The sequence below is a fragment of the Miscanthus floridulus genome, chromosome 13 (assembly GCF_019320115.1).
Source record: "Miscanthus floridulus cultivar M001 chromosome 13, ASM1932011v1, whole genome shotgun sequence".
NCBI lineage: Eukaryota > Viridiplantae > Streptophyta > Magnoliopsida > Poales > Poaceae > Miscanthus > Miscanthus floridulus.
Window position 1 is genome coordinate 13,289,149 of NC_089592.1, and position 72,089 is coordinate 13,361,237.

Here is a 72,089-nt window from a genome sequence, read left to right on the forward strand (position 1 = left end):
TCGGGCATGTTTGGTTCATGCCTTCACCTTGCCACAGCTCGCCACGCCGAACCTGCACCGAACTTGTTTGGTTCATGACTTCCGATCCACTCGTGTTTGGTTCATGCCGAACCTGCGTTTCTGGCCGATTTCATCGTCGCGTTTCTGCCGCGACTGCATCATCGGCGGCGTTCGTAGGCACGAACCAAACGGGCGCCCTTCATCTCCAATGTACCATTAGAGTTTATTTTATTTCATCGGCGGGGTTCATAGGCACGAACCTGAGTTTTTAGCATTGAAAGAACAAATAAAGGGAAACAAACAGCCCTGATTTGGATAGGAATTCATAACTTTCAAATATATGACTCCAACATAATAAAGAGAATATATGGCGCTTCTTCATCATCAAGGGATAGATTGAGAGATGATGATATTTAGTGCTATTTAGTTTGGCGAGGGATGTTTAGCTACATCAGCGCACATGCTATCAATTAAGTCGAGACGCAATCACACACATCCACGAACGACATCAACCGTACATAGCAAAGATACATGTATGCGTTTCACCTTGTATGTACCTATCTAGTTTGTTTTGGTTATTGGCCGGAACATATATGTGGCTATCAACCTCATTGTGGGTGACTCGACAGCTCCTTTTTCCTACACCTTATTTCTCATACACCTATCTAGCTAGAACCCTGGCTAGAACCTTATTTTAAAATATGAAAATACAGAAAATTGTAGAAAATCCATACTAGTTGAACTTGCGGACCGTGTTCATCTCGGCTAGCATGTTCTCTGCCGAGCGGTAACGGACGTCAAGGAGGAGCTTTGATTCTATGAGGGAGAGTGGCAACGGTCGTGGAAGACCGTGTTTCCTTCCTCGTAGAAACAGAGCTCTTCCATGGCCAAGTACGGTGCCGTCTGGTGGAGAAATGCTCGCCGAGATGATCACGTAAGCAAGGTCAACTAGTACGGATGGTTACTTATTTAAACATGTTTTTGAGCTAGAATTTGATGGATATTTGATAACTTCAGACCTACAAATGTCATTTACAAATGTTACTATCCTCGAGGTGGCACGTCCTGTAGGAGTCCATTTTATAGATATAGTTTTAATTTTTTGTAGATATATCTAGTGGAGTAAAAGTTAGATGGCTGCCCCGAGAGACAACTTGGATGAATAAATAATGGATATTATCAACACCGGCACTCAATTTGCCGGTGGTGACCGGCAGAATGTAGATGACGGAAGTCAGTACCTGGCTCTTGAAGATAACCAAGAAAATATTGTGCAAGAAAATACTGGCGAGGTATATATATATTTATATATATATTTGAATATTATATATATATATTTGAACATCTATCATCTATTATGTGTACACATGATATTTATTTATTCTTTTTTTATACATAGCCATCTGGATCAACGACCACAACGGCGAAAAGCAAAAATATTCGAGGCCCGAAAAAACCATTGGAGGGGCGCTACATAATATCGGAATTCAATATTGAGACAGGCAAACCACTTGGTCCACATGCAAGGAAATTCGTGCAACACTATGGGTACCTTGTAAGGGACAGTCTTCCGATCAGTGCTCGTGAATGAAAGCAAAAGATCAACGAGCCTCATGTTAGTTTTGTCTCTGATCTTGATAAGAATTTAATTTGGAATGATATCCTTCAACATTTCACATTGCAAGCGGATGATTATGATGCTATCAACGATGATGAATTGAAGGAACTAGTTCGAAAGTGGGCTATGAAGAAGATGGCCACACAATTCCAGACTTAGAAGAAATCCCTATACACGAAATACGTTAAGAAGAACCTAACGCGCCCAATTTCAATACTAGCGGCCCGCTCGCGAAGTTGAGGCCCTACTGAAATGATTTTGTACAGTACAAGACATCTGAAGAGGGTGAGGAACAGGTGAGAAGGAACCAAGAGAATGCCCGACAGAAGGTATACCACCATGGCATGGGATCAGGTGGCTACACGACTGCCATTCCCAAGTGGGAGAAAATGGAAGCGGACATTCTTGCCAAGGGTATCACACCCGAATCACTCAATTGGCCCAAACGCGTGAAGAATTGGTTTTTTGCTTATGGGGGAAGACTGGACCTAGAGACCGGGAAGCTGGTTCATGGCACAAAACTCGAAAGTGCAACACAAAGATTGTCTTATGCTCTACAAGCTAAAGCTATTGGTGCGTTCAGGCCCAATAGAGAGAAGGATGAACTGACGTATGCCATCGGGACCGCTGAACACAGTGGCCGAACAAGAGGTTTAAGACAGAACATTTCTTGGGAGCATGGTTTCCCTGATGACAGAGATACCTACAGAAGCCGGCAGAGAAGGAAGGATGAGGATACAATGTGGATCAGCAGGTTGGAGGAATTGGTTCGTGAGTCACGGGAGGCGTTGCTTCAAGCATAGGAGCGCGAAAAAGACATGCAAGCTAGAATGCATGACGAAATCAAAAAGCAAGTGCAAATAGCAATGAGTGCCCAAAGGCAGGCATTAGATCCAGGAATCAACATTAATATTAGCCCCCCTGGTCAGTTGAAAAGCAGCTGCGCTTACACGGAGTTGCCAAATCAAGATGACGCAATGCTACGTTTCCCCGTGGATGACATCACTGCACCGTTTACATCATGTGAGCTACATATTCCAAAAGAGAATTCCACAATCATGGTGGCTCTCGGTGTTTTTTCTCCTCTAGATCCTACCAAGACACCAAGAATACATGGGGCAATAATACCACCTGGATATGTTAGCATCTCAGTGGATAGAGTTAACAAAGGATTTAGTGATCTGCCTCTTGATATTCTAGGAGGTGATGGAGAGAAGACTTTAGGAGTATGGCGCAAGCGCTACATCATTATTCCCGGGGTCTCTAGTCCACCGCCGCCTCCTCAACTGCCAGACAATAGGTGCGGACAAAAGTGAACGAAATATTTTTTCACAAATTTTCTATTGACATGCATGATTAATAATAATAATTTCTTATACCTAATTATTCTTTTTTGTAATCACACAACAGGGCCTCCGCCAACCTAAGTCCAATTATTCAATCTCCAGATCATCATAGTGCTCCGGGCAATGATTATGCAACGCCGCCACCACCACCACCTCCAAGGAGGTCTCCAACGCCTCCAAGGAGGTCTCTAGCTCCTAAGAGGTCTGCCCCGCAAACAAAGTCGTTGGCCCACCAGCCGGCAAAGAAGAAAGCCTCCTCTAATCTAGTTATTCCTCAAAAATTGTCTTACGAGAAAAGTGAAAAGGAATTAAAGGATGCAGTACAAAAAGATGTGAAAAGTTTCTTTGAAAAAGTAAGAAAGCAACGAGAAGAGAGGGAGAACCCGGAGAAACCGTACTTGTACAAACCTCTAGATCTTCTAAGAAAGAAGGTGGACCAGAAAAAGCGGGAATCTCAAAAGACCCTGCCAAAATCGGACTACGACCGCTCTCTCACCAAGTCATTTGAGGCGGCGCAGAAAAAGGCTAGAGCAGGGAAAGGTGTTGCACAACTCGAACAACAATCGCAACAATCAGTCCCCCCTCTTGTCATTCATAATGAATATGGTTCAAACTTATTCTTACTGGACGTTGATTATGAGGAACTCGTTTGGTTTTACGAGGAAACTAGTTTGGACCTTGCCCAAGTGCTCGCTGAAGGACCATCTGCTCCGAAAGTGGATCCTTGGAAGAAATTTGAACATGGAAAGAGTCTATACTACCCTGAGGCATTAGGTGAACTGGGTACGCAAATGTACCTGCTAAACAAGTGGTACATGGCGGCGTGTGAACGAGGAGACCTTTGTTTCTGTCAGAGTTAGAAACCAACATTACTTCCGTGGCGATGACATTATATATGTCGAGTTTTTAGAATTACACCAACTATGCCAACTGGACTCTCTCGACAAAAGTCTCATTAGCTGCTATTGTCTGTAAGTGTGATTATTTTCTACTATTAAAGTATATATATATAAAGCTACATGTATATATATAAATTATATATCCTCACACTATATTTATATATATGCAGATATGAGATGACAGAACTTAGAAAGAGACAGGATAATGATGTTGGTTTCGTTGATCCAAATGTCGTATTCAAACACCCTGATCCCCCGCCTGGATGGAAAGCTGAACTCGAGAAAAATCTCATGAGGTTCTCAGTGAACCAATAAAACAAGGACATACTATTCCCCTACAACTTCAAATGAGTGTTAAATAATTAATGTCGATCATATGAACATTTGTTCAATTATTTGCTTACTAGCTAAGCTATCTCCCATATATATATATATATATATATATATATATATATATATATATATATATATATATATATATATATATATATATATATATATATATATATATATATATATATATGTTGACTCTAGTTAATGTCGATCATATTTGTGTATAAAAACATATGCAGCAATCACTGGATATTGATGGTCATCGATATGGCCAATAGTCGGTTGAGCATCTTAGACTCGTTAAGAAAAGAGCAAACAGAGTACCAAGACATGATAGATATTATCCAAGGGTAATTTGGTCTCTCTAGCAACTATATATACCCTGATCTCTCAACTGCAACAATTATTAAAGGCCAAATTAATTTTTTATTTTATTGGGCGCAGTGTTTGGAAAAGTTTCATTGAGGAACACCACATGAAACATTGCAAAGCGCCACTGGATGTAATCGCACACAAAGTAAGTACTAGCTATATTTTTATATATAATTCAATTAACACCATGCATGCTTCAATTCACCGGATCTTTTTTCTCGTAAAAGTGGGTTCTGAGGCAAGAACAGGGGAACAACTATTGCGGATACTATGTTTGCGAGTTCATCATGGCGTACTCAAAAAGAAATCCTGAAGAGAACCTCAAAGTACGTTATATAAATATATTCATATATTCACAATTTCTTTTATTGCCTCATATATATAAGTAATCACGTGACCAACACACACACACACACACACACACACACATATATATATATATATATATATATATATATATATATATATATATATATATATATATATATATATATATATATATATATATACTCTTCCTTTAAGTTTTATTGAAGACTCTATGGTTGAAGGAAAAAGTCATACGACGTGACCAACTGAAAGCAATTCAAGAGACCATAGCAGGATTTCTTAATGACCAGGTCCTCAACCCCACCGGCGAGTTCTACAATGACGTCAACGAAACATGGAAGCCAAACCAGATGGAGTGAATTTATTATCCCAAGGATATGATAGAATATACAATACAAGCTTTATTTGTAATATATATCTATATATATACATATTATATGACATAAAATAACGTACAATATATGTATATGCATGTAATATATACGTTAGTTTCATACTTTAGTTTGTACAAAATGTTCGAACATTATAAACATGTAGAATACGTATATTATTAGCAGCGTAGAATGCGTATTCAAAAACCAAAACGAATCATCAATTGAAAAAAGAAACAAAAAAAAGAAAAAAAAGAAAACCTTTAGTCCCGGTTGGTAATACCAACCAGGACTAAAGGGCCGCCCCACGTGGCCAGGCCGGGAGGCCTCTTTAGTCCCGGTTGGTCTTACCAACCGGGAGAAACCGGGACTAAAGGAGGGGCCCTTTATTCCCGGATTGGTGCTCCCGGTTGGGAAACCGGGACTGAAGGGGTTTCCCAACCGGGAGTAAAGCCCGTTTCTATACTAGTGTTGTGGCCGGATCCACGGGCCCGCAGCCACCGATGGCCGGATCCGCTTGTTGGTGTCAGATCCACACCCCTGCCACTACTGGTGACCAGATCCATGGCCCCACCACCTCCAGTGAGCGGTTGGTGGCTGCATCCGCCGTCGGTGGCCGGTTGGAGGCTGGATCCACGCTGGGAGCTGCTCGGGCTCGGGCTCGGAAGCCGCGCCGCTCGCACTCGGACGTCTTCGCCGCTCGGGTTTTGGGGGAGAGGGAGAGGGAGAGGCACCGCGCACCACACAGGGGAGAGGGAGGGGCGCCATGCCCTGCCTGCCGGCTGTGGGGGAGAGGGAGAGGGAGGGGGTGCCGTGCTCAGGGGGGAGAGAGAGAGAGAGCGAGCGAGAGAGAGAGAGCCTGAGAGGAAAACCCTAGCTGCTGCTTTTATACAAGCCCGATAGAAGCCTAACTGGGGCTTTGGCTGGGCCTCGACCACGATTAACAGAGGAGGGCCTCATAAGAGGTCTACCTCCAAAAATGACCTCCGTTTTCCGAGGTGGATCTCATGAAATGTCCGCCTACTTAAATTGATTTAAGGAGGCCTCCGTAAAAGGATTTTTGGTGACGGGCTGCGTAAATAAAACATCTGCCTCCGTAAATCCATTTTGCGAGACCGGAAATTGTGACCGCCTCATCATTTTTGTAGTAGTGTCAGTTGACTGGGTGGATATCTCTAAATAAATGCATACTTATTTGTGTTTGTGATCTGTAGAGATCGTCACTAGGGATACATCCAATGTTGTGCTATTTAATACTTGCCAAGTAAAAAGATCTGCCAGTTTTGCCCACTGTTTTTAGGAAGGAGCCAACTGTTTTTGGCATGGAGAATTTCCATGTGATCTGTTTAGTGTTTCCCTTAAAAATATTTTTTTAGCTAAGTTTCTAAAATAGAACAATTTTAGTGTACCGAATGTGCCCAATCCATCTTTGTTGGAATTTCTTATGAACATTTTACATTGTATGTGCTAGAGATCGACCGAGCATCATGCTTCATTCTGCCTTAGGCAGAACACTTCTAAAAATTGTGGTAATGTCTTAGGATAACAATTTTTTTGAGGTAGTATATACTACAATTAGGGGGCCTATATATATTCCGTATCCGTTAGCCGTGAAGCATACACATGTCTAGTCTAACTTCATCTCGAGTTATAAGCACATGAGTTTATTTTTCACAAAATGCTTGACTTCTTAAATTGGTAGAGTTGATCTGAAGTAAATTTGCAAACTCTAAGGAAACAATAAGGGTCCATTTGAACATGTCATGATAAAATCGATGTTTTGGAGAAATGCAACTAGCTCTTGCCTAATAGAATTAGTGCCAATACAATTCTCGCACTGTCCGAAATATGCAACTTCGTATTCCCACGGGCTAGTTGGTCCTACAAACAGGCATACTTTCATGTTCCGAAAAAAGTGCATCGTGAGCTGGATGTGCATTTGCTAGCTCATGAATTGCAAATTTATATATTAGCCTAACATTTTATTTTTATCACTATTTAATAGGATAGAATTTTATGTCAATTTAGTGCTGAAGTGGCGCACCACCCTTGTTTGAGCTCTAGCTCTACCCCTGGGGGTACTCGCAGGCGGTGACGACGGTGATGGGCTCCCCACAGCAGTGCTTCCCACGGAGTGGTCACTGTGGCATGCCACACCGCCGAGGACCTGCTTCCCGGTGGCCACTCCAAATCGGCATCACTGGAGTACCTCATCGACGAGGAGCAAGCCCGCGCGCCGCTGCTGGGTTCAGTGACCCAACAAGCCAATGGTCGCATCACTAACAGCAACAATAGCTCGGCGTCCAGCAGAGGAGTGTGGGCAACCGTCATCATCGTCCATCGACCATCCGGAGAAGGCGGCGGCCGTCATCAAGGCACAGGCACGCGATGCCAAGGAGGCCCTCGAGGAGCATGTTGTAGTGTGCAGCGTTCGGGCATGGGCAGAGGCATGTGAAGTGCCTCCTTGCCTTCTCAACCATCCCAAACCTGCAATATAGTTGTCAGTCATTGTGCAACCGAGAAAAGCATCCACTACCGGAATCCTCAAATTTGCCGAGTGTTTTTATGTTTGCCGAGTGTATTCCCTTGGGCACTCGACGAACAAGTTCTTTGCTGAGTGCTACGCTAAAAACACTCGGCAAAAAAAAAAACACTCGGCAAAGATGGGGTTTGCCGAGTGTCAAAAAAAAACACTCGGCAAAGAGGGTGTTTGCCGAGTGTTAAAAAAACACTTGGCAAAGAAATAAAATCTTTTTTCTAAAAACGAAGGAGAACAAAAAAAATGAAAAAAAAACTTTGTCGAGTGCTCAGATCCAGAACACTCGGCAAACAAATTTTACTATAACTCCGCCTCCCTCCTTTCCAAATCCGCCTCGCGCAGGCACCAAAAAAAAATACACGCGCGCCCCGCCCCTCATCTCTCCAAATCTGCCGCGCGCCCCTCTCCCTTTCTCCGGCGGGGACCCCTCCCCTCCTCTCACCTTTCTTCCCCGGATCCGGCCGCCGCACTGCCCCTCCTCTCCCTTTATCCGGTCGCCGCCCCGCCCCTCCTCTCACCTTTCTTCCCCGGATTCGGCCGCCGCACCACCCCTCCTCTCCCTTTCTCCGGCAGCGCCTCTCTCCTCTTCATCTCCCCCACAGGTGGCGGCGGCCCTCCCTCTTCCTCTCCCTGCAGGCGGCGGCACTCTCCCTCTCCCCGAGCGCAGATCTGGCCATCCCCCACCACCGGCGAGCTGGAGCACCTCCACACCTTGCGGATCTGGCGCCCCTCCCCTTTCTTCCCCGCCACTGAGCATGGACCGGGTCACAACGGCTCCTCGGCGGCGGATCCGGTCGCGGCGAGGACAGATCGGGCTGCCGCGGTGGCAGATCTAGTCGCGCCGGGGGCGGATTGGGTCATGGTGGTGGCGGATCGAGACGTGGCTGGGGCGGATTGAGGCGCGGCGGATCTGCCCCGTCCACCTTTGGCGATGGCGGAGGGAGGATCGGTGGATCCGGTGGTGGATCGAGCAACCCCAGCTGCGGCGGCGCACGGGGCGGGGCCTTCTTCCCCGGCGGCACCGGCATGGTGGTGGTCCTAGCGGCGGTGGGAGGCAAGGGTGGCGGCGGCCGGCTTGTTTTTTTTTATTTTTTTTGAAAAAAGTTTGCCGAGTGTTTTTTGGGCACTCGACAACGTCTTTGCCGAGTGCGCGACAAAAAACACTCGGCAAACTAGCGTTTGCCGTCAAAACGTTTACCGAATGTCGTTTGCCGAGTGTTTTTTGGGCTTCGCCGAGTGCCCCTGGCACTCGGCAAAGCTCCTGTATCTGGTAGTGATCCGTTTTCGACAGTTCTAAAATGATCACAGACTACCCCTACACTACATAGCAGTGCTACCGGCATAAAAAACTGAAATCCCACTCCAGCAACTGACCACAGAGAACTGCATCCCTATAACCTAGTCTGTAGAAAGGAAAAATTGGTCAGATAATAATTCCAAGCCTAAACTCTTAACATATACAGCCTGAGCATGTACCATGATGTGTGGGTAGCAACATTTTGAGCCTATATTGATTAGCTCTGATGAAAAATTTAAATGACAAATAGATATATAAAGTTCCTCCTATGGATATGAATGCCAACGTTTGCTAGTTTGCACTTATACCAGTAATCACTATTTAGCCTCCACCTTGTGATTGCCACCTGCCAAGATGTGATTTACTATTAATGGGTATTTCAATTACTGGTTGCCTCATGGCCAAAATTCAAAGAGAAAAAAACTGATTATTTTGTGAAGCCCAATGCATGTAGCACCTCTTCCACATAAACTGTAAAATGTATTGTCTCATGAAATGGTCTATATATGCTTTTCACTGTAAAGTTTTGTTTGTTTGTGAAGAACTCAACTAAAAAAGAAGCCATACAAAGTTTAGTGCCCCTTGTCTTTCTTTATAATTTCTGGAAGGGTGTCCCAACTTTACCTTCCTTCTTGGAAAGCTCATATGCTACAATATCAAAAACAGTTCCTCAGTGAGCAAAATGCCCAAAGTACTAGGTTTCATCCCACGAGGCCACAAGATAACAATTTAAAGTTAGAGATAATGTAATGGACTATACACGATTAAATGTACATGAGATCAGATCTATATAACTTTACCCTCTTGGTTTAACTACATCATACAGTACTTCAAAACTCAAACTCATATTCATCGCTGTCACACAAATAGAAGTACCTGTTGTTAAACACTGAACTCCGCTGATGAATGGAGGTCACTGCCATGGCGTACTGGAATATGACGTTGACGCCGGCACGCCACCCAAATGCAGGATGCCCAAGTTCTTCAGTGCAGAATCAAGGGAGAACAGCCACTGAGCGGCAGGGGCAGCAACGCTTAATAAGGCCTGGTGGTGGCGGGGCCGCATGCGGCGGCACACGCCCTTTTGACTACAGGAAGGCAGGTCGCATAGGGACAACGTCAGAGGGTTCTGCCAAGTTTGAGAGGGCACAACCTCAATTACCAAGATACCCTCTATGATAAGAATTATATTTTGTAAACAATCTTCCTCAATTATTTATCTAGAAAATAGAAAAAATAAAAGTACCTTGAGGTACCAATGGTACTTTCCCAACCATCGTAAAAGGGCTATGTTTTTTTTTTGTGAGGCAGAGGCGATGTCGATAGAAATATCTGTTATCCTTGATACCAGGTTCTGATACAGGTAATTTGGATAGCTTGAAACCGATGATCTAGTTTATATATGAATACAAGTTGCATATAAAGGGTTGCTTCAAACTGACCGTCTAGCTTATATAACTAATAGGACCGATGACGATTATTTAAATCCAATAAAATACATTTTTCTCAACCATAGTAACATAAGTTCCACAATATAGTACTAAAAAGTGTTGGAAATCCAACAAAACAGATATTTCGCAACCATAAGTTCCACCATATAGTACCTAAAAGTGTTTACAATGAAACACATTTTTACAACCAGTTTAGGGATCACAAACATACAAAGATTGTTCCTCCATAGCAAGCATCAAGTGTTTGGTGCTATTGTTGAGCTTATTCTCACAGAAAGCATGGCAATGCATGGTGACCAAATACCGTTATTTATTCTCCAGAAAGTTGATATTAAGAATCTAAGGAAAACCAGGAGCCATCTCTTCATCTTCCATTGGACCACTCAGGCCAAGCGAACATTTTGGTCTAGCATGGTTGGCAGATGCTCTTCTTCCAGCAGATTTACTTGTTCCTGTATACCCAATATGTTATGTAAACCCTAACTCGAATAAAAACTTTCTACACGTAATTTGAAAACATATTTGATCTGTTTAGATGAAGGGCATACCGGCATCTTGAGCATCCATACCAGCTATCTTCTGCATACACCAAATGAAAAAAATAATATATTTCTTTATGAACAAAATGTAGGATGTCAAATTAAAAAGGTACTCTAATAAAAAAGTTGCATAGAAAACCTACACTAGTAGAGAACAGACCTTTGATCCTCGGCCAAAATGGGCTCTAGTCCCGGAATTTTTTGCCCCCGGGACTAGAAATACCTTTAGTCCCGGTTGGTGGCTCCAACCGGGACTAAAGGTTCCTGCCCAACGGCTACTGCGCCAGACAGAGGTGGCAGGGACCTTTAGTCCCGGTTGGAGCCACCAACCGGGACTAAAGGTATACTTTTACTCCCGGTTGGTGGCTCCAACCGGGAGTAAAGGTCTACTCCCGGGCCGTGGCTGCGCTCGGGGTTGGAAAGTTACCTTTAGTCCCGATTGGATCTATCAACCGGGACTAAATGTTCTCCCTTTATAAATCGGCCGTCTCCTCCTTCCTCCCCGAGCCCGAGCTCAGCACATTTTGAAGCTCACTGCAGTAGTGTTCTTGCTTCCTCCCTCCCTCCATTGTTCCTCCATCCATTCTTCGATTCCTCCGTCGATTCTTCAGTTGTAAAGGTTACCAATCTCATACTCTCATTTTTTACCATTTTCTTATACCATTTTATTCACTATATATATTTATGGTTCTTTATTGTGGTTTTTTTTCATTTGTAAGCAATTTGAGCTCAAAATCACTTTAAGCTTGCATATTTACATGAAAGAAGGTTAAAGTATATATAAATATAAAGTTAGAAAATAGTTAGAAAATTATAGCAAATCCTTACTAGTTGAACTTGCGGACCGTGTTCAGGTCGGCGAGGATGTTCTCTGCCGAGCGGTAACGGACGTCAAGGAGGAGCTTTGATTCTACGAGGGAGAGCGATAACGGTCGTGGAAGACCGTGTTCCCTTCCTCGTAGAATCGGAGCTCTTCCTTGACCAAGTACGGTGCCGTCCGGTGGAGAAATCCTCGCCGAGCTGATCACGTAAGCAAGGTCAACTAGTACGGATGGTTATTTATTCACATGTCCCGATATCGTCGTAGTAGTCTGTCAATCACCGTACCTAAACGTAGTATATATAAATAAAAACTTAGAAAATAGTTAGAAAATTATAGAAAATCCGTACTAGTTGAACTTGCGGACCGTGTTCAGCTCGGCAAGCATGTTCTCTGTCGAGCGGTAACGGACATCAAGGAGGAGCTTTGATTCTACGAGGGAGAGCGACAACGGTCGTGGGAGACCGTGTTCCCTTCCTCATAGAATCGGAGCTCTTCCTTGACCAAGTACGGTGCTGTCCGGTGGAGAAATGCTCGCCGAGATGATCACGTAAGCAAGGTCAACTAGTACGGATGGTTATTTATTCACACGTCCCGATATCGTCGTAGTAGTCTGTTATGTGTGTACATTCCCATTCTTCTGTTAATTTGCGGAAATATCATATGAATTACTTACCTGCCGCAGTAAAAGACGAGAACACAATGACCATTAAAAATATCATTGTTTAGAGATCTAGATAATTTTATAGTTTGTTAATTTTATTTGTTTATAAAAGAAGAAATTTATAGTGTATTAAAAAATGAGTATAGAGAGTAGATGGCAACTGCTTCCGGGTCCTCGGCCTCTCATGGGTTTCCAAAGCGACTTAGGCCGGGCCTTCCTCTCATTCCATGCGGCAAGTGTCGTGATGAGATGAAGATTGTGATGGAGTACCGAGTGAAGAAGGAGGGTCCCAACAAGGATCGTATCTTCTACAAGTGTCCGGATCGCAATGTGAGTTATTTTATCGTATTTAATGATTATGGTTAGTTTATACCTATTTTCATGATGGTTGTGATTAAAGTTCTAGTTTTTTGTTTTAATTTCAGTGGGATGGCAGTGGACGATGTTCAGGCTTCTACTGGGAGGAAGAGTATGTTGAACTCGTGCAAAAATATCTTGCACAACAGGCAGATACGGCGGCTAATGAGGCAGTGATCCAGTCGAAGAAGCCCAAAGATGTTGCACAATCGGGGGATCTGTCTGTTTTAGTTGAGATTGGTCGTGAAATCCTTGTGCTCCTGAAATGTATTTTAGCTTTAGTTCTTTTAGTGGTAGTTGGGATTGTCTACATTGTAGCGATGCTTTCATAAATTTGTATCTTTTGTGGTGGCACGCATGTTGTATAAATAATTAATTATGATCTAGGTTTTAATATGATATTTATGTCATGTAATGCAGATGAGCCGTCATTGGATGTATAATGCTGATCGCCGCTCACAAGAGTTCATTGACGGCGTGCATTCTTTATTACGTGCGGCCGAGACAAACAAACGCGACGGTTTCATGTGCTGCCCATGTGCCATATGTAAGAATACGGTGGAATATCCTTGCTCAAGGACTCTTCATTCACACTTGTTCAAGTCGGGTTTCATGCCAAACTATATTTGTTGGACAAAGCACGGAGAAACCGATGTTGTAATGGAAGAAGATGAAGAAGAACAATGGGACGACAATGATATTATTCCTGATGGTGTGTGCTTCAATGATACTGCAATGGGAGAAGTTGAAGAAGAGGTAGCCGCAGAAGATGAGCCGGCTGATGATCTTTGTCAGGTCATTCGTGATGCACAAAGAGAATGTGAAAGTGAAAAGGAGAAGATCAAGTTCGAGCGGATGCTAGAAGATCACAAGAAATTGTTGTACCCAACTTGTGATGCAGGGCAGAAAAAGTTGGGAACCACACTAGAATTGCTGCAATGGAAGGCAAAGAATGGTGTATCTGACAAGGGATTTGGAGAGTTACTAAAAATCCAAAAGAAGATGCTTCCGAAGTACAATGAATTGCCCGCCACTACCTACGAAGCAAAACAAGTTGTCTGTCCTATGGGGCTAGAAATAGAGAAGATACATGCATGTCCTAATGACTGCATCCTATACCGTGGCAAAGAGTACGAGAAATTGGATGCATGCCCGGTATGCCATGCGTCGCGGTATAAGATCAGGCGAGATGACCCTGGTGATGTTGAGGGCGAACGTCCACGTAAGAAAATCCCTGCCAAGGTTATGTGGTATGCTCCTATAATACCACGCTTGAAACGTCTGTTCAGAAACAAAGAACATGCAAAATTGTTACGATGGCACAAAGAAGACCGTAAGGTAGACAATATGTTGAGACACCCTGCTGATGGGTCCCAGTGGAGAGCAATCGATAGAGAATTCCCGGAGTTTGCAAATGACGCAAGAAACTTAAGGTTTGCTTTAAGTACAGATGGTATCAATCCTTTTGGAGAGCAGAACAGTAGTCATAGCACTTGGCCTGTTACTCTAAGTATCTACAACATTCCTCCTTGGTTATGCATGAAGCGGAAGTTCATTATGATGCCTGTGCTCATCCAAGGCCCGAAGCAACCTGGCAATGACATCGATGTGTACCTGAGACCACTTATTGATGAACTTCTCATTTTGTGGAATAAAGAAGGTGTACGTGTGTGGGATGAGTACAAACAGGAACACTTTGATCTGCGAGCATTGTTGTTCGTAACAATCAATGATTGGCCTGCTCTAAGTAATCTTTCAGGACAGTCAAACAAGGGATATAATGCATGCACACACTGCTTCGGTGATATTAGAGGTGTATTCTTGAAAAAATGTTGAAAGGTCGTGTACCTTGGCCATCGTCGATTTCTTCCTGCAAATCACCCCGTAAGAAAGAAAGGTAAGCATTTTAAAGGGAAAGCAGACCACCTGACCAAGCCTCGCAACCGAACCGGTGAGGATGTACTCGATATGGTCAATGATGTGAAAGTCGTCTTTGGAAAAGGACATGGAAGCCAACCTATTCCGAAAGACGCTAACGGTCACGCACCCATGTGGAAGAAAAAGTCCATATTTTGGGACCTACCCTATTGGCAAGTCCTGGAGGTCCGTAGCTCGATCGACGTGATGCACCTGACGAAGAATCTTTGTGTGAACCTGCTAGGCTTTATGGGTGTGTATGGAAAGCCTAAGGACACATTTGAAGCACGACAGGACCTGCGTTGTTTGAGAGAAAGAGACAACCTGCATCCAGAGAAGACAGATGATGGACGCCATTACTTACGTCCTGCTAGCTACACTCTAAGCAAAGAGGAGAAGGAAATCATGTTTGAATGCTTAAACAACATCAAGGTACCATCTGGATTCTCCTCGAATATAAAGGGTATTATAAATGTGACAGAGAAGAAATTCTGTAACTTAAAGTCCCATGACTGTCACGTTCTCATGACGCAATTACTTCCAGTTGCATTAAGAGGAATTCTACCTCCAAATGTACGTCTAGCCACCGTAAAGCTATGTGCATTCCTCAATGCAATTTCTCAGAAGGCAATTGATCCAACTGATCTAGCTAAACTACAGAATGATGTGGTTCAATGTCTCGTCAGCTTTGAGTTAGTGTTCCCTCCTTCCTTCTTTGATATTATGACACACCTCCTAGTTCACCTAGTCAAGGAGATTTTCACTCTCGGTCCTGTGTTCCTACACAACATGTTCCCCTTAGAGAGATTCATGGGAGTCCTAAAGAAATATGTTCACAACCATGCTCGCCCAGAAGGAAGCATCGCCAAGGGCTATGGAACAGAAGAGGTCATTGAGTTCTGTGTTGACTTTATTCCCGACCTTGACTCGATTGGTGTTCCTGAATCGAGACATGAGGGGAGACTAAGCGGAAAGGGGACACTAGGGAGGAAAACATATATTGGTACGGATGATGATTATTTCAATAAAGCGCACTACACAGTTCTACAGAACTCCTCTTTGGTAGATCCGTATATTGAGACACACAAGGATCTCTTACGATCCGAGTTTCCAGGCAAGACTGAAGCTTGGATTACGCATAAGCACATGGAAACTTTCGGCGGTTGGTTGCGAAAAAAATGTCAAGGTGATGAGAGCATCCATGAGCAACTGTATTTATTGGCTATGCAACCATCATGGCATATCGTCACATACAAAGGGTACGAGATAAATGGGAACATATTCTACACAGTAGCCCAAGATAAAAGGAGTACCAACCAAAACAGTGGTGTCCGCATAGATGCCACAGACCCGAATGGGAATAAGCAGACATATTATGGACGCATAGATGAAATATGGGAACTAGAATATGCACCTACTTTGAAGATCCCATTGTTCAAGTGCCAATGGGTCAAGGTGACCGGAGGCGGAGTAACAGTAGACAACGAGTATGGAATGACAACAGTAGACCTAAGTAATATTGGGTACAAAGACGAACCATTCGTCCTTGCCAAGGATGTGAATCAGGTGTTCTATGTCAATGATATGTCTACCAAACCAAAAAGAGGGAAAAACGATAATGACTCAACCAAAGAGCCAAAGCGCCACATAGTTCTTTCAGGGAAAAGAGTCATCGTGGGAATTGAGGACAAGTCGGACATGTCAGAAGAATATGAAAAGGATGACCGAATTCCGCCCTTCAAAGTGAACAAAGACCCTAGCATCTTGGTAAATGATGAGGACACTCCATGGTTACGAAGCGATCATAACCAAGGGACATACGTAAAGAAGAAGTTCACTGCTGTGCCCACTTGATGATATAGTGATTTAATATAGTGTGTGTTTGAGATATTATGTAATAATTGTGAATTCAGATGTTTATTATGTCATATTTCAAATTAAATCAATGTTTGATTTGGTGGGATTTCTCTCTCAAAAAGGTAAATTAGGATACTGAGTGATGAAAAATTAAAATATTAACGTTAAAATGATGTGAAAACAAATTTCCTGTCCAAAACCAATAATTTTAATAATTTTAATTAAACACTACATTTTTGCATTAACGAAATAATAAATATTAGTTACATTATGTTTTATAATTCTAACAAAAAATAAAAAAAGTTAGGTTATCGATTTTTCCTATGTGCAATAAACAAAAATAAAATTCATATTTTTAACAAAATAATTTTATGCCTTTTATTTAATTTACTATGTATTTAATAAAAACTATTGCATTTCTATTGTATTTAACAAGACTATTGCTTAAAACAGGCGGGAAACGAAACTGCAGGCCACCTTTACTCCCGGGTGGGAAGCCCACCCGGGAGTAAAGGTGGGCTGCAGTTTCGTGGCCCGCCAAAAAAAGCCTTTACTCCCGGTGCGTGTTACCAACCGGGAGTAAAGGTATACCTTTACTCCCGGTTGGTAACACGCACCGGGAGTAAAGGAACCTTTACTCCCGGTTGGTAATACGCACCGGGAGTAAAGGGTTTTTACTCCCGGTTGGTGGCTGGCACCGGGAGTAATTCTCCTCTGCTATATAACCTCCAGCGCCTGGCAGATCGATCTGCTCGTCTTCTTCCTCGTCGAACACCGCCGCCCGGCCTCTTCTTCGACCTCGCGCCGCGTCCGTTCGCCTTCCGTGACACCGGCGCCGCCGTCTTCTTCCTCGTGCGGCCTCCACCGCGCGCGCCCGTGCCCCTCCTCCGCGCTTGCCCGTGGCCCTCCACCGCGCCCTCCTCCGCGCCCGAGGCCCTCCACCGCGCGTTGCCCCACCGCGCCGACCCGAGGCCCTCCAGTACGTACACTGCCGAGCTTCGAGGTGATATATTCGTCGATCTCTTTGTACATTCGTCCGAGCCCTCCACTGCCGAGTTATAGATCACGTCGAAAACTACAACTTTGGTGTAAGCCATGTCAACGGTCGAGGTCGATTGAAAATTCCAAATTTTGAATCACAAAATCTATAGAAACTAAAAATGAATATTTGGAACTCTAAATGATTTTAAATAAAAATATATCTTAAGGCAAGTTTTGAATATTTGGAACTCTAAATGACAAGTATAATTAAGGATCACCAATGAAATTACTTTAGAAATTAATTAGATCGATGTAAATCCATGGCTTGTATAATAAACACGCTATATATTATTTGGAAACAACGCTACGAACCATCCGCTAATGATCCAGCCCATCAACCGCCATATATTCATCACTATATGATATGCCATTATTTCAAGATGCAGTTTCAATAGAAGAATTTTTTCTATCTTCATAGATCAATGTTTGTTAACGAAATTTTATCCAAATATATTCATGTAGGGTCTTTTTTTTGAAGGATTTGTTGTAGGATATATAATGGTCAAATAGGAACTCAATTTTGATACCCAGTTTATAAACTAAGCGTTTTTTAGTTTATCAAAAATATCACATGTTTCTTCATTTGTGAACTTTGAATATACAGATATAATATATTAATGTTGCTAAAGTAATATGAGCATTACATATTTTTTTCCGGGAAGACTATCTTCAAACTTTATATCATAGCATCAGAGATCGCCTGTAGAAGAAGAAAATAAATTCTTATCATTTCGGAAATAGTAATGGTTATATGAGCAATAAGACACGTATACTTACATTTCATAATGGCTTATACTTATATTATTAACATAGAATTTTCTCATATGATGAATGACTACATGGTTGATCACATGGTACATAGGATCACAACATCACGCACCGACACCGCCCCGGCCCGCCTCACGTCGTCGTCGTCGTCAGCACGCCGGCCCGCCTCACGTCATCGTCGTCAGCACACCGGCCACCGCGCCGACACGTATATATACGTCATTTGTATTCATATGCATTTCGTCCATGCGTTTCTATGTATACGGCGGAGCACCGCCGCCCTCGTTCACCCATGTGTACAGACATATATACGGCGGAGTGGAGCACCGCCACTCTTGTCACACCGCCCTTTCTCGTGCCCTAATTCGCCCTAGTACCGACGTAGTTCGTCCTAGTGTGGCGAATTGCGTCCGTGATCGAGGGGCAAGATTTAATAATGCATATTGTTTGTAGATTTTACGCATGTAATAAGCAAAGATTTGACGTACTATATATTGGTTTTGTTTTTTGAAGCTAGATGGCCGACCCGAGAAATATGGATGAGGAGGAGTTGATGATGAATTTGATCAACACTGGCACTCAAGTTGCCGGCGATGATGGTGCTAAAAATAACGTGCAAGAGGATGTAGATGACGGGAGTCAGTACTTAGCTCTTGAACAAAATGAGCAACAACATATTGGCCAAGTATATATTTTTTATTATTAGCTATATATATATATTATCATATGTCTTATGTGTGCTCATGACATTAAAAATAATGTTTATGTTTTGTAGCCCTCTGGATCGACATCAACAACTACAACGAAGAGTAAAAATGTTCGAGGTCCCAAAAAGCCATTGGAGGGTCGCTTCATCATCTCGGAGTTCAATGTGGATACAGGAGAACCGGGGGGGCCGAATAAAATGAAATTTGTGCACCACTGTGGTTACCTTGTACGGGACCGGCTCCCGATTAGTACCCGTGAATGGAAGAAGAAGACCAATGCTCCTCATATCAGTTTTGTCTCCGATCGTGACAAGGCGTTAATTTGGAATGATGTCTTGGTACATTTCACGCTCCAAACAGATGATTATGATGATATAATAGATGGTGATGAATTGAAGGAGCGAGTTAGGGATTGGGCAATGAAGAAGATGGCCACCCAGTTTCAGACTTGGAAGAAACACCTATACACGACGTATGTCAAGAAGAACATAGCACCAGATTTTACTGTCCCAGGCCCGATCTCAAAGCAGAGGCCCTATTGGGATGAGTTTGTACAGTACAAGACTTCAGAAGAGGGTGTGAGTCGGGTGATAAAGAACCAACGTAATGCCCAACAGAAGACATACCACCATACCTTGGGATCAGGTGGCTACCCGACTGCCATTAAGAAGTGGAACAAAATGGAAGCAGACCTTCTTGCCAAGGGTATCAGACCAGAATCACTCGAGTGGGGAGAACGTGCAAAGAATTGGTTTTTCGCTCATGGGGGAACACTAGACCAGGAGACAGGGAAGTGCGTTTATGGCGCAAGACTGCAAGAAGCAGCAGAAAGATTGTTTTATGCTCAGAGAGCTGCTGCTAGTGGTGAGTTCAGGCCCAACAGAGAGAAGGATGAGCTGACATACGCCATCGGGACTATTGAACATGGTGGCCGAACTAGAGGCAAAGGAAGTGTCTCGTGGGAGCATGGATTCCCTCAGGACAGACCTTCCTACAGAAGTCGCCAGAGAAAGAAGGAAGAAGAGGCACACCGGCTCCAGAGGTTGGAGGAAGCGGTGCGTGAAGCACAGGAGCGGGAAAAAAAACCTTGAAGCGAGAATGCAGGAGGAAATCAAAAGGCAAGTGCAAATAGCAGTGAGTGCAAGCAAGCAGGCATCAGAGCCAGGAATCAACATTAGCCAATCTGTTCAGTTGAAAAGCAGCTGCGCTTCCACGGAGATACCAAATCAAGGGGACACAGGACTGCGCTTCCCTGTGGATGACGTCACTGAACCTTGTACAACGTGTGAGCTACACATTCCGAAGGAGAATTCCACAATCAAGGTGGCTATCGGTCTTGTTAATCCTATCGACCGAACCAAGACACCAAGGATTCATGGGAATATAATCCAAGAAGGATATGCCACCATCTCGGTAGATAAAGCTAAAAAAGGTTTTAGTGATTTGCCTCTTGACATTCCTGGAGGTGATGGCGAGAAGACTCTAGGAGAAGCGGAGAAGACATTCATTCTATGGCGCAAGCGCTACATCATCATTCCAGGGATGTCGGCTCCACCTCCTTCTGAACTACCTCACCATAGGTACGTGCGGATGAAAACACTACATCATTAATTTGTATTGGCTTAAATAATTAACAATCTGCTCATAATAATATGTCATTCCTTTTTTTGTAGCAGATCCTCCCCCAACCTAAATCCAATTGTTCAATCGCCAGATCATCATAGTGCTCTGTACGATGACATTGTGTTGGAAGACGAGGCTGCATCCACACCCTCTCCAAGGAGGTCTCCAACGCCACAGCCGCCACCTCCAAGGAGGTCTCCAACGCCGCTGCCAACACCTCCAAGGAGGTCTCCAACGCCTCCCCCGCCCCCGCCTACCAAGAAGCCTAGCAAGAGGCCAGCCCCTCAAACGAAGAATCAGTCCCCGCCTGCAAAGAAAGCCACCGTGAAACCAAGGGCTATTTCCAAAATAATATTTGAAGAGAAGGAAGAAGGAACTGATGCATATAAAAAAGACATGTCTAGATTCTATGACAAACTTAAAATGAATCAAGAAGCAAGGAGAAACCCAGAGAAACCGTACTTCTTCGTAGCTCCGGATATTTTAAGAAAAAAGGTGACTTCTTACCAGCATCAACAGCGGGAATCTCGTAAGCCGTCCAAATCAACGTTATCAGACTATGACCGCACTCTCACCAAGTCAATTGAGGCGGCACAGAAAAAGAAGCGGGCAGGGAAAGGAGTTGCCCAACTCGGACAACAAGCGCACCAATCAATCCCCCCGCTAGTTGTTGGTAATGAATATGGTTCGAATTTAGGATTAATGCATCAGGCAAACATACCTCCGGATGTCGATTTGGATCACCTTGGTGAATTTCTTGATGAGACTGGTCTCGACCTTTACCAGATGTTTGGTGATGGAAAAATTGAGAGTGCGGCGGAGGTTGATATTTGGAAGAAAAAATTTGTACTAGGCCAGAGTCTATACAACCCTCAAGCCTTATCTGATCTGGGGACGCAAATGTACCTGCTAAACAAGTGGTACATGCAGGCGTCTACCAGTGGAGACTTCTGCGTTGGTGTCAGAATTAGAGACGAACATTGGTTCCGTGGCGATGATGTTATGTATGTTGACTTTGCAGAATTTCATCAACTATGCCACCTTACCTCTCTGGACAAAGTTATCATTAGCTGCTATTGCCTGTAAGTAATAATTCTTTCGATCTATTATTAAACTCATCATATGTGTGCATATGCATATAAATTATCCTAACAAGTACTATATATATGCAGATTTACAATGACAGAGCTCAGAAAGGAAGGCTGCAATGAAATTGGTTTTGTTGATCCCCATATAGTATTCAAAGACCCAATTACTCCAATGACTAATTGGAAGTCTGAGTCAGAGAGTAACATCATGAACTTCTTAGTGAACCAACGCCACAAGAAGGATATACTCTTTCCCTATAACTTCAAGTGAGTGTTAATCATGTCGATCATAGCCTTAATGGCTCATATGTTGATTCTAGTTAATTAATGAGTGTTATGCGTTATATCCTATAAACACATGCAGCAATCACTGGATATTGATGGACATCGATCTGGTGAAAAGTCACTTGATAATCTATGACTCGATGAGAAAACCACAACAAGACTACCAAGATATGATAGATATTATCCAGAGGTAATTTCGGGATCTCTAGCAACTATATATACACACAAACATGATGATTAACTATATCTGATGACGTGGCAAATTTTTTATTGGGCAGTGTTTGGAAAACCTTTATTGAGAAGCAACACATGGAAAAATGCAAAGCGCCACTGAATGTAATCCCATTGAAAGTAAGTCCCCTGAATCGCATCATCTTTATTAATTAAACATATAGCTTTCACCGGATCACCAGATTGGATGACAAATCTTTTTCTCGTAAAGTGGTGTCTGAGGCAGGAACAGGGGAACAACTACTGTGGTTACTATGTTTGCAAGTTTATCAAGGTGCTCTCCCAAAGAACTCCTACAGAGAGACTCAAAGTACGTTAAAAATACACTATATATTCATTTAATTATTATTATTGATTGTGTTACTATGTCTTTATATATATATATATATGTACATATATTAATTTATTTTCCTTTAATTCAAACCTGTAGACTCGATGGTTGGAGGAAAAGGTCATACGGCAAGACCAAATCAAAGCAATTCAAGAGTCTATAGCCGGATTTTTTAATGAGCAGGTCATCGATTCCAAGGGCGAGTTCTACTTCGACCCAACACTGCCATTGAAGCCAAGCTAGAGGATGAGAAGAAACTTATTATGTCACAACAACTATAATGCAATCTTTTGTAATATATGCACATGAAATAATATAATGTAAAATACACATATGCATGCATGCATGTAAATATATATATGATGCATGCATATATATATATATATATATATATATTTCTATGCTTGAATTGTGTGATTTAATACGTTCATTGTGCTTGAACCGAAACATACTATATGCGCATATAAATGTATAATTAGCAGCGTACAATACGACTTCGAAAACCTATTTTGAAAAGAAAACAAAAAAATGAAAAGAAAAGAAAAAAGAAAAAAACCTTTAGTCCCGGTTCGTATTACCAACCGGGACTAAAGGTGCCGGCCATCGTGGCATGTCAGGAGGCACCTTTAGTCCCGGTTGGTGTTACCCACCGGGACTAAAGGTCCTCCTTTAGTCCCGGTTCCTGACCCGGGACTAAAGGACCCCCCCTTTAGTCCCGGATGCTTGCTCCCGGGTGGGGAACCGGGACTAGAGGGGGTTCCCCACCGGGAGTAAAGCTCGGTTCTCTACCAGTGCTAGAAGACCAGGAAATGTTAACCTTGAAAGTATTCGTGGCAATGAATTTTCAGAAAATGTGGCAAGTTATATATTTTTGAGGTATGATTTTTCTCAAGTAGTGCTGTTACCTTCTTTTGTAATTTTCTTCCTTTAAATATGCCATTTTCGATTCCTTCAGATTCCACAAACAGTTCAACTTCACCTATGGAACGGAACTGGTGGCGGTAGTCCTTATGAATGCAAGTCTATACAAAAAAAATGTACTTGAGGATCAGTATCATATTTCACACAATGACTCCCACATGTCTAGAAAACATACCCATATCCGATTAGAAGAATATTATCACATTTACAATATGTAGGAACCATTAAGTCTGCAAAAATTTTCTGTAAACAAGATCACAGTAACAAACGACATGCTTGGAATATGCTGTGGAACTACGTTGATGCGAAACACACAGGGGCCCATCTTAGACATCCATGAATAAATTTGGAAAGTCAATAGGTATGATTTATCCACATAAGGTTCTTATTAGAATTTCATAAACCATTCCACCATGCCGACTGGGATGCTAGACCGGCTGGTCAAACACTCCGGGTGGCACCCTTGCGGCCTAGGTTCCATCCCCCACTGGGTCAAATTGCAGTGCCGGAGCTAAGGTTTGGAGTTTTTCTTGGACTAAGTGAGAAGTCATCTACTTTAATGTGAATGCTTGGGGCCGCATGCTACCCCCCACAGTCCGAGTTTTTTAAACCATTCCACCATTAATAAGTAATCATAAAATATTGGATTATGAGCGCAAAGAGTATAATTGGCTCGTCATGTACGGAAAACATACAACTAGCAGAGTACAATGGGCCACCACATTCACAAGATATGTTACTCCATATGATGAAAGAACATTCTTATTTTTACACTTGATACATGTACATGATGTCTCCAGATTTGTCTTTGAACTGCAATTTTGTTATATACATGTGAACAAGTGAACAGTTTTGTGAAAATGACTCATACAAAATTTAAATAACATCGACATAAAATTAAAATCCAAACATTTTTCAACAACTAATAGATCTTGTCATGAAAGATAAAATCAAATGCACAGCTATAATTTAGTGTATGTTTTCCCATTAATGCTTTGGTATTTCAGGGAACATGACATTATAAATCAATTGCTAATAAAGAAATTCAATACAGATTTGTAGGCTTGTTATCAGAACTCGAGACACAATAATGACTTCAGGGTAACAATATTTCTTGCTCCGAACCATCCCTGTATATTTGGCAAAGGTCACTTGATCAAATTATTTATGGGATCACCACTTGAAACGGCAAATTTGCCGAGTGTTTTTATGTTTGCCGAGTGTATTCTCTCGGGCACTCAGCAAACAAGATCTTCGCCGAGTGCTGCGCTAAAAACACTCAACAAAAAAAAAACACTCGGTAAATAGTAGGTTTGCTGAGTGTAAAAAAAAACACAAGGCAAAGATAGGGTTTGCTGAGTGTTTTTTTTTGACACTCGGCAAAGAAGTAAAATCTTTTTTCAGGGAAAGAAGGAGAAGAAAAAAAATGAAAAAAAAACTTTGCCGAGTGCCCAGATCCAGGACACTCGGCAAAGAAAGAAAATCTTTTTTCTGGGAAAGAAGGAGAAGAAAAAAAATAAAAAAAAACTTTGCTGAGTGCCCAGATCTAGGACACTCGGCAAAGGAAAAAAATATTTTTTTTTGGGAAAGAATGAGAAGAAAAAAATAAAAAAAAAACTTTGCCGAGTGTCCAGATCTAGGACACTCGGCAAAGTAAAAAAAATCTTTTTTTAACCGCACGGCCCCCTCCCCTTCTCCCCGCGCCGCATCCACATGCCCCCTCCCCTTCTCCCCGCCAGCGGCCCCTCCCCTCCCGGCCGGATCCGATGGCCCGGCCACCCCTTCTTCCCCCGGCCACCGCCCCCTCCCCTTCTCCCCCGCGCCGCGTCCGCATGCCCCCTCCCCTTCTCCCCGCCGGCGGCCCCTCCCCTCCCGGCCGGATCCGGCGGCCCGACCACCCCTCCTTCCCCCCGCCGCCGCCCCCTCCCCTTCTCCCCAGCGCCGCCCCATCCACTCCTTCCCTAGATCCAGTGGCGGCCCCTACCCTCCCAGATCCGGTGGCGTCCCGACGGCTGCCCCTCCCCTCTCTCGGATCCGACGGCTGGCGTGCGGTTGGCGTGGTGGCAGGCGGAGTCCGGCGTGGGGCTTGGTGGCATGGTGGGCGCGTGGCGTGGGTAGCGTGGCGGCGTCCGGCGTGGGGCAGCGGGCGTGGCAGCGTGGTGACCGTGGTGGCCGTGGTGGGTGGCGGTCGGTGGCGGTGGCCGGTGGCAATTTATTTTATTTTTATTTCTTGCGAAAAATGTTTGCCGAGTGTTTTTTGGGCACTCGGCAACGTATTTGCCGAGTGCCTGACGAAAAACACTCGGCAAAGTGAGTTTGCCGATGAATTTTTTTGCCGAGTGCCCTTTACCGAGTGTTACACTCGGCAAAGGGTTTGCCGAGTGTTACACTCGGCAAAGGGTTTGCCGAGTGTATTTGTGGCTTTGCCGTGTGCCAGCTCGCGTTCCCGGTAGTGGATGTGGCTAATGGCCTCTCCCTTCCTATGACTTTCTCCCTCTCACCAAGAATAGATAACAAAAAATCTGTTCAGCCCGAGGCAGAAGAATTGGTAGTACCCCATCATGGCTCTGCAGCTATAGAATAATGTTCATGGTCTAGCCAGCACTAGGCAAAGGCAGCACAATCAAAGGTAGACAACAACATCAGTGACCAAGATCTTCTCTTATCTTAGTGTTTATGTAGTGCAAAGGAGGAAGCTAGATCCTATTAGATGCTATTACCCCTAGTGCGTCTATTTTAGCAAAAAGCAAGTCATATACAAACATCATAGCACTACTTGAGAAAATGTCTTGAATAAATAGAATACTATCATAAATCATGAATACTACAACAAGGTGCACTAGAAATGACAGTTTTGAATCACTTATTGTTGACATGAGTGTAAGTATGTTTCATTAGACAATAGTGCTGATTGAAAGAAGTACTCACCCTATCAATATGCCCATTAAATCTTTTGCGAGCAAAGGCTCTCCAGTCCTGAGCTTGGTAACCTTTTAGATCCTTCAACCATTTGGGAACGTCAACGTCTTTGTTCCGTTGTTCCATTGCAACCTCTTCTTCTTGTGCATCTAGCACAGGAGGAGGTAGGTCAGAGATGGTCGTCGCATCTGAATCAACTTCAACTGAATTTGAAGCCATGGAGTCACTAGCACTACTACAGAGAACTTATCCCAGGCGAGCAAAACAGATCCCGGGGCAGGCAACAGGTCCGCCTACATGAAAGGTCTACATTAAACAAAATAACGTAGGCAGGCGCAAATGACTGCCTGGGTTTATCAAAATAACAGAGGCCAATAGAAATGCACGCCTGCGTAAATAATTTCATGAATTAAAAAAAGCACACTGAGTCTAGTGGCCCACCAAGCCCGATACCTAGATGCACCCCAGCGAGCACCGCCGGGAGCCGCCATGTCACACCCAATTTTAAGGATAAAATGGGATGCATAAATGTTATGTGCGCCCAGAGATCAGTCACACACATAAGCTGACAAATTACAAAGTATCATCACAAGTGTTCATTACATCACGAATAATAACTCCTTACAAAAGAATCAAGTCTATAATAAAAGCAGAAGAACTAGATAACTACTCTCCATGAGAGCCTCCAAACTCCATAGGGAACGTCGACCGGTGAACCACAAGTCTAGTAATCCTCAGGAAAGTCCTCATAACCATTGACATCTGTTATCCATCTGGGATTTTTATCCAAATAATGAAAATAAACAAGCACAAGTACATCTCATAGTTAACAAGAATAACATGGGGTTATGAAGCTCAAAAGGCCAACAATAGTTGTACTGCGGTTAGCATTTTTATTAAGTCACAAATTTTAACACTATATTAGCATTTAGTTGTGCTTAAGCCCCAATTATACCACATGATCATATAAAACAATAATTTATCTCATAATTAATCAACAATGATAATAGTTCTCTATTCTATGAGTTTTTTGGGACGCTTGTCTCTGTGAGAACAGCTGATATACCAGTTCTACATTCTGCAGAGGTTGTACACTTTCACAGCGAACCGTGATTTACCCTTTCGCCCGAGGTAGCTAATCTATTGACCCACTACCAAGAAGGTTGGTAGGGTTCACTATAAAGACTTTCAAAGATTTCCCTAACAAGTTAGTAGCCGCTAGGTTTCCCCGGCAAGGGAATATAGAGCCCCCTTTCGAATAGCACATTCCACGCAGGCTATACACATAGGGACAGAGGACGCACTATACTCAGCTCAGCAGGCCCCTTTTGCGCCCTTTCGGGTAACCACAAACAAGCTAGAAAAAGGTCCTACTACTGAGCTAAAGCCAGAGCCATGTGGCACTCCCGGTTGTACTGTATGTCCTAGCTTTTGTCCACAGATAAGTCTTTAGGGAGGGCCAAGAGCATCATGATAAAACAAGAGCTCTCTCGCCCTATGTTCAAGTTGCTAAAAAACCAGTTTTAACATTTGTTGCTTATAACCATTAGTCATTGTTCAGATCATGTATAATTAAACTGAGCGCTAGCAAACTACCCATATGCAAGTATAACCCATGGGTAACAAGGAACAAGACAACAATAACTAGAATGTCCTTACGGGTAACACATTAGACACATGCATATGACTAATTAATTAAATGGTGAATAGGACAACAAGGAGATCACACGATATACTTGCCTTGATAAACAAACTCCTGCTAGTCATTAAAGTATTGGCCTTCATCACCATCGTAATGCTCACCGTCTATACTTGATCATCAATAAAGCAACACACATACATCCACGCAATCATGCACAAGCAAACAAGAGCTATGATTAGAACAGAGGAAAAACATGTTTAAAAAACTTATTAAATTATTCTACATGTCTCTACGAACACACAAACGCGAAAATCACCGAAATCGGATTTAAAATGGCAAAGGTACGGTGAAAATGGGCTCTGGATGGCAATTTCGTAACTACCTCAAACTATTTTCGAATAAAAATAAATCTAAAACAGGATTTCAATTCTGGCCGAGGACCGCTGGTTCAAAGTAGAGGAAATGGAGGGACTCTTAAGAAAAACTGCCATGACGAAGGGGTATGGCCAAATCTGGGCTGTTGGATCGAGGATGGATGACCCAGATTAGATCGGCGGGGAAGAGAGAAATGGCAGCCGGCTGGAACAGTGCCAGGCATGGCGGCCAGCCATGGCCGGCTGTGAGACTTCGCCAGCGAGCACACGTTAAGGCCGTACGGGCCACGGAGAAACGAACCGAGGGCATGGGAAGCAAGAGCGGGAAACGACGCGCAGCGGACCTCCATGGCCGGCGGCGACGTAGCTCGCCGGCGCGCAAGAATACGGACCTAGAGACCACGATTCGACTCGGGAATAGCACGGTACAAAAGAGGGGATGAATACGAACTCACCACGAGCAAAAACGAGGGAGGATATGGATCGGAGGTGGCGAGCGGCTAGAAATGGCGGACGACAGGAACCTGTAAACGTCGGCGACGCGACATGAGCAACAGAGGGTGAAAAACAGAAAGCGAAAGGCATTCTCGGCCTCGTCACCTTGACGCGGACCTTGGCAACGAGTTGCAGATGACGGAGCAGTGACGGCCGGCGGAAACGGCTGCGGCAGCTCTGGCTAGGGTTCGCAGCGGGGCTGCGAGCTCAGGGGAAGGGCGGCGCTGCTCGTAGATTGGAAAAGAGAGTGCTGAGGGAGGGCGGTGGCTTATATAGAGCGGCTTGGCGCAGAAATTGCGCCGAAACGCTGAGAAATCGGGCGCGCTTGCGTGGTTAGGTGCCAGCTGCATCCAATCCGAGCATAGGAGGGAGGTAGGGGGTGACACTGTAGCTGCGGGCCCCGCGCGTCAGTGAACCAAAGAGAGCGAGAAGGGAGTATGCCAGTGCGCGGCTTGTGCTGCGGCTGCTCAGCTGGGCCGGCCCAAGAAAGCGGCGCGCGCGGCCTGCGGAGAAAAGGCAACTGGCGGCAGTCTGGGCCAAAAGCCGAGAGGGTGAAAAGGGAATAGAATTTTCCTTTTTCTTTTTATTTCAGAGTTTTTCAATTCCAATTCCAAAAGCATTTGAAAACCTTTTTCTGATTGGGTCAAAATTAGACATCACAAAAATAAAAGTGCAGCGGCATGAATGCATCAACATGTATCTGTCCTTATAGTTGATTTTAATTTCATAAAAATTATTATTTCCCTAAGTTTGAAGGCTCACATAATTGCATAATTAAATCAATTTCACCTATTTCAAAAGAATGCAAATTTCAGGGTGTTAAACGCCACCCACCCATGCACCGTTGGTGGCCAGATCCGGTCACTCGTGGCCGCCCTTGCGCCCGCCCTTCCACCGCCCATGCACCTTGTGCTGGGAGCTTGCTCTGGTAATCGGATCCGCTCACCCATGGCTAGAAACGCCACCCGCCATTGCACCGCTGACTCTGGTGATCGGATCCGCTCGCTCGTGGCTGGATCCTCCCTTGCGCCGCCCTTGAATCCTTGCACCTGGAGATTGCTAGTAACCAGATCTGCTCCCTCGTGGCTAAAAACGCCACTAGCCCTTCCACCGCCGGCTCTAGTGACCGGATCCACTCGCTTGTGGCTAGATCCACGCACCCTGCAGCCGCCGATGGCTGGATCCGCTTGTTGGGGTCAGATCCGCGCCCCCGCCGCTGCTGGTGACCAAATCCACACCCCCACCACCTTTGATGAGCGGTTGGTTGCTGGATCTGCCACTGGTGACTGGTTGGAGGCTGGATCCACGCTGGGAGCTGCTCAGGCTCGAGCGCGAAAGCCGCCCCGCTCACGCTTGGACGTCTCTACCACTAGCGCTCGGGCTTTGGGGGAGAGAGAAGGGGAGAGGCACCGCGCCCTGCCTACCGATTGAGGGGGAGAGGGAGAGGGAGGGGGAGAGATGGATAGCTCAAGAGAGAGAGCCTGAGAGGAAAACCCTAATAACTGTTGCTTCTTGCTCTGCTGACCAGATCCGCTCGCTCGTGGCTAGAAAAGCCACCAGCCCTTGCACCGCCAGCTCTGGTGACCGGATCCGCTCACTTGTGGCCAGATCCGCCCTTGCGCCTACCCTTGTGCCGCCCTTGCACCCTTGTGCTGGGAGCTTGCTCTGGTGACCGGATCCGCTAGCCTATGGCTAGAAACACCACCCGTCCTTGTGCTGCCGGCTCTGGTGACCGGATCTACTCGCTCATGGCCGAATCCATGCGCCCGCAGCCGCCGATGGCTGGATCCGCTTGGTGGTGTCGGATCCTCGTCCCCGCTGCTGCTGGTGACCAGATCCACGCCCCCACCGCCATCGTTTAGCGGTTGTTGGCTAGATCCGCCGCCAATGTCTGGTTGGAGGCTGGATCCACACCGGGAGCTGCTCGGGATCGGGCTCGGACGCCGCCCCGCTCGCGCTCGGACGTCACGACCGCTCGGGCTCGGGCTGTGGGGGAGAGGGAGAGGGAGAGGCACCATGCACCGTGCTCGGGGGAGAGAGGGAGGGAGGGAAGGAGAGAGAGAGAGAGAGAGAGAGAGAGAGAGAGAGAGAGAGAGAGAGACTGAGAGGAAAACACTAACGACTGCTTATATACAAGCCCAATAGAAGCCTGATTTTGGGCTTAGGCTGGGCCTCGACCACGAGTAACAGAGGTGGGCCTCGCAAGAGGTTCGCCTCCGAAAATGACCTCCGTTTTCCGAGGCGGGTCTCTTAAAATGTCCGCATCCGTAAATTGATTTGACTGTCTCCGTAAATGGACTTTAGGAGATGTGCAGAATCCCACTGCCTGCGTAAATAATTAAAACGTTCGCCTCCATATATAAATCTATTTTGCTAGACGGGCAATTGTGACTACCTCATCATTTCTGTAGTATTGTAGGTTGGCTGGCTGGATATCTCTAAATAAATTCATACTTATTTGTTTTGTGATCTGTGAAGATCGTCACTACAGATACATCCAATGCTGTCCTATTTAATGTATGCCAGGTAAAAACGATCTGCTAGTTTTGCCCATTGTTTTTAGGAAGGAGCCAGCTATTTTAGGCATGTAGAATTTCCATCTGATCCCTCTAGTTTTCCCCTTAAAAATGTTTTTTTATCTATGTTTCTAACATAGAACAATTTTAGTGTACCGAATGCGCAAGCCATCTTTGTTTGAATTTCTCATGAACATTGTACAATCTATGTGCTAGAGACCGAGCATCATGGTTCAATGTGCCATTGGAAAAACACTTCTAAAAATTGTGGTAATGTCTTAGGATAACAAATTTTGAGGTAGTATATACTACAATTAGGGGGCCTACATTCCTTATCGGTTAGCAGTGAAGCATACACATGTCTAGTATAACTTCATCTCGAGTTATAAGCACATGAGTTTATTTTTTTCACAAAATGCTTGAGTTCTTAAATTGTTAGAGTTGATCTCAAGTAAAATTGCAAATTCTAAGGAAAAAATAGGGGTCAACATGTCATTATAAATTCGATGTTTCAGAGAAATGTCACTAGCTCTCTGCTAATAGGATTAGTGCTAGTACAATTCTCTCACTATATATCCGAAATACGCCAATGAATTCCCACGGGCTACTTGAGCCCACAAACAGGCTTACACACAGGTCCCTGCTCTCTCTCTCTCCACCTCACTTAATTACTAGTGCGTCACTGTGTCGATCTTTCTTCTCTCCCTGACCGCACTACTGCTCATTTCCCTGCTCTTGAGTTCCTTTCTTGCTCGGCCGCTCGTCTGCTGCCTGCTTGGGGCAACCGGCAGTCTGCTGCCGCTTGTTGCGCTCACCAGCGTGCAGCGCACCTGCCAGCCCCGTGTGTGATTGCCACGCGTCGCCGCCTCCAACACCACTACTTGCAGGTCTCGCAAGCCGTACCAGTGCCCAAGGCTCCTGCTGGGCTCGCTGGCCATGCACAACGCTCGCTTCCTGCCGGCACTGTGTGTGCCGTCGTCCGTCGGTCTCGCTGGCCACACGCTGCTGCTCCCACAAGTACCAAAATCAGGCAGACTGGTACAGAGACACGCACGGAGAAGTCCTTGCCCTCGCCTGGGCGCGAGCACCCCCATCTCGCTGGACCGTCCCATATTGCAAGCACATGCTGGTGAAGCATTGAGGGGACATTAACATGCATTGAATGGTGGATGCTCGTCTCTCTCCCTCTGATGGACAGACGTGGCCGCAAGCGTAGTGCGCTGGTCGGGCAAGCAGCATATGGGCATCACGAATAGGTAGGGATGAAAACGATACCGATATTTTCCGACCGTATTCGAAACCGAATCCGTTTAGAGGGGTTGAGATCTGTCTGTATCCGAGTCCGGATATCCAACATCCGATACCGTATCCGTATCCAAATACTCAAATCATATATTTATGATGTCGATATCCAATCGTATCCTATCCGACATAGTTGACACTATCCGTATTCGAATCCGAATCTAGACATAAATATGAAAACAAATGTAATATCGGTGATATCCGTCCGTATCCGATCCGTTTTCATCCCTACGAATAGGCGAGGCCGCAAGTGCCAGGCAGCCCTACAGGCTCAAGGGCGTTCGCTGACACTACTACAAAAAACATTTCTAGGGGCAGCTGGTAAGCCTTTGTAGGGGTGGTTTGGCCAGCTGTCCCTACCGAACCGTCTCTACAAATCATGTATTTGTAGGGGCGGTTCCCAGGCCGCCCCTACAAATCGATTTGTAGGGGCGGCTCGTATTACCAGCCACCCCTACAAATTGATTTGTAGGGGCGGCTGTAGTACCAGCCGCCACTACAAATACCTGTTTGCAGGGGTGGTTCAATCTAGAACCGCCCCTACAGTATGTTTTCACGACAAAAAAATTCAAATTTACAATTCAAAATTGCGTTGCCGAACGTTCCACGACCAACGTTCCGAACCGCGTTCGTGTTGCCAAACGCCCCGCGACCAACGTTCCGAACCACGTTCGCGTTGCCGAACGCCCCGCGACCAGCGTTCGTGTTGCCGAATGCCCTGCGACCAACGTTCTGAACCGCGTTCGCGTTGCCGAACGCCCCGCGACCGCGACTACAAGCACAAGAGTATTATATAAACTACAATTACAAGTCCAATTCACAAGAATATATACAATCCATCATTAAATATACAAATTTCATACACATTGTTATCAACGTCCTAGAGCTAGCCTTTCAGTCTCATGAATGTGTTGGTACTGAGGATTTGTACCTAAGTCAGACTCTCGGTCATGGTAGGCGCCTCTGACGTGTACAATCTGGTCCAATATGAAGTTGCAAAGGTCGCCGACGAGCTCTAAGAGTTGGTCATCCTTGTATGGGTCTCTTTTCATCCCTTTCTCTTCTCTCCACTACAAGAGAACAAGTTTTGGTTTAGTATTTCATATCATGTACGAAGTTTTTATACTACGGGTGAAGAGGTTCAAACTTACCCTTAAGGTGTGTCTCCTGTAGGCACCGGTGTTACTCATCATAGAACATATATAGTATCCACAATGTACACTCCCAGGCTTCTGCTTGGGGCACTGTGTGTTTTGCATATAAAAATGTTAAGTAATGCTTTTGACAGCCATGTATCGAAGTACTGAAGAAGTAAGTTACATTTACCGCACATAGTGTTTTTATAGCCAGCTTTTCCTTCCTTGCTGGATCATGCCTTCTGTGATGATTAGTGACATAGAACCTAAATGCCCTGTTCAAATTATTTTAGCAAATACAACTTGTTAGAATCCAAAAGTGAACGTTACAAGTACGTATATAAACATATAAGCTAATGAGGATTGTCGATATGTATACGTCTTGAGAATCGATATGAAGTCTTTATATGTCACCGGATCCCTATCTACTGAATCAAAGACCCATGCCATGCTCCTCCCGACATCGATGGCTATACAAAACCAGTGGTTGCTGCATGGATTTAATCATAGAACTAGATAAGCTCTTTTGCATCGAATAAAATATATCGAACAAAGCTTTAAGTATAGAGTTGAACTTATTCGAAGTTGTATGGTAGCCATATAGTAGAGTGTTGTTGGAGATTTTTGAAAGCCAGGGCAATGTATGCCGCAACCTTAAGGGACTCTTCCCTTAGTTTCATCGTACGGATGCGCTATTTCTCCCGAAGAGTCTTTGCAGCAGCTAGCTCTTTGGCATCCAGTGTCCCCCGTTTAGGATAATTAAAATTTGTTTGGGCTATAGCTTGAGGGTCTAGATACTCGACTTTCACACTTGTCATTTGTTCCACAATGTGCACTTGCATTCTACAAATCACGGCGTGGGTTAGTTACAACAAAATTCAAAGATTACATTCATATCATATCGGGAGGACAAGGACTTACAGGCACCACGTGCGAATTAGATTCATCTCCATTTCTCCTAGGTGAAAGCATGTGTGCATGTCATTGAAGTCAAAGACAATTTTCCCGGCTGGGCTTCCAAATGTGCCGGTAGGAAAGCATGCTTGTATGAGATCTATGCTCGTTGGGAGAACACGCAAGTACCAATCATAGAACCTTCTCATTCCAAGTGGTAGGCGCTGGATGTCCCGGTTTGGTAGCAAGGGCTTGCCTCTTTCATATGTTTTCGGGCAATCCTTTGACCATTCGATGGCATCAACATTTGGATACTGCTTTGCAATTTGGTGGAGTTTGCTAGTGACGGCCTCCTCAGAACCCTGTGATGGGACTTTTTTAACTTGGTTCTCAGGCTTGAACTGGTCATGGGAAAACCACTTGGACACCGACGAGACGTCTTTGATCAGAACATAAACTGGCCTTATGGTGATTGGATGCTTCTTTCGAAGTTCCCATTCAGGCACGTCCTCATCTTCTTGTGCATCCCTTCTTCAGGAGGCACTCGTTGTTCATATATCGGTTGTGCTTGTTGAGAAGACTGTGGTATCTCATGATGCACTTGATCGGTACGAGCTGGAGAAGGTTGTGGCATCTCATCAGACACATGCTCGCTAGGAGGCAGGGAAGAATGTGGCATCTCAGGAATGTGGTGGTCACGAGACGGTGAAAATATCTCCCCGACCTCAACAACTCGCTCCAAATTTGGGAGAGGGAGAGGCGGCGAAGAAGCAGTCAATATAATGTCCCGTTTGTGCCAGAGGATGAACGGCCCCATAACGTCTCCGAGTAACACCAGCCCCTCGGGAGTTACGTAGTCTATCCTCCACTACATGAACTCGGGCTTCACTATATGCACCTCGACCCTAGTGTAGTCCAGCGGTATCTTATTATTGTGGTGTAAGCCACCGGGAGGATGTGCCACACCTGTTGCCACCTCCATCACAGTGTTCTACCGGCCACTGAGAAACACTAAGGTGCAACTAGTTAGTTCCCGTATGTGATCGACGGGGGTTGTGGCTGTAGTGGAACCTTGGCTGCTAGCAACTTTCGGAGGGCTACCAACTAATGCCAGTTCTCCTGGCGGCGTCACTAATATCCGTGGCTCCGTAGAGAGTCCTTGCTCCTCCAGCGTCTTCATAACTAGAGCCTTCACTTGGAGCTCAAGACTAGTCTCCCGGTCTCTGCCATGTTTCTTGTACATGTGCTTGTCCTCTTCGAATCCTTGCTTCCATGTCGTCCTTTTCCCTAGCCCCCTGGTGCGGCTTGTGTGCTCCTTGTTTCCCAAGCCAAGGCTAAGCTCATCCCTCTCTCTGGAAGGATTGAATGAGCCCTTCTCTTTGTCTTCAGCATATTTCAGTATCCTTGATACTGCCTCTTGGGTCTCCGTCTTATCAAACTTAAGATTACCGCCGGATGATTCTGTACTCCTCGCATATATCCAATTCCTTGAGCATACCTTCAAATTCATCAAATCGATATTTCCAGTAGCTGCGGCCTCTTCGTCCATCTTCCTAAACTGCTCTTCCTTGGCATAGTTGCCACCGGGGCCTAGATGATGGTGGTGTTTGTTCCTCTTCGCTAGCTCGGTGTTATGGGCACTGAGCTCCAATGCCTCCGGTGAAGTCTTTTGAGCCACGAGCTCCTCCCATTGACTAGGAGTTATTTTGCCAAACTCGTTGAAGGGAGTTAACCCCTTTTGGATATACTTCGTGTTGAGCTCTGACCTCCAACGTCGAAATGACTCTCCTATCATCCTGAAAGCATTTTTTTATCAGTTTGTGCTTACCCTTCGGAAATCTAAAATTGAGCTTCAGCTACCTATCCCATAGTGCATTCTTTGTGTTCTCTAGTAACCATGACAGGAGATGCAATAGATCATTGAAACTATAGTCTGACCAGCTGTACTTAGCCTTTAGGATGAGCAGCTCAAGCACAAAACGTAGCAATGTCTAATGTGTCGGACAACCCTTTTCAACATCATACACAGTCTCCTTCGATGCTTTTGTCACCCTTTCCAAATTTTCTAGACCTTTCGAGCTATTTAGTAAAATCTTTGGTCCAAGTGCTCAAATCATGTCCTTCAAATCGTCTTCATCCCCGACACGTGCTCTACCATCATTATTAGCACCACCTTCGTTGTTACCATCCCAACCACCAGCATCACCACCTTGTTCATTGCCAAACTCGAAATTCATTCGTGCATCAAGCTCTGCTGAATATTGGGACAGGGATTCTATTGTTTCGTCATCGTATTTCTCCTCATCCTCGTCGTTAACAATAACCGTTTCACCATGATGAATCCACACTATGTAGTCCTCAACAAATCCTCGCATAATCAAATGTGATTTGATGATAGTCATATCTGTCCATGCCATACGGTTCTTGCAATCTTTACATGGGCAAATAATTGTATCCTTATTCTTTTTCAATGTCGTTGCATGCTTCTTTGCGGCTTCAATAAATTTATCCACCTCTTCACAGAAACCTGCCTTGAATCTTAACGAACCATACATCCAAGAGTTCCTATACTCCATCTTTTACAACAACAACAAAACAAACATTAAAGGACTACTTATTCAGATATATATAAAAATAAATTAAATTAATAATTACTTGAGAATAATTGTATATACTTTAGATATATATGAATATAAATCTAATATAATTACATGAAGCGTACAAACACACTATGGTAGAGGAAAATTAATTAATGGCCCATTTATCCATAAATAATTAAAATACATATTTATTGATTACAATAAACAATTTCAAAGACAACAATTAGCAACAATTATACTTTACCCAATATCTTTCATACAAACCCTAGTCCAATTTCATCAAACATAAATTTACAAAAACGAAATTAATAAAAAAACCAAACCCTAGATCTAGATCCACATGCACATGAAACATCCATAAAACTAACTAATTGTTCACTAAAGTCAAGAAACATAGACCAAATAAGGGTATGATCTTGTTCCTCTCCCTAATTTATCCTAATACATTTAAAACTTGGGTATAATTTGCTTCATAAGTAGCTCAAGCACCATAGAAGAGAGAAAAACAAAACTCTAATTACTCACTAACCAACCATTAAAACTTTAAAAAAAGTGTGGAATAGCATTTTCTTACCTACTACAACCTCTCCACCAAAGGATTTGAGACCAAAACCTTCCCCCTTAGTAGAGCAATTTTTGGGAGGTACCCAAGGTTTCCCCACCTTTCTTTCACGGGTTGGAGTGAGTGACCCGATGAGGAAGAAGGTGCTGCAGCTGTATTATATGTGGGTCATTTGTAGGGGTGGCTGGTGATTGAGTCGCCCCTATAAATTGGAGTTATATATACGGGGGCATTTGTAGGGGCGGCTCAATCACCGGCCACCCCTACAAATAGCAACTCCAGGGGCGGCTGGTGATTGAGCCGCCCCTACAAATCAGACTCATTTGTAGGGGTGGCTCGTATCATCAGCCGCCCCTGCTGTTCTATTTGTAAGGACGGCTGGTGTCTGGGTACCCGAGCACGTCACTGTAGGGGCGACTCCATCACCAGCCGCCCCTACAAAAAATTCGAACCGTTGCTAAAAATCGTTTTTACGTGGTATGACACCAGCCCCATGGGCTGCTGCTGGGTGTAGGTGCAGAATGAACAGATGTAGAAGAAAGGGAATTTTGGTTCACACCACACGAGAATACAGTAGTGTGCTGGTGCGCCTAAGTAGCTCGCAGGCATCTAAATTAGGTGGCGTATTTCAAAGTCCGAAAGAATTGTTATGGCACGAGCCCTATTAGTCAAGTAGTGTCGTTTCTTAGAAACGTTGAATTTGCAATGACATGGTTCTTTTTTTTAGACTTGTAATGACATGGTTCTAATTAACTGGAAAATAATGATTTCCTCTTAGTTTCTAAACCATAGATCAGATTCCTTGTACGATTGTATAAATTGTGATGCAAGCATTATGGTCTCCTATTTGTGAATTTTAAGAAGACACTATTGATCGTCACTATTAATCGTCCTTGCTAAATAGATCTTCGATATCAACCACGTTTTATGCCCCTGCCTTAATTATTTACCATCCCTTTGCAGATTGTGTGTGCTAGGCTGCACTGAAGTGAGGTCAGGGGTTCTTGTAATTTTAGATAATGCAGTTTGCACTACCGGATACAGAAGATTTGCAAAGTGCCAGGGGCACTCAGCGAAGCCCCAAAAACACTCGGCAAAGGGTTTGCCGAGTGTTACACTCGACAAACGACACTCGGCAAATCCTTTAAAGGCAAATGCTAGTTTGCCGAGTGTTTTTTGTCGGACACTCGGCAAAGACTTTGTCAAGTGCGCAAAATACACCCGGCAAACATTTTTTTCGAAAAATAAAAAAAGCCACCACTGGCCAAAAAAAATAAAAAAGCCACCACCGGCCGGTCTCCGCCGGCCGCCGTCGGTCTCCTCGGCGGCGCCCTTCCCCGGCGCCGCGGCCCAGCTTCACGCCCTCTGTATCGCCTCAGCTCCCCGGCTTCACGGCCGCTGCCACGAGCCACCACCACCACGCCACCGCCGCCGTAGCTCGCCAGATCCGGCCTCGCCGCCGCCGGATCCAGCCTCCCCGCGCTGGAGCAGACGAAGGGGTGAAGGAGGAGCGTCACCGCAGCCCGCCTGCGCCACCTCGCCGGCTGGATCCGCCTCCCAACCACCGGATCAGGACTCCCCGCTGCCGGAGGGCGGTCCCGCCATGGATCCGGCCGCCCTCCACCGAAACCAGCCCAGGGGCGGTGGTGGAGGTGCTCTGGGGTGAGGGAGGGGACGGCCGCCCGCCGCTGCCTGCTGCTAGAGCACGCTGGAGTGGAGAGGGGCCGTGCCCCCCGCGTCGCGCTGGAGTGGAGAGGGGCCGCGCCCCCCGTGCCGGTCCACGCCGGTGAATAGAAGGAGAGGAGGGGGAAAATAAAAAAAGTTAGGTTATACATTTTTCCTATGTGCAATAAAGAAAAAGAAAATCCATATTTTTAACAAAATAATTATATGCCTTTTATTTAATTTACTATGTATTTAACAAGAAAATCCATATTTCTATTAAAAAAATTTGCTCAAAACAGGCGGGAAACGAAACTGCAGGCCACCTTTACTCCCGGGTGGGAAGCCCACCCGAGAGTAAAGGTGGGCTATAGTTTCGTGGCCCGCCAAAAAAACACTTTACTCCCGGTGCGTGTTACCAACCGGGAGTAAAAACCATTACTCCCGGTTGGTAACACGCACCGGGAGTAAAGGGACCTTTACTCCCAGCTGGTGGCTGGCACCGGGAGTAAATCTCCCTAGTATATAACCACCAGTGCCTGGCATAGATCGATCCCCTCCTCTTCTTCGTCGTCGAACACCGCCACCCTCTTCTTCCTCGCACCGCCGCCGATTCATCTTCCGTGACACCAGAGCCCACGCCTCGCCTCATGCGGCCCTCCACCGCCGACAACCTCGTTAGGCCCTCCACCGCGCGCGCCCGTGGCCCTCCACCGCGCCTGCCCGAGGTGAGTTCGTCTCTCGGCTTTCGTGGCAATGGCGCGCGGCTGTCATGGCCATTGGCCGGGTTCCAAAAACCAGTGAGAAGACAACGCTAGCAACGACGAGAGCAATCTTCTGGCGAATAAAGGTTCAAGCCTTCTGTTGGTAGCTAGGGAGCATGTAACCATGCCATAGATATAAGGGTCGCTCGCCTGGGAGCCGTCACCCACATCCTAGTAACGGTAGGTGGCCTCTCGAAGCTGCGGCGCGCGAATCATTTCCTTGATTGTTATTGGCGAACCTACTCTGGCGGCCCTTAATTGTTGTCTCCAGAATTCACTGGCGAATCTTGCGATGCCTTCCGGTGGAGCTCTAAGGCTTGGCCGTCGTGGACTGAGTGTGGGCTCACCACAACCATCGCAGACCCCGCCTTGGACAGGGTACGGGGGTTCGAGGAGCAAGCGGAACTCCATCTTGCCATAGCCATAGAGAGGATGCACAAGAGTGTCATCGGCGAGCGCGCAACGCGTGTGGAGAGGATGCACAAGAGAGTCTCGTCGTCGTCAGCACACCAGCCCACCTCATGTCATCATCGTCAGCACACCGGCCACCACACCGACACGTATATATACGTCATTTGTATTCATATGCATGTATATATACATCGCGGAGCACCGGCCCGCCACCCTCATTCGCCTATGCGTTTCTATGTATACGGCGGAGCACCGCCACCCTCGTTCACCCATGTGTACAAACATATATATGGCGGAGTGGAGCACCGCCACTCTCGTCACACCACCCTCTCTCGCGGCCTAGTCGATCAACATTCGTATTACGTGTCGGCATAAGATATATTGTAGTTAATAAAGTGACTATGTTTAGTTTAAGATATATGATGAATGACTACATGGTTCACATGGTACATAGGATCACAACATCATGCACCGACACCACCCCGGCCTGCCTCATGTCGTCGTCGTCAGCACGCCGGCCCGCCTCACGTCGTCGTCGTCAGCATACCGGCCACCACGCCAACACGTATATATACATCATTTGTATTCATTTGCATGTATATATACGTTGCGGAGCACCGCCGCCCTCGTTCGCCCATGCATTTCTATGTATACGGCGGAGCACCGCCACCCTCATTCACCCATGTGTACAAACATATATACGGCGGAGTGGAGCACCGTCACTCTTGTCACACCGCCCTCTCTCGCGGCCTAGTCGATCAACATTCGTATTATCGTTAACGCTAAACAATCACACCAGGGCGAATTGCATCGGTGACTAGGGCGAACCGCGTTGTTGATGTCACCGATGTGGTTCGCCCTAGTCACCGACGCAATTCGCCCTCGGCCGTTTATGTATAGCCCTAATTCACCCTAGTACCGACGTAGTTCCCCCTAGTGTGGCGAATTGCGTCCGTGACCGAGGGGCAAGATTTAATAATGCATATTGTTTGTTGATTTTATGCATGTAAGCAAATATTTGACGTACTATATATTGGTTTTGTTTTTTGAAGCTAGATGGCCAACCCGAGAAACATGGATGAGGAGGAGTTGATGATGAATTTGATCAACACTAGGGATGATGGTGCTAAAAATAACGTGCAAGAGGATGCAGATGACGGGAGTCACTACTTAGCTCTTGAACAAAATGAGCAACAACATATTGGCCAAGTATATATATTTTATTATTAGCTATATATATTATCATATGTCTTATGTGTGCTCATGACATTAAAAATAATGTTTATGTTTTGTAGCCCTCTAGATCGACATCAACAACTACAATGAAGAGTAAAAATGTTTGAGGTCCCAAAAGGCCATTGGAGGGCCGCTTCATCATCTCGAAGTTCAATGTGGATACAGGCGAACCGGGGCCAAACAAAATGAAATTCATGCACCACTGTGGTTACCTTGTACAGGACCGGCTCCTGATCAGTACTCGCAAATGGAAGAAGAAGACTAATGCTCCTCATATCAGTTTTGTCTCCGATCGTGACAAGACGTTAATTTGGAATGATGTCTTGGAACATTTCATGCTCCAAACAGATGGTGATGGTGATATAATAGATGGTGATGAATTGAAGGAGCGAGTTAGGGATTGGGCAATGAAGAAGATGGCCACCCAGTTTCAGACTTGGAAGAAACACCTATACACGACGTATGTCAAGAAGAACATAGCACCAGATTTTACTGTCCCAGGCCCGATCTCAAAGCAGAGGCCCTATTGGGATGAGTTTGTATAGTACAAGACGTCGGAAGAGGGTGTGAGTCAGGTGATAAAGAACCAACATAATGCCCAACAGAAGACATACCACCATAACTTGGGATCAGGTGGCTACCCGACTGCCATGAAGAAGTGGAACAAAATGGAAGTAGACCTTCTTGCCAAGGGTATCACACCAGAATCACTCGAGTGGGGAGAGCATGCAAAGAATTGGTTTTTTGCTCATGGGGGAACACTGGACCTAGAGACAGGGAAGTGCGTTTATGGCGCAAGACTACAAGAAGCAGCAGAAAAATTGTTTTATGCTCAGAGAGCTACTGCTAGTGGTGCGTTCCAGCCCAACAGAGAGAAGGATGAACTGACATACGCCATCGGGACTATTGAACATGGTGGCCGAACTAGAGGCAAAGGAAGGGTCTTGTGGGAGCATGGATTCCCTCAGGACAGACCTTCCTACAGAAGCCGTCAGAGAAAGAAGGAAGAAGAGGCACAGCGGCTCTAGAGGTTGGAGGAAGCGGTGTGTGAAGCACAGGAGCGGGAAAAAAACCTTGAAGCAAGAATGCAGGAGGAAATCAGAAGGCAAGTGCAAATAGCAATGAGTGCAAGCAAGTAGACATCAGAGCCAGGAATCAACATTAGCCAATCTGTTCAGTTGAAAAGCAGCTGTGCTTCCACAGAGATACCAAATCAAGGGGACATAGGACTGCGCTTCCCTGTGGATGACATCACTGAACCTTTTACATCATGTGAGCTACACATTCCGAAGGGGAATTCCACAATCAAGGTGGCTATCGGTCTTGTTAATCCTATCGACCGAACCAAGACACCAAGGATTCATGGGAATATAATCCAAGAAGGATATGCTACCATCTCGGTACATAAAGCTAAAAAAGGTTTTAGTGATTTGCCTCTTGACATTCCTGGAGGTGATGGCGAGAAGACTCTAGGAGAAGCAGAGAAGACATTCATTCTATGGCGCAAGTGCTACATCATCATTCTCGGGATGTCACCTCCACCTCCTCCTAAACTACCTCACCATAGGTGCGGATGAAAACACTACATCATTAATTTATATTGGCTTAAATAATTAACAATCTGCTCATAATAATATGTCATTCCTTTTTTTGTAGCAGATCCTCCCCCAACCTAAATCCAATTGTTCAATCGCCAGATTATCATAGTGCTCTGTACGATGACAATGTGTTGGAAGGCGAGGCTGCATCCACACCATCTCCAAGGAGGTCTCCAACGCCGCAGCCACCACCTCCAAGGAGGTCTCCAACGCCTCCCCCGCCCCCCGCCTACCAAGAAGCCAAGTACCAAGAGGCCAGCCCCGCAAACGAAGAACCAGTCCCCGCCGGCAAAGAAAGCCACCGTGAAACCAAGGGCTATTCCCAAAATAATATCTGAACAGAAGGAAGAAGTAACTGATGCATATAAAAAAGATATGTCCAGATTCTATGACAAACTTAAAAAGCCTTATCTGATCTGAGGACGCAAATATACCTACTAAACAAGTGGTACATGCAGGCGTCTACCGGTGGAGACTTCTACGATGGTGTCAGAATTAGAGACGAACATTGATTCCGTGGCGATGATGTTATGTATGTTGACTTTGTAGAATTTCATCAACTATGCCACCTGACCTCTCTAGACAAAGTTATCATTAGCTGCTATTGCCTGTAAGTAATAATTCTTTTGATCTATTATTAAACTCATCATATGTGTGTATATGCATATAAATTATCCTAACAAGTACTATATATATATGTAGATTTACAATGACAGAGCTCAGAAAGGAAGGCTGCAATGAAATTGGTTTTGTTGATCCCCATATAGTATTCAAAGACCCAGTTACTCCAAAGACTAATTGGAAGTCTGAGTCAGAGAGTAACCTCATGAACTTCTTAGTGAACCAACGTCACAAGAAGGATATACTCTTTCCCTACAACTTCAAGTGAGTGTTAATAATGTCGATCATCCTTAATGGCTCATATGTTGATTCTAGTTAATTAATGAGTGTTATGCATTATATCCTATAAACACATGAAGCAATCACTGGATATTGATGGACATCGATCTGGTGAAAAGTCACTTGATAATCTATGACTCGATGAGAAAACCACAACAAGACTACCAAGATATGATAGATATTATCCAGAGGTAATTTCAGTATCTCTAGCAACTATATATACACACAAACATGATGATTAACTATATCTGATGACGTGGCAAATTTTTTATTGGGCAGTGTTTGGAGAACCTTTATTGAGAAGCAACACATGGAAAAATGCAAAGCGCCACTGAATGTAATCCCTTTGAAAGTAAGTCCCCTGAATCGCATCATCTTTATTAATTAAACATATAGCTTTCACTGGATCACCAGATTGGATGACAAATCTTTTTCTCGTAAATTGGTGTCTAAGGCAGGAACAGGGGAACAACTACTGTGGTTATTATGTTTGCAAGTTTATCAAGGTGGTCTCCCGAAGAACTCCTACAGAGAGACTCAAAGTACGTTAAAAATACACTATATATTCATTTAATTATTATTATTGATTGTGTTACTATGTCTTTATATATATATGTATGTACATATATTAATTTATTTTCCTTCAATTCAAACCTATAGGCTCGATGGTTGGAGGAAAAGGTCATACGGCAAGACCAAATCAAAGCAATTCAAGAGCCTATAGCCGGATTTTTTAATGAGCAGGTCATCGATTCCAAGAGCGAGTTCTACTTCGACCCAACACTGTCATGGAAGCCAAGTTAGAGGATGAGAGGAAACTTGTTATATCACAACAACTGTAATGCAATCTTTTGTAATATATGCACATGAAATAATATAATGTAAAATAAACATATGCATGCATGCATGCATATATATATATATATATATATATATATATATATATATATATATATTTTTCTATGCTTGAATTGTGTGATTTAATACGTTCATTGTGCTTGAACCGAAACATACTATACGCGCGTATAATTAGCAGCGTACAATACGACTTCAAAAACCTATTTTGAAAAGAAAACAAAAAAATGAAAAGAAAAGAAAAAAGAAAAAAACATTTAGTCCCGGTTCGTATTACCAACCGGGACTAAAGGGTGCCGGTCATCGTGGCGTGTCAGGAGGCACCTTTAGTCCCGGTTGGTGTTACCCACCGGGACTAAAGGTCCTCCTTTAGTCCCGGTTCCTGACCCGGGACTAAAGGACCCCCCTTTAGTCCCGGATGCTTGCTCCCGGGTGGGGAACCAGGACTAGAGGGGGTTCCCCACCGGGAGTAAAGCTCTGTTCTCTACCAGTGAGATCAAATACAGGGGACACGACATTTTGAACGTGGAAAACCCTTTCAAGAAAGAAGGGAAAAAACCACGGGCACCAGCCAGCAAATCTTCACTATATCAGGTGAGGTTATAAACGTCAGGGATTTACAACTTTTCTTATCCCAAGACGACGACTTACAGAAAGTATATATAGAGATGAAAATAGACGACGATCCGTACCAAGCCAAGATAGCAAGTCCATCCCGGACATACCACGTCTATATCCCATGCTGCTAGTTCCAGGGCCTTGACGTCTCAGCTACCAGCACGTTTGGCAAGAGAGTCCTACTCCAACACAAGCTAGCAACGTGCACGCAGACATCTCAAGTCACGGACTCCAACACAAGATCAACACCATTGAATTTGGATCACAATTTAACAAACTCCATCTTGAGACAAATTACTTCTTGTAGTATAAAACGAACCTTCACCCTGAAACAACAGAGAAATACTTCCGGTGCCAAATAGCCTTTTGGGCTAAACAGTTATACGAACTAAGTTTGAGCAAAACTCAAACTTAGCAACAGGAACTGACTTTGTCAACATATCAGCAGGATTATCATGTGTGCTTATCTTATATACCTTCAGCTTACCTTGCGCGACAACATCGCGAACATAATGGTATTTGACATTAATGTGCTTCGTTCTCTCATGGAACATCTTATCTTTAGTGAGACATATAGCACTTTGACTGTCACAAAATAAATTAATGCAAGAATCATCTCCACAAAGCTCAGCAAACAAACCTTTCAACCAAACCGATTCTTTACATGCTTCAGCAATAGCCATGTATTTTGCTTCAGTTGTGACAGGGCAACAACGGGCTGCAATGTTGCCCTTCAACTCATAGCACAACCACCAATAGTGAACACATAACCTGTGAGAGATCTCCTCTTATCCAAATTGGTAGCAAAATCTGAATCCACGTAGCCAGTGAGTCCCTTATCAGTCTTGCCAAACTTCAAACAAGTATTTGTTGTGCCATTAAGGTACCTGAAAATCCACTGAACAACCTTCCAATGTTCTTTATCAGGATTAGCCATGTATCTACTAACCAAACTCGTAGCATATGATAAATCAGGACGAGAGCAAACCATGGCATACATCAAAGAACCAACAACACTAGAATATGGAACTCTTGACATGTACTCAAAATCTTCATCCATACTAGCACATTGTAAAGATGATAATTTAAAATGAGGAACAATAGGAGTACTAACAGACTTTGCATCATGCATGTTGAAATGATGAAGAACTTTTTTAATGTAACTTTGCTGACTAAGAAATAACAAACTAGAATTTCTGTCTCTTGTAATCTCCATACCTAGAATTTTCTTAGCAGCACTAAGATCCTTCATCTCAAACTCACTACTCAACAGTTTCTTCAATGTAGTAATTTCTTTCTTGCTCTTGGCAGCAATGAACATATCATCAATATATAACAGTAAATATATAGGTGATCCATCAACAAATTTAATGTACACAGAGCTATCAAATTTAGACCTCTTAAAACCATGTGACATCATAAAAGAATCAAACCTTTTGTACTATTGACGAGGAGACTGTTTCAAACCATATAAGGACCTCTTTAATTTGTAAACATGATCCTCCTTACCAGGTACTATGAACCCTTCTGGCTGGTCGATGTATATCTCCTCCTTGAGTTCTCCATGTAGAAACACAGTCTTTACATCTAACTACTCAAGCTCAAGATCTCGCATTGCAACAATACCAAAAAATGTACGAATTGAACTATGCTTTACAACTGGAGAGAACACATCATTGTAATCAACACCAAGAATCTGACTGAAACCTTTTGCTACTAACCTTGCCTTAAATCTTAGAGGCTCACTGGGAGATAAACCCTCCTTTCTCTTGAAGATCCATTTGCAACGAACGGCCTTCTTTTGTTTAGGCAAGCGCTCAACATCACATGTGCCATTTTTCTCGAGTGACTGCATCTCCTCTTGCATAGCGAAAATCCACTTCTCGCGGTCACTAGAAACAAAAGCTTCAGTGTACGTAGCCTTGAATGTTCTACACATGTTCAGCACAACTAAAAGCATAATGAACCATATCACATTCCTCAATTAAACATGGACGAGGTCCACAATTCCTCTTTGATCTGCGATCTACAATAGACTGATTTTGAGGCTGCAAAACAAGAGGTGAGTGCTGAACAATATCATGAACATTGTTATCAATAATTTTAGTTTCCTGATCATCTACGTGCTCCACCTGCACGCTAACATGTTGCTGCTCCTCATCAGAACCAACTGGAGAAACATCTGTAGACAAGTTGTCATTAAACATAATAGATTCATGGAAAACAACGCTCCTGCTCATAAAAGTCCTTTTAGTTTTAGGATTCCACAACTTATACCCTTTAACTCTAGAACCATAACCAAGAAACAGACACTTAATGGCTCTAGGTTCTAACTTTCCATTATCAACATGAGCATAAGCAGTGCAACTGAAAACTCTCAACTGTGAATAATTAGCAGGCATACCAGACCATACCTCAATGGGAGTTTTCTTATTAAGTAGGATAGAAGGTGACCAGTTGATCAAGTAACAGGCGGTGTTAGGAGCCTTAGCCCAAAAATGCCTATTCATACGAGCATTGGACAGCATGCAACGAGCCCTCGAGATGATGGTTCGGTTCATACACTCAACCACATCATTTTGCTGAGGAGTGTACAGGATGGTGTGGTGCCTGACAATGCCTCTTCAAGATCCGAAGATTGTGCTAGAATCGCCCACATCTTGACTTGCCATAGCGCAAATCTCATCTTGTAATCCAGCGGCGGTGACGGAACCATGCAAAGCACTTCCTTTAAGAACATATAACTTTGCAGAATTCATATCACCTATCATATGAATGAGAGAGCCTTTTGATACCTTACACACTCCACCTGAACCAGAGTGTTTGTACCCCTCGGCATCAAGTGTGCTGAGGGAGATGAGATTTCTGGCCATCCCTGGTATGTGTCTCACATCTTTCAGTGTGCGTATCATGGCATCATGTATCTTGATCTAAACAGAGCCAATGCCCACGATCTCCCGTGGGTTGTTATCTCCCATACGCACGACATCTCCACTCTGCACAGACTCGTAAGAACTAAACCAATCTCTGTTAGAGCATATATGAAACGAGCATGTAGAATCAAGTATCCATTCATCACGACCAACAACACAACCAGCAAAAACAACAAGAACGTCTCCTGAATCAGAACCATCAGCAGCGGAGACAATAGAGGCCTTACAATCACCATCGGATTTGTTTTTCGGTCGATACGTACCATTTCTTTTCTCCTTATTCTACAGCTTCCTACAATCTTAAATGACATGAGTATCTTTCTTACAATACCTGCAGAACTTATCCCTACCTTTGGACTTCGAACGGCCTTTACGGTTCTTGCTCTTGTCTCAATTATTGTTGTTGTTGTAGGTTTTCTGCTCAGGCCTGCCTCTAACCTGCTCAGGCTCTTGTCTCGATTATTGTAGGTTTTCTTACAATACCTGCTAGTGTTTCTAATGATGAACCAAGTAAGACTAATCTCTGGCACATGCGTCTTGGGCATATGAGTGAACTTGGTATGGCAGAATTGATCAAGAGAGACCTCCTGGATGGCTGCATTGTGGGTAAGATGAAGTTATGTGAACACTGTGTTTTTGGTAAGCACAAGAGGGTAAAATTCAATACATCTATTCATACCACCAAAGGTACACTTGATTATGTACATGCTGATTTGTGGGGGCCGTCTCGTAAGCCCTCTTATGGTGGTGCTCGTTACATGCTTATCATTATTGATGATTACTCTAGAAAAGCGTGGCCTTATTTTCTGAAAAATAAAGATGATACTTTTGCTGTTTTTAAAGAGTGGAAAGTTATGATAGAAAGGCAAACTGAAAAGAAAGTAAAATTGCTTCGTACTGACAATGGCGGTGAATTCTGTTCGGATGCTTTTAATGATTACTGCAGGAAAGACTTGTTAGAAACGATAGGCAATATAAACGACGAAGAACAGTAGATCAAACACAGGGGACACAAGATTTTTAACATGGAAAACCCTTCCAAGGAAGAAGGGAAAAAACCACGGGCACCAGCCAGCAAATCTTTACTATATCAGGTGAGTTTACAAATGTCGGGGATTTACAACTTTTCTTATCCCAAGACGACGGCTTACATGAAGTATATATAGAGATGAAAATAGGCGATGATCCGTACCAAGCCAAGATAGCAAGTCCAACCCGGACAGACCACGTCTGTATCGCATGCTGCTGGTTCCAGGGCCTTGACGTCTCAGCTACCAGCACGTACGGCAAGAGAGTCCTACTCCTACACAAGCTAGCAACGTGCACGCAGACATCTCAAGTCACGGACTCCAACACAAGATCAACACCATTGAATTTGGATCACAATTTAACAGCACGTACTAATAGCTCAAGACATAATTCCTGGTACATCCCATTTCTTATATGTGTGTAGCCACCATGCCATCCATCTCAGGAGGCACGTTCCATGAAGGAGTTAGAACATGAACTACTGATAAGAAGGCTAGGAAAGCATCCAGCATGGACGGTGTCCAAGTTGTCTGAGAACAATAAGGCCTGAGGTATATAAAGGACGATATGGAGGGTACAGGGGATGAGTCATATATAGGTAAGCAGCTGAAGCTTTCTTTAATAACATAAAAGGCCTGAGCAGTTCACTCCAACTGCACATAGCTAGCCCCTGCCACTACATGTGTACCTAATTGAGAGCCATCTGCTAGACTTGGCTCAGTACTGAACCGAGCGGATATACTTGTAAAAGCATGACAATGTTGCTAGAATATTCATTTGCATTATTTACACAAGCACTGTATATGTTTTCATGCTGTATTTTTGCTCATTATATATTGTCTTGGTTTAACTGTAGGATGCTGCAAATTAAACATTTAGTTGTTCATAATGGTTCATATATCGCATTGGAGATGTATGTAAACTGAAACCATGATGTTTTAGCATAGTGTTTTGAACCGTCATAGAAGTTTTCCTAAATAGCTAGAGATTCAACTTTCTCGACATCCAACAAAGAGATTATTGAATGTACGTGTGGCATGTTCACCTTCACTATAACGTACTTATAAGTGCTTGAGTTTTTTTTTAACGAAGGGTCAGATGTTCTGCCTATTACAATGATGCATACATAAGAGGATTGGCCTAGCTGGGGTATGTCGTCCGCCAACAACAACAAAGACATGCCAAAATGACCCGTAGGCCGGGATATGATAACAAAACTTCCAACAATAGAAAAAACAAAAGTACAAAAGTATCAACAAATATAGTTGCATTTGTTACAGTGAATTGATGGTCATTATTATGGTTTGCTTGATTTACCAATTGGATAAGTTGAAAATAAATGATAAGTTCAAAATTGCATGCTTCGATGCAGAAATATCCTTGGGAAGACTTTTTTACTTCAATCGACAGTTTTCTCATCACATCTCTACTTTATTTGCTAATTACTACGCTTCCTATGTAGGGTTGGGTAACACTACCCCACATCTGGACATCACTTCCGGTTCAAAAACCCACTTCACTGCCGGATTTTGAACTGACAGTGGCATACTGGCAGTGATGAGGGGTTGACATCACTGTCGGTCCTTAAAAACCGACACTGATCTACAAGAAACAGTGTCGGTTCCTGGCTCCACCCGGTAGTGTCCAGTTGAACAACACTGCCGGTTTGTAGAGCCAACCGACAGTGACGGTTGCTTCAAGAGTGTCGGTTCTTGGCTCAAGCCAGCAGTGTTGAGCAAGCCTACACTGTCGGTTCATGGATCAAACCAGCAGTGTTGTGGTAAATATCAATGTCGGTTCATGGATCAAACCGGCAGTGTTCTCGTAACTATCAGTGTCGGTTCATGGTTCAAGCTAGCAGTGTTGAGCAAGCCAACACTATCGGTTCATGGTTCAAACCGGCAGTGTTGTAGTAAATATCAGTGTCGGTTCATGGATCAAACCGGCAGTGTTCTCGTAACTATCAGTGTCGGTTCATGGTTTAAACCGGCAGTATTGAGCAAGCCAACACTGTCGGTTTCCTTCTAACCGGCAGTGATGGTTACGACAACACTGCCGGTTCGTTGCTAACCGGCGGTGATGGCCCGTTCATATTTTATTGTTTTATAATTTATTTTAATTTATATTTTTTCGTGGAATCGGGTTTCGCTTTATATACGCTACGTAGGCGACAGGTCCATCAATATTAAACATTACAAATGTTACAATTACAATTCAAATGTTCTTATCCACATCTCGATCCCTCAAAATAAAAAAGAAATGTTCTTGGACTTCACATATGCTTCTCGGACTTCCTACAATAATCTAGCGAGCTGCTCTGGGCCATACTGGTCCTTGTACCTCATGGATTGTGCAATGAAAAATACTCCATCTTTTTCCAATACCTCGGCTAAGATGAATTTTGCCAGCTCCGATTGTAGTGCGACGATCTCCATGTCTAGCAGCCTTGCATGCTTAAATTTCTTGCGTTGTCGTTCAAAAAAAGATGATATCCAAAGAGGAATAGTAAATCATTTTGTTGAATTATTAACATACATAAATGAAATGGAGATTATACACACCAACTTATCGGCTTCTTCCGATTTCCCGCCGATGTAGCGAAGCATTGCCCACATTACATAACACCCACATTCATTGTTTCCCACCGGCTGTGATAGGTACTTCCTCTCCATTTCGACAACCGTGAATGGGACCGGCGTCCCATCGATATGTCTTCTTTGGACACTGAGCAACATTAAAAGGAGAAACATTAGAAAGCGATATGTGTGACTAGAAAATAATAGTTATTAGGATAGCTTACTAATTCAGCACTACCACCCGTGCATCCAGATGATGAAATGGTTTTTTCTTTGAGTCCCACACCTCGATCAGATTTTTGACAAGATTGACACAAATGAAGACAAAATGGTTGCTGTAATCACAGAATCCTAATTATCGAATAATCTCAACGAAAAAAGAAGCATAAAATTAAAAGCCAAAAACACATACTCGCAGTTGTAGGCTAGAAGTATGTGGGTTTTCTTCTTCATCATGAATTCATCAAAAACAATAATCAATCTCTGTTTCAGGTCTTCCATGTCACATCCATAGAGGCTTAGACATGTCCTCTCATTGACTCGCAAGGGGTCCAAGAAGCCTATGTAATCCCATTTGCTTTTTACAATGCAAAATTTTGATATACACCTACATAAAATCATGGGAAGTGCTCAAAAGTTAACAATTTGTCTTGCAAGAGTAGTTAATTGTAATATCACGCGTGTAGGGTACTTACATAGTCCACATCGTCAACATTTGAACATTGAGATCGCGTTTCTGGTATAGCTGGAACAAGCACTCCCACTCGACATCAAACTTCTCTTCTTCGGGATAATGGAAAACATGTGGCGAACGGATAATAACCTCAAAACCAAAGTCGTCCGTCTCTGTTGCTAGAGCCATGTAATATTCATGCAACTGGCGCATATATGTTGTCAGATTTTTATACTCGTCATCGGGAGCCAAAAGATTGCCCCTTTCATACTTCATTGCATGTGTTCCCGTCCCTTGTACATCATAATAGATGTTCGCGACCTCTTCCATGGTTAATCCTGGGTTGTCTTTGACGTACTTCTGTATGTTCCTTAAATCTTTATTGTGTGTTCCTTCATCTCTTGTTGTACCGTATTTATTCTGTGTTTGCCTTTCAAATTCGGACTTCAACATATACGAAGGTAGTGAGGCACAGAGATTGAAGAAACTAACACAATCTTCCTTCGAGATGTGTGATGTAAGTTTTTCTTTCATCAAGGTGGTAACGCTGCCACTGAACGACCTTTTTCTTTTCTGTTGGTCCACTTTGGGAGCATTAGCGACCGAATCCAAGGACCTTTTCTGTGACTGTGAGGATGTCCTTGATCTTGTTTTGGGCTGAGGTGGAGGAGGAGGATGATGACGAGAATTCTATTTTCCCAGTGTTGATGAAGATGGAGGAGGAGGAGGAGTCTCTTCTCTCGGGGCTGATGAAGATGGAGTCGGACGAGGAGGAATAGAAGGAGACCTCTGTCTTCTCGGGGGTGATGGCTCTGGATGAGGAGGGGAGTGATCTCTGTTGGGAGATGGTGAGTGATTATCGAGGGTGGGTGAAGACTCGAAGTCGTCCTCATCATCAGGGGACAATTGATGGTCAAGCTTAATGAAGCACTTGTGCCAGGCCAATTGAGAGCCCTTGTTTTGACCAAGTTTTGGCCTGTCTTCCGCTATGGGGTACTCAATGGGTATCTTGTTAAACTTCTTATCAAGTATTATGTCAATAGTGATGCGAGCGTACCCTAGTGGAATTGGGCGGCCATTAATTGTCCTGTCTCCCACAGGCCAGGCCTGGCTGAGCGCCACCTTGTCCTTTGTCCATTCCTGATGGATGTACAACCTGACATTGACGGGTTTAGTGATGTCGTCCACCGGATGAGGCAGATTCGCCTCTTCTTCGTCGAGCGGGGTCGATCCGCAACTGCTGCGACCCCTAAACTATGGGCTAAATGCACTAGGAGTAGGGTTTTGTGGTACTACTGACCAAAATTTGCTCGACTCGTGCTTCAACAGTCACCTCAATCCGTGCTTCCATTCTGTCTTCCATCTATTTTAGTCTCCTCAAATACCCTGCCTCATGTTCCTCTCTACCCCTCGAGCGGCTCCGGTAAGTGTTAGATTCTTGGGGGAATGCTAGTTTCCAAGGAACAACATTGGTTCCTCTAGTGCGACCAGGGTGCTCCTTGGTTCTAAGTGCTTGGGTGAGTACGTCTTTCACCCTATTAGAAGTGCGAGTCCCTTGCCTCACCTCCTCAGTTACCTAGGAGATCCTCTGGATGAGTTCACTCATGGGTTGATTTGAGGAGCTAAAGCTCCTGTCCTCAGCGTGCCGTACATTTCTCCCCATACAGTATAATACCAATCTGGGCTCCCAATCAGCAGTCTCAACCTGAATGCCTTCCTCAGCAAGGCGATCCATCTTTTGAAGTTCTGCTTCAAATTCTGGAATCTTTTTGGCATAGCCACGAGAGCCGAGATGATGAGGATTCATCGCTTTCTGCGAATTCTCCTTATTCTTCCTGCTCAGTGCTAAGTACTCCTTAGATAACCTGTATTCCTTGAAATCCTGCCAGAAGTGCTTCTGCTTGCTAAACTACCCACCATCGAAATCTGGCTCTTTATTTTGGATGACAAAATTCTTGTACAATTTCCCCTTGAAATTCTTGAAGCATGTCCCCATGATTTCTTTAGCTTTTTTCTTGACTAACTCCCTGTCATACTCGGCTGGGAAAGTGAAATACTCTAGGATCTTGACATCCCATATGTAATCCTTCTCGCTTTCGGGAGCCCTCCACCGGTCATCATCTTTCCCAATCCACTTCCTGTACTTAATCGGGATGAAGTCCCTAACAAGTAACCCGAGGATAGTCTTGTATTTGGTCAAAGCTATAGGTGGTGAGAGTGGATCCCCGAATTCATCAAACTTAGTAATGTGCCAGTGTGCATTCCTACCAACAGGAATCTTTGACACGCCTCGCTTGGATCTGGACTTCCTGCTACACGAACCCTTTGGCTCCTCGGCCGGCGGAGGCTCCTACTAGAGACACTAAGTAAGCTATGACCCTCTCAATTGATTAGCGTGTGTGGCTACATAGAGACATGATATCAAAGTTACCTGGCCATCTTGGTCATTTTGACCCAGATTGAGCAGGCCGGACGGGGTCCATGGTTGCTCATTCTCACCGACCTGATTGACACCGTCACCATTTGTTAGATCATGCGGCTCTCCCATCCCAGCGATATCAGCTGCTTCTTGTTGTCGATCAGTTCTTCGGTGATGGGGTAACAGGCGATGATGAGTCATGGCTGTGACACGATCGTGGTTAATTTTGGCCACGGACAACTACTAATAGAATATGTTCATATATATAATATGTTTAATGCAAAGTCTAATAATAAGTCCACATACAACAAAGTCAAATAATAGCATATGTTCACCTAGAACAAATTCATTGTTTGATTGACCACATACAACAAAGTCCACCTACTCTTCTACGAAACTAAGCCTACATCAACTTCCAAATAAGAAAAGCGATGACCATAGCCATAAATAAAAGCATGACATCTTTTCAAGACCAAGGAGCAATTCTCCTAATCTTCACATCTCTGGCGGGTGGCTTCTCTTCGATCTCCAGTGCCAACGGATGGCCATGGTTTGCATTCATTGGACCATAGTAGGCCAGTTGCCCATGGTTTGTAAGGTAGGCTGGATGACTATAGTAGGCCCAACGGATGGCCATGGTTTGCATTCATTGGACCATAGTAGGCCAGTTGCCCATGGTTTGTAAGGTAGGTTGGATGACTATTGTATTTTTTGTGCAAATTAATAGGGTAGCGATTGACTTGAGCATAGCAATCTTCCTAGGTTCGATAAATCCTAGGCATGTGACCAACATGCACTACATACCATGCCATGGTTGCCTATACATTTAAGTAAATTAGGTTGTCATTCAAACATGATGTATTCTTATACAATTTAATATATTTATGAATAACACACGACCATTGCATAGATAGGAGTGTTTGGAAAATAGCTATTCACGTGCCTTAGTAATAGTTGTTAGATGTAGGAAAGATATAAAGAATATTTTTTATTCATTAAAAACCAAATGATGATTTAGAGAGCTAGTTTAAGACTTTTGGATATACTCCTAGAGATGTCTAAGAGTCTTCAGTCTCACTATAAATCCCCCAACCATTGACGCGAGGTTCTTTCACAAGTATCAGTGCAGGTAAGCATCTTTCCAAATTAGTGATACTTTGATCTGAAACTTACATGGTTGGTAGGGGCAAATATGCATCTCATACTTTCCTAGGAAAGTGACATGCAAAAACTCATAATAAGATAGGATTGTTCGAAAATATTCCCAGTTTAATGCACAAGGCTACATAACTATGTATTACTTGTAATCTTGCATAAGTTAATAATTATGCATCTTTATGCTGATAGCATGGAGAATTCCATGACAAGTTTGGACATATATTAGTTCTATAGGTCTAAAGTATATATACCCCATCCTCACATCCAAAAACATTGAGCATCAGTGGCACAGTTCCAAAAACATTGAGTACCTGCCTGATGGGAGCGCAGTTACAATTACAAGCTACGAGGTGAGGCCAGCCATTGGTTTCACATATGTATCCGCCCAAGCTCCAATGATGCGCAAGATGGTTTCATAGACAAAATGTAAGTTTGTTTCACAGAGAAAATGCAAGTACTTCGAAAACAAACTACCATTAACGTTCAAAGAGCAATTTCTGTTAAGTATTACGAGTCCCTACTATGTTTATCCTGGTAACCAAAAATAAAATTACACTTTTGTTCTTATCAGTATACTAATGAATAGAGCTGAGCAACGTGCTACTAAGTAACAATGTACTACTTACTAGCAATGCGTCCAGAAACACAAAGAAACAGATAGCACACACTGTGTGGCAAACCGAGGTTCTAGCATTCATAGCTGCATGATCAAACTGTATGACAGTACACACTACATGATCAAACTAATTCAAGTAAGCAGCTATGGGACATTTCATCAGACACGTAGCGGGCAGTGCGCCACACACTCACCGTGGGGGGGGGGGGAAGCAGCTGTCTACGCGCTCCTAAAGGCCTCGGCGATGGGACGGATGGCGCGGTGCTCTGGCTTGGCACGGATGACACGGTGCTCCAGCTTGGGGCGGTGGACGGCGTGGGGTGGTGCTCCGACGTGGGGAGGTGCTTCGATGTGGGGCGGTCCTCCGAAGTGGGGCACTACTCCGACGTGCGGTGGTGCTCCAGCGTGGGGCAGTGCTCCAGCATGGGGCGGTGCTTCGGCGTGGGGTGGTGGACGGCGTGGGGCGGTGCTCCGGCACGGGGTGGTGCTCCGGCGGCGTAGGGGGAGGGGTTGGCGCGGGGTTGAAATGAATTGTGATACTTTCAACACGTGCTACTTTTATAGCAGTAGCTCATCACTATAGGTTCTGCTTGTAAACCGACAGTGATGGGGCACATCACAACCGGGTCACTCCCCAAACCGGCAGTGATGTGCTGTAGCAGTTAGGTGTTAAGTTAGGTGTCAAGTAGGATAAGTTTTCATTTTCTTTTGAACTCCTCCTACTAGCGCAACGGTTAAGGCCCCTCAACTTAGCCCACGAGACCCGTGTTCGAGTCCCAGGCGGCCCAAATTTTTTTGTTCTATTTTATAAATTATTAATTTATTTTGGGAAATAGCTCATCACTTCTAGTTTGCTTGCAAACCGATAGTGACGGTGTACATCACTACCAGGTTATTCCCCAAACCAGCAGTGATGTTGTGTAGCAGTTAGGTTTAACTTATGTGTTAAGTAGGATAAGTTTTCGTTTTCTTTTGAACTTGTCCTACTGGCGCAATGGTTAAGACCCCTCAACCTTGCCCCCGAGACCCGTGTTCGAGTCCCAGGTAGCCCAATTTTTTGGTTTAATTTTATAATTTATTAAGTGGTCAAAAGGTCAAAAAGATAAAATAAATGTGTTGCATCCCTGAATCGAACCGAAGCCTACAAGTTCTAGAGCAGCGGACAAACCATTGAGCTATCACCTGATTTCGGAAAGTTTGAAGGAATTTATACCTTTGAGTGACTATCTGTCCTTGCTTTGCGCATAGGCCCTTCAACTCCCCGGCCACGCTGGTCGCGCGGTTCCCATATGAAGAGCCGCTGTTTTAATTACCTAGTCCATGAAGCGCGGTTCCCACAAAGAGCCCTTCAGTTCCCCACGAAGAGACGCCACATTTACCCATCCATCGGCTATCTGCTCACGCCGGTTCCCAAACGTAGGCGTGCTCCGTCTTCCCAACGCAGGCGCGCTTTGTCTTCCCAACGCAGGCGCATTGGATGTTCAACTGTTCCCAATGCAGGCGCACTCCGTCTTCCGAGGGGTGCAGAGTTATTGCACCGTGATCCGTTCCACCACCAACACGCCTATATAAGCCCCCCATGCACACAGTCGGCCGCCACACCACCACGCGTCAAGAAAGCGAAGCACCGCCCTTCCCACGCACACCTCGCCCCGGCCGTCAACCCACTGCCACGAACAATGCCTCGCTGCTTGAAGACAACATGGGCGAAGCTGAACCCGTCGTCCTCATGTCACCCCCCGACGCCTCCACCGACACCGTCGTCTGAATCGGACCTCGAGGTGAACCTCAAGGACGATCCGGACTGTGAGGCTGCATCGGAGGAGGAACCGGAACCTCTTTCGGTGGAGGAGGTTGTCTTCAACTTGTTGGAGACGGCTTGGAAGGAGGAGGAGGACCGGCACCTCCGCACCATGACATAGAAGGAGACTGACGACTGCATCCTGAAGCGTGTCATCAAGATCTCCAAGGAGGAGGAGCGCCGCCTCGAGGAGGAGGAGAAGCACCGCTGCGAGGAGGAGGAGCACCACCGCCAGGGATAACAAACTTGGTGTTGGTTTTCAAAATAAACTAATAGGGATAACAAGCATCACTTTTGGTTTCTTCTCATCACTGCTAGTTTCTTAAAACCGACAGTGATGTTTTATTATATTAAAAAAATCTTTTATATACTGAATAAATAGAAGCATATGTATTCCTATGTTGAAATGGCTTGAATTTTTTTTGTCAAGCATATGTCTTCACATGTGGCACGTGAACGTTTGAGGCCAATACGACATCGGAATGCCTATGAACCACAGAAACCTTGATAACCTATGTGTATAGTCATGGTTTGATGAAAAGGCACATGTACCTCTATGAAGCATGTATACTCCGCCTATGTCGAAATGGCTTAAAAAATTTTTGGCAAGCATGTACACCCAAATTAAGACCCCACACAGGATCTTAGGTTTTTCTGTTCATTTTTTTATTTATTATATTTTTCTCCGTGCCAAATGAGACAAAAGAGGGTGAATTTCATCTTGGACCCAATAGATTTTTCCATCCACCTCCACAAAATTCTTATCCCTAGGGCACATTAGAGCCTGTGTAAAAGTTTGGCACCATTCTGGATCTTTTGTGGGTAGACTCAGTTCAACCTATAATTAAACGATCTCGTCGCGCGGAAATTCAATTAAACCTCAGAAAGTAGCAAACCATCTCTGGAAAATCCCAAACTTGGTGTTTCCTTCACATATGGCAAGTGCAAGCCTGAGAAAAAGTTTGAGACCAATACGACATCGGAATGTTACACGAGTTACATGCATGACAATAATTAAACACAAAAAGCCGTATAAATTAAAATTAGAACCCAATTAAACTACGACCTTGAACACCTAGCTAAATAAACATTAGTTACTATCAAAATCACTGCCGGGATCGATCAGGCCACGCACACTAACATGCCTCTATAGCCATATATGATAATTGATGTCACAGATTATGTATCCGCTTGTATCGATGAAGTCCAATGCCCTATTGAGTGCACTCTCTCATGCCTCACAATACCGAAAGAATGGTCGACCATAGATGTAACCTACTGAATGACCACTGCCCCTGTTAGTAATCCTTATGCAGTACTAGCGTCCTTCTATAGTGAGCTGGCTGAGGTTTCCATTGCAGAAGTCTCAATCGTACCCGAGTTGCTCCGTAGCTTGGTCTAGAATGGCCCACAAGCCACATGCAGCATAGGTAATGTCTTGTAGCGCAATCTGCATGTGGAGAAAAAGAAAAAAATTAGAGAATATTATTACAATAATAAACAACAAATAACCACGACTCAGGTACAAGTGACCATTTTAGCACATCCGCATAGTTGTAGCTCGCAAACCATTCGCTTGCTTACGGGACGGGGATATCTCCAGCATTCAAAGCAAGTGCCTTTAAGTGCGAGAAATCAGGCACATCATAGCAAATACATCGAAGTGCCTCTAAACAAATGCGCATGGCACTTAATTGGGCGCTTATCACGTCCGGGCTCTGTATTCCCGTCCCGTGGATATGGTTTCGACGATTTGAACCCCTCATAGGGATGAAAAAACTGAGTTCACACGTCCATAGCCGACCACTTGCATTAGATGCCGTGTTCTCGACGATGTCCGAGATAAAGAACCAGCTAAGTGTTGTTCGCAGCCAATCTATTGGAGATATAGTCTGTGACATATATGCATGCAACAATGATATTAAACTAATTACAATTATTTGTTAGCATCAAAAAACAAAAGATGTTGGAAAATATTTCATACAATAGCTGGAACAGGGAACCGTGGAATGGCCACATTAGGAGCGAATGGCTCATCGCTAGGGTGGAAACCTAGTTCTTGTGGTGGGGGAGGTCCGTTGTTCATACCACCTGATCGATAAAATGCAAAAAAAAAATATGAACATAAAATATATGCACAAAAAATTCTTTCAAGTAAAATGTGGCAACATAATTAAATATAGATCGAATGCAAGGAATAAGAATATATATAAATGTAGAATGCAAAGAAACATGAATATAAATATAGATCAAATGAATATAGATAGAATATTGGAGAAGACAACATATCAATATCATTGAAAAATGCAGGAGCCATGACCAAATCACGTAGAGAGAGAGTGGATGTCTTGAGAAGTGAGTGTGAAATGTGAGAAGTTAGACTGAGAGAGTTCGTGGGTGGGTGGGATCGATGTATGTGGCCGACAGTTTGTTTTATATAGGGGGGCATGGACATCACTGCCGGTTTTTAAACAGAACCGACACTAAAAGTTACTATCACTACCGGTTTTTAAATAGAACCAACAGTGAAGGTGACTATCACTGCCGGTTTCTAAATAGAACCGACAGTGAAGGTCCATATATGTGAAGGATATATTTATTTAGATACTACAGTGGGAAAGTTTTAACAACAATGATATATTTATTTAGATAGTAATGAAATACATCAACAAATTAGAAATAAGTTACATATACGATAACAAAGACCTTACACTAAAATTACATATACGATAACAAAGACCTATTTACATATAGGTCAATGTTACCATCAATGTGTATCAACACATTATAATTTAACCACCTCAGTAGCATTCTTCTAGCACCAACTAGGGTCAAACAGCAGCACCGAGGTGGTCTATGAGCTATACCGGCTGGAGATGATAAGTGGCATCGATGAATCCATGCCTCTGCTGTACATGGCCTTTTTCTTGGTACAATCCAGAGCACATTGGATTCAGCTTGGCACCACAGCGGATGGCTCTATGAACCTCGTGGCATCTCCAATCTTTGGCGTTGCTCTATCTTCAGTAGCATTCTTCTAGTACCTCATGTGTGCACCATTTTGGTGGACTACGATGCATAACGATATATGTGGTTTGTTGTGAGAGGAAAACATTGTATCATGGCTGATAAGGCCTGGCTGAAACCAACATGCATGGAGAGGCTAGCTCCTGGCCGAGGGCCATTTTATAGGGGCTAGTAGTCGTGGTTGTGGTCATGGGAGCACTGTTGGCATGTGAGGAGCACTGTTGGCATGTGAGGAGCATCTACATATCACTGTCGGTTTTAGTTTAAAAACCAACAGTGAATGGGGCCTTCTGTGTCAGTTTGAGCATCCGACTATGATAGAAACTATCACTGTCGGTTTTAAAACCAAAACCACAGTGAAGGGCCCTGCCACCAACTTTAGGTAAAAAATATAAAAAAACAGTGTCGGTTTGGAGCCTGCCATCACAGCCTTTTGTAAAAAATATAAAAAGTGTGGCCCGCCTGAGATTCGAGCGTGGGTCACGAGGTCGAGAATGCGCAACCTTAACCGCCGAGTTAGGATAGGGAGTTCGGTCAGAATTGTTTTATTTTTTCTTTTATCCCATTGTAATGCACTACTAAATAATAAATCCAAAATCAAAAAAGTTTGGCCCGCCTAGGATTCGAGTCAGAGTATAGAGTGGGCGGCCTTAACCGCTGAGCTAGAATAGGGAGTTCACTTATTTTGCTTTTCTTTCTTTATTTATTAATAGAAATAATGAAGTTAGTTTATATTAAAAAATAACACAAAAATTTAAGTCTTGATTATTTAATTCTATGATAATGAATTAATGGTCTATAATTATCAAATAATAGTGTTTGTGAACATCATCTTAATATTTGATTACATAGTCAATAATTAAATTATAGACATGCGCACAAAATATAAATTAAATATTCAGTGCGAATTACTTATACAACGTCTGCATAATGATTACATAGTTAACAATAATCTAACTATCTTTAGGTCCATCAACAATGAGGGCCTCATTGTGATCAATTCGTACGTAAGCAGGTTCATCACCCTCTTGAAGGATAGGTAGGGGTACGTTCGCCCCGAATGGAGGCATTTCCTGATAGCCCATGTAGTCTTCTTCGTCCGTCACTCCATCGATACCGACAATCTTCCTTTTCCCTTCTAGGACTACTTTTAACCTTCCTTTTGTCTTGTTGTCCCTTGCATAGAAGACTTGCATAACATCTCTTGCAAGGATGAAGGGGTCGTCTCTGTATGCGGTCTTAGTGAGATCAACGGTAGTGAACCCTTCGCTGTCAGTGTTGATTTCCTCAAGCCGGACCCACTGGCAGCGAAAAAGAGCTGCCTTCAACGGACCATAGGCTAGCTCCCATATCTCCTCTATGAAACCATAGTATTTCGCCTACACGTTGCCGTTCTCATCATGAGCATCAAAACAAACACCACAATTTTGGTATGTGCTCTTTCCATCTTGCTTTTTTGTGTAAAATGTGAATCCATTGATCTCATACCCTTGGTACTTAAGATATGTACTCGAAGGTCCCTTGGCTAAGGCATCCAATTGATTACCCAACTTTATTCCAAGCAAGCGATGTCGTAACTAGCTGACAAATTCCTCCTTATGTTTTATATCCAGCCAAGCCCGTGACCTGCTTGGATACAGAGTTTGTAGCGATTATCTGTGCCCATCAATGTATGACATCACACCCTTAGCTTGCTGGAGAACAGCGAACTATGCCTATCTAAAAGAAATAGGGTCGTCTACTGTAACAGAATTCTCCCCGATCGTTCCTTTGCCAAGTAGTCTTCTCTCGTGACGAGATTCTAGAACTCTAACCCTTTTGATGTCTAGATAATATGTGCAGAACTCAATGGCCTCCTTCATTGACCATCCTTCAACCATGCCCCCTTCTGGCCTGAATCTGTTCCTAACATACCTCCTGAAAACTTTCATCAATCTTTCGAAAGGAAACATCTGATGCAGGTACATTGGGCCAAGGGCTCCAATTTGGTCAACAAGATGAATGAGCAGATGCAATGAGATATCAAAGTAAGTCGGCGGGAAATGCATCTCAAGCCTAACGAGAGTTTTGGCTATGTCCTGCTGTAGCTGCTCTAGCATGGACACATCAATGACCTTTTTTGAGATCGCGTTGAAGAACAGGCAAAGCTTTATGATTGGGGCGTGGACCTTTGGGGGGAGGATACCATGTAGGGCAACAGGGAGCAGCTGAGTCATAATGACATGACAATCATGGGCCTTCATAGGGCCACAGTTGAACTTGAGTTCTCTCATGTTCACTAGCCTCTTTGGGTTCGCACAGTAGCCCATCGGGACTTTGAGTTCATTGAAGAAAGAAATAAGCGCACGCTTTTCTTCCTTATTCAATGTCCATGACGCAACCGGAAGTTCAAACTAGCCATTCTCTAGCTCCATGGGATGCAGCTTTTTCCTAATTCCCAAGTGTTGCATGTCTAGGCGTGTGGCTAATGAATCCTTCGATGTCCCCTCGGTGTCCATCAAGGTGTTAAGAGTGTTAGCGCACACGTTTTTAGTGATGTGCTTGGGATCAAGACAGTGGCGTACACTCAGAAATGCCCAGTAAGGTAGTTTCTAGAAAACCGATTTTTTCTTCCAAATGCTCCCATCAGGCGCTGCTACTGCATTGTCCCCCTTCCCAAGGACAACCTCCAGTTTGTTGAGTTCTTGAAGTATTGCAGGCCCGTCTCGATATTTTGGAGCTAAGCGTTTCTCAATAGTACCATTAAAATCTTTTTTGTTCCTACGGTAAGGGTGATCCTTAGGTAGGAACCTACGGTGTCCCATATAAACTATCTTTGAGTTATTTGGCAGATTTACCGCATCGGTGTCGTCCAAGCACTCGACATATTCAGTATAGCCTTTTGTATTCTCTTCGAACAACGAATCTCGACCTGGCAGGTCGGTGATTGTAGCGATAAGTACTCCCTTGATCGTGACATGTTCCTTTTTGTACTCATCCCAAACATCCAGCACACCCTTTTCAAACATCTCCACTAGTTCATCGATCACTGGTTCCAGAAACACATCGATGTCATTCCCAGGCTGTCTTGGCCCTTGGATCAGTAGTGACATCTGGATGTACGACCGCTTCATATAGACCCAAGGTGGAAGGTTGCATATACAGAGCGTCACTAGCTAGGTGCTATGATTGCTTCTAACCTGGTCAAAAGGATTCATCCCATCTGTGCTCAAAGCAAACCAAAGGTGCCTTACCTCTCCACCGATGTCCTTATAGAACATAGTATTAATAGTCCTCCAGTCATGCCCATCGGCGGGGTGCCTCATCATTGTATCTTTCTTACGCTCTTCGCCATGCCAGCGCAATAGCTTGGCTGACTTTGCACATGCAAACAACATATGCACCCGGTGAGCTATAGGGAAATACCAAACGACCTTTACAGGACCTCCTCTGGTCTTGGTACCCTCATCTGACGGCCCTTCCTTGTACCGTGGAGCTTCACACTTGGGGCACTTGTCCAAGTCTTTGTATTTTTCTCCATGGTACAATATGCAATCATTGGAACACACGTGGATTTTTTCAACCTCGAGGTCGATGGGACAGATCATTTGCTTGGCCAAGTATGTCTTTTCGGGCAACTTGTTTTTTTTCTAGGAGCATTTTCCTTATTATGGCAACTTGCATGATGTCGGCTTCTAGTTTGCTCATTGGACAATTCCTATACAATAGTGTTTTGCCATATTGTCTTATTTTCTCTAGCTTTCTCAGTTGTCTTTCACTAAGACATCTGGTCTCTACATTACGTAGCAGCTAAGAAATGCCATCGTTATCCTCAGTGTCGTCAGCTAGCGTGTTCCTAAACACATTATTAACTGTGGCCATAGGTTCCGTGTTGACACCGGATTTCTCGTCAGCATCGTGGATGGCTACGTCAGGCATGTCCACATAATAATCATTTTCCCGCAGAACATTCACACCAACCTCGCCGTGCATAGTCCATATTGTATAGTTTGGCATGAACCCTCTGGTAATCAAGTGCGATAGTATAGACTCAATTTGATGAAAGTTCTTATGATTCTTGCAATCTTTGCATGGGCAGAAGACAGGGTTCCCATTCCCAGCATGGGCTTTGGCATCGGTGATAAACTGGCTGACGCCATGCATGTACCGCTTGTCCGTTCGGGACAGATGCATCCACTCTCGATCCATCTCTGCACAAAAAAAAATACTAAAACAGTAATTACAAAGAATTAATAAGAAATCGAGCTTCATGAACAACAATTGTAGCTCAAAAGTACCATTTTTGGAAAACATTATTGTACACTAATTATTGAAAAATTGAAATTGGTAGCCCCAGCCCTGTAAATTGAAAATTGTACTAAAAACAATTATTGCACAATATTGAAGAACAACTATTCTACTCTACTTCTAAGAACTAATTATAGCATCACATACTAACAATGATGATCTTGACCACCATGGAATAATTAGCTAGGAATTTAAATGTGTTCATAGACACCAACTTTTTGGATGATGGATTCACCACAATTTGAGTGTGGCACAAATGTCCAATTGGAAAAGTGCTCTCTAGAATGGAGAAAGAACTAGAATGAGAATCAAACAATGTTGCCATCAAAACAAAGCTAATTAAGCAACAAAATCAAAGGAGTCGATGTTTGTTACCAACCTTAAAGCAAAAAGATCAAGCCATTCTTCAAAATCCAAGCACTAGCTTCATGGTGAAGAGCAGCCGCAACAATGGAGGGAAGGGTCCAAACGGCGCCTCTGTTCTCGGGATGGAAGAGAGGAGAAAGGAGAGGACGGTTGTAGCCTTTTTGTGTTGTAGGCTTATCACCGTCGGTTCTTGGCTAGAACCGACAGTGATAGAGCCCTATCACTATCGGCTCTTGGCTTAAACCGGCAGTGATGAGTGCCCGCCAAAACAATACCGGTTCAAGTGACAATCCGGCAGTGATGTGGTCCTTCACTGCCGGTTTTAGTCCTGCCCCAATCATTTTTTTCATTTTCAAGCTCATAACTGGCAGTGAAGGTACATCACTGCCGGTTCTTACAAATCCGGCAGTGATGTGCAAATCCGGCGTAGTGTAACCTAGGACTAAGTGATCGGGTATAACATATACTTCCAACTCACAATCTTTATGTCATTTCTCTGTCCTAGGAGAGGAGCAGAAATTAGAGTGGTGCTAATCTTAATGTCATTTCCCTCTCCTTTTGAAATTTAGAGCAAGTCCAATAAAACTTGGCTATAAGCCAAGACAAATCATTAACAGACAAGTTTATAGCCTAATTCATACAACAACTTGTAGTGTCTTCCTTACTCTAGACACTGTGCTACTCTGAAGTGGAAGAGTAGCCTTGTTCACGTTGATGAGTTCTACCATGGAAGCAGTGAGAAGCTGCGCACTCTCTATCCTCCACCGCATGCATGGTGCTGATGCGGCAGTCGATTTGTCCATTGCTGTACCTGCTCTTAAAGCCTAGCGTGGGCATACGACGGCGCTTATGGTTGTCCCTCTTGCAATATGTGCGTCAATAGCAATTGCTGCTGGTCCCTTATTCTTGGGAGCCTCATAGTTGGTCTGATGTGCATCTAGTCAGTTCTTTAATGGTCGGAAGTGAAGTACTCTTATGGTTGGACCCAAGAATCCTATTAGAGCATTGTATGGACTCTGAGGTAGAGACCAAACTCCTGGCACATCCCATTTCTATGTATTTGTGGCCATCCTCCAAGCAGCAGGGTGTTTCTCCTTGTGCTTTCCATGAAAGGATGAGGGAGTAGAAACTGCATATATAATAAGCAATTGAAGCACAAGAAGCTCAATGAGGCTCCATGTTATGTATCAACATTGATGAGGAGGTATGTGTACCACCGTACTGGGCATATATAACTATAGGCAGCAGAAGCGCAACTGCCTTTGTGTGGCTTAACAAGGCCTTGAGTGGTTGACAACTCAACAGTACATTCACTGCCACTACACGTATTACATATAATTGAGAACCATCACATCCAGTTGGCTCACTATGGATCTTGGATAGATGTTCTCCCTCCCGTGAATCGCCATCCACCATTCAATCGTGCCTCCCTCGACAGTGACACACCAGAAGTGCCTCCGGCCTTCTCCTTCATGATTCAATCTTCATAGAGCGGAACTCCACGGACGCATATATGATGGACACGAGACCCTCAAGAGTACATAGACCCCACGCATGTTGGCTCTTTAGCTGGCCTGAAAGAGATTCAGATACTTTAAAGTACACCTCATGTATATTATTGAGGCAAATACAAGAACTGAAGAACGTACATGCACAAACAGCTTTTCTCAGACACAAATGAAAGACCACAGCTAAGTTGTGTTTTTTGTTTTCTTCTAGACTCCTCCATAGTGCATGTTATTATACGTGCATGCATACACAGACCACAAACTAAGTTGTTATTTTTGTTTTCTCGCATGCCCGTGCCGTGCGCCTCGGCCACAGTGTCACGCCGTACTCGCTGCGCTGCTGGCCTGCCGCGTTGCGCCACCACGGTTCAAAAAGAGGCAGGCATGGGTACATGACTCATGGTGACACGAGGGACCGAGGACAGGAGGCCACGAACCTTTTGGATAAAAGATGGTCATTATAGTCTTTTTCCCTCCATTTTTTCCAACAATTTCTTCTTAGCCCATTATTTACCACTAGGACATGCCGTGGAGAAGTATGGACAAATGGGTGACTAACATTAAAAAAATACGGGCAAATCTGCAAAGTTAAAAAAAGGTCAAATGTGTAGTTAGAGTTAAAAACGAGATCACTATGCAGTACTGGAATTGTCGCGTTTCTTCTTGATAATCGGCACAAGTTCCATGACTAAAATTTGACTAACCATTCTTGTATGGTCATTTGCAAAATAATTCAAGACCCAGTACAATTAACACATGGAATAGTGTTGCATAAATCTTAAATGTTCACATGTATACATGATACATGGTATGCTCATGAAATCAATATGTTTAACACCTAGGGTGTCACAACATAATATCAATCTAGATGGACGACGGTCCACACAATTGTTGTTGAGTACAATAAAAATTGACTTATGGTATCGGATTGTGTAGACTAGTATTTGAGTTAGCTGGAAGGATTTGCGTGGTTGATTGCTCGGCAAAAATATTGGCCTTGTAGGATAATGCTCGATGGAATCTTGATATTATATCCATATATATTCCCTACAATGTAAGATATATCACTACTGCAGAGAACACAATTCTTGCCAGCCTATCACCGTTAGATTAATTCTAAAACCAACCGCCAATGACTCTGCCCTCAGACCCAAAAATTTATTTCAGTCAGTTTATTTCCCGCAATTCACATCCACTGTCCTCTATCACCTTTATTTTCTCCAACCCCTTTCTCTTCGTCTCACTCCCCTTCCCAGTTTCCATCCTTACTAGATCCCGTGCACTCTTTTTGTAACACCCTAAAATTTGAATTTTTGGAAATAGAGCTAAAATGATTTAATTTGGAATTTTGTGCTCATAAAAACATAGAAAAATAAAAATTTTCAATAATTAAAAATTCATTATAGGGAGTAGCAACATGGATGTGCATACATGCCGATGCATTTGATTTATTTGGTTGAGTGGTTTTGATTTAAAATGCAAAATGGTTTGAATTGCTTTTGAAAAGAAATAAAAAATGGCTATGAAACAAAAGAAAAGAATGGAAAATAAAATTTGAAAGTAAAAGAATTTAAAAGTTGTAAAATTTTATTTTTGGGAAAACTTACCAAAATTTCTCATTTAAAACTCTATTTGAATTTGATTTAGTTTTGAAAACAAAATAGAAAAACGATTTGGAAAATGGAAAGTCTTTTTCCACTCAATCTGGCCCGCTCAGTCTTGTTTTCCCCGACGGCCCATCTCTTTTTCTCTCGCGAAGCCTGGAGCGCTACATTGCCCGCTCCTGCTCCCGCAGGCCCATGCTGCATGCCCCGCGGCCCAGTTTCCCCAACCTTGCAGACCGGCCCAGCCGAACGGTGCATCCGCGCCGTTCTCCTTTCTTTTCCCCCGTGACGCTGACCAACCGGGCCCGCTGGTCAGGCGTCATCGTCTACCTCCCGTCACGGAGCCGGATTCCACCACCGCCGCCATGGACTCCGCATCCGTCCCGCCTCCGCGTCGAGAGCCCCACGCCACCAAGGCATCGTCTTGCCGTGCCACCCATGTCGCTCCGCCCCTATAAATCCAGAGCCCCTGCGCCGCTTCGCCTGAGTCGCAGCGCCACCGCCGAGCCGGGAGTCCACCGCTGCTCCAACTCCACCCTGGTTCCTTCTGATTTGGCGTGACCCCCACGCCAAGCTTCCTATAAAGCTCCACGCCCCCTCTGCATCCATCTACGCCGCTGCTCTAGTCTTGGCTTTGCGTTGCCGCCGTGTTTGGATCTCGCCGAGCAGAGCATGTCTGCCCGCCGCCACGGAAGACGTCGTTCGCTGCTGTGCCGAGGTCCATGAGTTGCTGCCGAGCTTCGGGAAGTCGTCCTCCTCCTCTTCGAGCCCCGCGATGCCGCCAAGCCTTCTCTGCCCATGATAAACACCTAGGTGAGCATGCCGTCCTTCGCTCTGTCTCCCGGTGCTCTTTGTTTGGTTAACCATGGCCTCTGCGCTCTTTTTACCGAGCTCCGGCGAGCTCTGGTCGTCACCGGCCATGGCACCGCTGCCTAGAAACCGCACGCCAACGACCTCATCTACCCCTTTCACTCTCAGCTGTCCAATCTTAGATGAACCGCCCAGATTAGAACGAGTGTACCCTTTCATAACCGGTGCACGGCACAGTCGTAGACCCCGCCCACCGGACGTGTCAGCTGGCCACGTAAGCCGGTCCACCACTGGTCCATCAGCTTGAACCAACCCCGTCCCGCCACATGTGCACACGTGGACACCACGTCGACACCGTCACGGGCTGCGCGGCTATTTTGCTTAAGAGACCCCATGTTCCATGGAAATCAACCCGCCATCCTCTTCCTTTTCAAAAGTAATTCAAAATATGCCCTGATTCTTCTATTTTTAACCCTAGATTTTTCTAAAAAATATGCCGGTCCACAGGACTGTTTTCATTCAGTTTTAATTATTTTTAATATGAAATTGATTTCAAAATATTTACAAAATAATCACTACCTGCTGTAGGCCATATTTTCTCCGTTTTAACTCCGTTTTAATCCATTCAAGTTACGTTAGATTCATAACGACGAGATCTACACGTTAGAAACAGTGTTTACCATATTACTATTTTTGAAATTTCATGGATTAAATCATATCCTGATTAACAATTATGCAACTGGAGTTTATAAATAAAATATGATTTGTTTTACTTTAGTTTTATAATTCAAATCTAAAATAGACTTAATTCAGTTATAATATTTATAAAATATCTTATATATATTTTTTATTTAGTTAAAATAAATTAAGCCTATAGTTTTCTTTTCCACGCATAAAGCAAATCTCTCGGTAGTTTTATCTTTTCAACCGTGGCTCCGATTAGAGTGCTTCTCGCGTCTGTGTGTTCGTAGCGATACATAGAATCGTGTTTTAAACTCTTTTATTTATTTTTTCTATGATTAGTGTACTGTTCTAATTTGGATTTATTGTTTGCTTGATGTATGATTGTATGGATGATTGTGTGGTGCTTTATGAT

At 44.1% G+C, this 72,089-nt stretch overlaps 1 protein-coding gene and 1 long non-coding RNA gene across 2 annotated transcripts; both read right to left on the bottom strand.

Annotated features, from left to right (window-relative positions):
- Window positions 1–10,892: 10,892 nt before the first annotated feature.
- Window positions 10,893–26,840, bottom strand: LOC136499476 (uncharacterized). The gene is made up of 4 exons (XM_066495115.1): window positions 26,631–26,840; window positions 23,687–23,803; window positions 11,102–11,132; window positions 10,893–11,005 (listed from the first exon to the last, which is right to left on the bottom strand). Exons 1-4 carry the CDS (start codon window positions 26,838–26,840, stop codon window positions 10,893–10,895), a joined length of 471 nt encoding a protein of 156 aa, XP_066351212.1.
- Window positions 26,841–28,361: 1,521 nt separating this feature from the next.
- On the bottom strand, window positions 28,362–29,356 carry LOC136501076 (uncharacterized). Its single transcript, XR_010770161.1, has 3 exons — window positions 29,238–29,356; window positions 29,093–29,161; window positions 28,362–28,427 (listed from the first exon to the last, which is right to left on the bottom strand). It is a non-coding gene; the product is annotated as an uncharacterized lncRNA (long non-coding RNA).
- Between the last annotated feature and the right edge of the window lie 42,733 nt (window positions 29,357–72,089).

Excerpts from the sequence above, each read along its gene's own strand:
- LOC136499476 (XM_066495115.1), bottom strand. The coding sequence starts at position 26,840 with ATGGCTTCAAATTCAGTTGAAGTTGATTCAGATGCGACGACCATCTCT. Across the intron at positions 23,804-26,630 it reads TTAATGGGCATATTGATAGG|ACTTGCATTCATAAGGACTA; the intron begins GTGAGTACTTCT and ends TTTTTTGTATAG. Across the intron at positions 11,006-11,101 it reads TATGGATGCTCAAGATGCCG|GAACAAGTAAATCTGCTGGA; the intron begins GTATGCCCTTCA and ends TTGGGTATACAG.